We start from the raw sequence: 72,089 nt of genomic DNA on the forward strand, positions 1-72,089 counted from the left end.
TGTCTCATGAATTTTTTTGGTCATTCTGAAATTTAGGGCCAGGTCTTTCAAGAGTGCTGTTAGAAATTTGAAATTCTCCTCCACAAACTATGATGCTTAGCCAGTAATTCATGTTAAAGCTGGAATTGATAGATTTGCTTTAAGCAATAGTTAAGAGATATGAGAAAGAGACAGGTATTTGGAGTTAGGCTGTGGATCAACCATCGTAGTGATCAATAGTTCAGTTGCTCTGTTTATGCTTGGGTGATTTATCTTCCTTGACTGGTTAAACCTTGTCATGGAACGAGACAAAAGTGAACAAAGCTGTTGAAAGAGTGTGGATTGGGCATTTTAGAGTACTGTAAATGAAACTTGTTACACAAACCAAATCTAGAGCAATTCCTACATAGTTCTGAGACATAAAATGTAGAAATCATTGAAGTATTATGGTACAGAATTAGACCATTCAATCCATCTTTTCTCCACTAGCTTGTTATATGACTATTGTTACCTGGTACCAATCTCCTGCATTTTCCCCCCAAACCCTAGCAAATTATTCTTATCCAGATAACCATCCAATGCCCTCTTGAATGCCTCAATTGAATCTATCTCCACACTTCATTGCATACCATAACTACTCACTGAGTGAAAAGCTTTTCCTTACTTTACCCTAGCTTCTTTTGAAGATCACTTTAAATCTATGTTCTCTTCTTCTTATTCCTTTCAATGTGTGGGACCAGCTTCTCCCTATCTACAGTATGCAGCCCACTCAAGATTTTGAAACCTGCTGCCAAATCTCTACTGTGCCTTCTTGTCTTCAAGGAGAACAGTCCCAATGTCTTGAATTTATCCTTGTCACTGGAGTTCCTCACCCTTGGAGCCATTCTTGCAAACTGCTTCTGCACTCCCTCTAATGTGCTCATATTCTTCCCATAATGTTGTGCCCCGGACTGTACTCAATACTCCACCCTCGGTCTAACCAGTGTCTTGCACAAGTTCACATCCTTCCTCTTACATTTTATGCCCCTATTAATAAAGGCAAAGGTACTATATGCTGTACAACAGCCAGGAACATGAAAGCAGGCTGAAGATCTAACTAGAGGAGAAAGTGAGGACTGCAGATGCTGGAGATCAGAGCTGAAAATGTGTTGCTGGAAAAGCGCAGCAGGTCAGGCAGCATCCAAGGAACAGGAGAATCGACGTTTCAGGCATAAGCCCTTCTTCAGGAATTCCTGAGAAGGGCTTACGCCCGAAACGTCAATTCTCCTGTTCCTTGGATGCTGCCTGACCTGCTGCGCTTTTCCAGCAACACATTTTCAGCAGTGAAGATCTAACTGGTCTATTCCTTATTCTGGCTTATGATTATTAGTTAGGAAAACTGTTAGAAAAGGGCAACAAACCTGTTTGACCAGGCAAGGTTCACAGAGATAGGGGGTCATGTGACATAATACATCCAGTGGAGTTGGCAAACATAAGTTTTAGTGGAGATGTAAATCCATTGAAATAAAGTGGCTTAACACCTGTATGAAAGAAGGAAGATGAAGATGCTGCAAAGATGTCAAACATTCACATGCTATTATCACCAATAGTAATTGATAGGTTATAGAAAGTGGGAGAGGATTGCTATCAGCAATTATTGTTAGCTAACTTCAGGGAGCTCCTGCAACATCTGTCATATCAAATTCAAACATTAACTCTGTTTCTCTCTCCACAAATGTTACCAAACTTGCTGAGATTCTCCAGCATTTTCTATTTTTATTTCAGATTTCCAGCATCCATGGTATTTTGCTTTTATTTTGGTCTGTCTTTTCTAAACTAAATTACCATGTCTAAATACCTTCCATCTGAAGCCGCTCAAATAAATAGCATGAAACGAGCATATCTCTGTCTGGTTTATGTGGTCGCTAATTCATGTTGAATTACAGTGCAATCTTACCTATATTACGCCACCTTGTATGGCTCTGAATTACATTTTTTCCATAATATTCAGCTCCCCTTCTGTGAGCCACCAAATTATTTCTCCCTCAGCTGCATGACCATGTTATTATAGATTTGAAACAGTCAGCAGAATCATGTTGAGGCTATGGGGTGTTCCACAGTTTGAAGTTGGTGAGAGACCCTGATTGCCTGTTCCAAAGAAGGCCAATCGAATCAAATACATGCCAGCAATTAGCCAAGCTGTTCCAGTACAGCTATAACTCTGGTATTGAGCCAGCCATGTGGTAAATTCCTCAAGTATGTCCTGTTGGCAAAAGTTAAAAATCACATTTGAAAGTACAAGCTTTCAGAGCGCTGCTCCTTTGTCAGGTAGTTAGTGGTGCAGGATCATAGGACTCAGAATTTATAGTAAAAGATCAAATTGTCATACAACTGCTGTGATGTATTGAACAAACCTAGATTGCTGTTATTTACTTAGAATGGGTTGCAGGTTAATATGTAATTAATATGTAAATCCCAGAAATTCTTTCAAGTCACATTCCCAAGATAACTTAAGGTTTTATAAAAGCAGGTAACGTCTCAGCTCAGACAATGTGTTAACAGTATGAGGTTAGAGTCTGTCTGTATTCCAACCTTGAATCAGACCAGTTCTATTTCCAAAGTAGGAATTTATAAAATGTCACATGGTCTGACTGCCTCCAGATTGTGTGCTTTTGGAACAAAATAGAATTAGTGAGTTTTGAGAAGATTTGTAGCTCAGGTTGGGGTTCTGGATGTAAGTTTGCTCGCTGAGCTGGAAGGTTCATTTTCTGACGTTTTGTCACTATACTAGGTAACATTTTCAGTGACCCTCCAGATGAAGCACTGCTGGTGTGTCCTGCTTTCTATTTATAGGTTTGGGTTTCCTTGGATTGGTGATGTCATTTCCTGTTCTTTTTCTCAGGGGGTGGTAAATGAGGTCCAAGTCAATGTGTTTGTTGATAGAGTTCCGGTTGGAATGCTGTGCTTCTGGGAATTCTTGTGCATGTCCCTGTTTGGCTTGACCTACAATGGATGTGTTGTCCCAGTCAAAGTGGTGTCCTTCCTCATCTGTATGTAAGGATACTAGTGAGACAGGGTCATATCGTTTTGTGGGCTAGTTGATGTTCATGTATCCTGGTGGTTAGTTGACACTCTGACACGTCATGCAGTAGTTGATGTGACAGGGTTGTACGGCGTTGTGATCGATGTTGTCCTGATGGCTGGACAGTTTGCTGCGAACAATGGTCTGCTTAAGATTCGGCAGCTGTTAGAAGGCAAGAATTGGAGATGTAGGGAAGATCGTGGTGAGGTGTTCATCCACATCAAAAATGTGTTGCAGGCTGCAAAGAACATGGCATCATTTCTCCGGTCCCACCTTCTCAAGCTTCCACCCTAAACACATTAAAACAGCTGTGTGCATACACAGGATCTGTTCAGATGAGGAGGAACGCAATGGACACCTGAAGGTGCTCAAGGATGCCATCATAAGAACAGGATATGACGCTCAACTCATTGGTCTCCAGTTCCATTGTGTCACAGCAAGAAACCTAATGACCTCATCAGGAGATAGACACGGGATACGACCAATAGGGTACCCTTCGTTGTTCAGTCTTTCCTGAGAGCAGAGAAGCTATGCCATATTCTTTCACCACTAAACAACCCCACCACCGCCAAGGATGAGCAAGTCCTGAGCCTCCTCCACCGCCAAATCCAAGCCACCCGATGCCTGGAGAAAGAACGCCTCATCTTCTGCCTTGGGACCCTTTAACCGGACAGAATCAATGTTAATTTCACCAATTTCCTCATCTCCCCTACCCCCACCTTAATCCAGATCCAACCCTCTAACTCAGCGCTGCCCTCTTCAACTGTTCCACCCGGCCATCTTCCTAACTTACTTCCCATCTATCTGCTCCACCCTCCACTCCAACCTATAACCATCACCCCCCCACCCCCATCTCACTATCGCATTCCTAGCTACCTTCCCCACAGCCCCACCTCACCCCCAGTTATCTCTCAGCCCCCTTGCCCCCCACTTTCCTCCCCCCACATTCCTGAAGAAGAGCTTATGCTTGAAACGTCGACTCTCCTGCTCCTCGGATGCTGCTTTTCCAGCACCACACTTGTTAACTCTGATCTCCAGCATCTGCAGTCTTCACTTTCTCCCAGATTAAAGAGCGTATCCCATGTCTATTTCCTGATGAGGTCATCAGGTTTCTTGCTGTGACACATTGGAACTGGAGATCAATGAGTTGAGTGATTTCCCAAGGTCTTGCCCTCATCACAGGTCCCCAGCCAATACAACAGCCACAGCCACAATATAGTTCAGTCTCAATCTTGTTCCCAGTTTTCATCATGTTCCAGATGCACCTCTCTGAGCTGCCACCCTTATTATGGCATTCTTCAGATGCAGCAGAATAAAGTATTTCAAACTGTTGAAAAAATTGGCAGAAGAACTTGAAACAAATGCTAAAACACATTAAAACGAAGGTAATCATAAACAATTTACTGAGTAATTTTAACTGGCTGACATGTTTAATCACATTTAATTCCAACAAGATTTCATAAAGGTATTATGAGCTATTAAATGCAAATCATTATATTTCTTGGCATGGGAAGGCCACAACCATAGCACTTTTGAGTAGCACTTTTCTAAACTCTGTCCTTAGAAGTTAGGAACATTATAAATAATTAATGTTTTCTTCTCACAATGTAAAATACTTGTTGTTTCTTTTCTCAAACCATCAATATGGTATTCTATTGTGGTGAATTCTCTTCTTGTTACCATGTCAGGTAAAATGTCTTTGGAAAAAAGGAATTATATTGTCAAGACACGTTGCACTCGTTGTTATGTCTGTAAAACATTTGAAATGCTATTGAAAGCAGTAATGTTGGACTTTTGCTCACTTGCTATGATAAATAATAAAAATAATTGTTGGAGCCCAACATTTTTGGAACCAAGTAGCTCCAATGTATTTTTTTTCTGCAACTGCCCAGTCAATCTGCAGTAAAAGCAGAGATATACAACATGCCAGGCCGAATCTAGGAGTATTATAATGTTTAACACTTCAAGTGTGTCTGTTTATTAGAAACAAAAATAGAAATTATTGACAATATAGTCAACTTGCAATGGAGAATTATACCAGAAACATACTGTTGTTTGACACACAATAAGTATTCCAGTTCAGGATTAGCAAGAGGAAGGCCTGAACTGTGAAGGCCATACACATTAATCTCCTAAAAGTAATAACTGAACTAAAAAAAAATCAGTAATAATGGATTTTAGCATTTTCCCAATGACAGATGTTAGGTTAAGTAGGAGACAATTTCCCTTCTTGAACAGAAGCATTGATTGTTTAAATTCTTTGTTCCTGTTCACCTCCTGATTTTCAGGTGTCTTTGGGAAGTTTCCTCAGTCAGTGGTAACACGCACAAAATATTTGTTCAATACCTCCACTACCTCCTTGTTTTCCATGATTAATTCCCTCGTGTTACCCTCAATGGATTAACTTGTGCTTTAGTTACTCTTTTCTGACTTTGATACTTGTAGAATCTCTTATGATATGTTTTTGACATCATCAGCCAGCTTTCTCTCATGCTTTTCTTTCTAGCTTTGTTTTATCAATCCTTTGCTCGTTATTGAAACTAAGCTAACTTCTGGCCTACCATTAATCTCTCCAGTATTTTTTTTCAATGTGCTTGTATTGTATCCTTATTTAGCTATGGACGACACATCCTTCTCAAATAGTCTTTCTTTCTCAAAGTGATACTTATTAAATATCTCCATAAACTGCATCTCTACTGTGCTGCTTAGTTCCCAGTTCACTTTAATTGGTCTTATTCCTCATGACCAGGTCCGCAATTGCCTCTTCACTGGCTGGCTTAAAATATTATGCTTTAAGAAATTCTCCTAAATACATTCTATGAACTTATTTTCAAGGATACCTTTACCAATCTGATTCACCTAATTTGTAGGTTAAAGTTACCATAATCATTGCAGTTTATTACTTGCACACCCAATTTATTTCTTCCAGTCTCTTTTGCCCTAGCATTTGGGCTTCTAAACCACTTCCACAAGTGACCTCTTCCCTTTTTTATCTCTAGCTAATCTTATTCTCAGCTTTTCTCTCTCAAGCAGAGTACGTCTCACACAACTGTAGAATTAAAGAATCCCTACAGTTCAGGAGGCCATTCAGCTTCATTGAGTCTGCACCGACCCTCTGAAGAGCATCCCACCCAGACCCAGCTTCACCATCCTATCCCTGTAACACCATATTTTCCACAGCTAATCCACATAGCTTGCACACCTCCGGACTGTGGGAGGTAACACACACAGACATGCCAGAATTTTCAAACTTCATAATGACAGCTGCCTGAGGGTGAAATCAAACCTGGGTGCTGTGAGGTGGCAGTGCTAACCACTGTGCCAATCTGCCACCCTAATGATATATTTAATTAACAGAGCTACCCCATTACCTTTTTTAGTTTTCTATCTTTCTCAACTGTCAAATACCCTGCAGTATTCTGTTTAATCCTTTGTGGTGCAAAAGTCACTAAAGCACACTAACATCAAAACATTGCACCTAAACAGTGGAATGAGGACATTGAAAAGGTGTGATCAAGAGAGTGTCTGCAAATGAAATTGCTCACACAATATGCGTTTTACAATGAGCCCATAATTACAGCCACATCTGATCTTATGTTACACAGGGATTATGTTGCTTTTCTACAATTATTGAGGGAAGGTAGCAGATGAGGGTCACCATGGGTTGGCAAGAACTGATCACCTCCTGAGAGAAACTCTATGGTACTCAGAAATTAACCACATAGCAGGGTATAAAATCAATCAGTGTTCGCAATGTCAAGAAACTGCGTGTCAAATCTTTATAGTCCTTTCGTGATATCTGAACTACTTCCAAAACCATTGATGGAAAATAATACCGATTTTGCTGATTTACTCAATGACAAATGCCTATTTGTTCCACAATTAATTCCCTGTGTTAGGATCAGGTTATGTCTACCTCAATCATACCAACCATCCCAAAGCTTCTCCAACTTTTTACTTTGTCTAAAGTTCTTCAAAAGGTGACAAGTATAATGAACCCCCCAGCAAGCAGTTCAGTAAAATCACTCATTGAAGAACCACAACCTGTTACCAACAGCTCATTGTGAAGTTGAGAAAATTATGTGTACTTTGTAAAAAATTATAAATGCATCGAGAGCTGAGATACAGTCATGAGAGGAAGACTTGCATCACTTCCTTTACAGTTGCATAGAAACTCATCATTTAGTCTACTGAAAAAAAACAACATACAAATGTACAAGAGCCTCAAGCCATTTAGCCCCTCAAGCTTGCACTCATAAAGGTCATGGCTGATCTGATCTGATTGTAACCTCGATACCAAATTCCTGCCTACCCCTGACAACTTCCACCTTCCTGTTTGAGCACAATTCTTGTAAACACAATCAAGAGCAAAACAATCAAATGACAGGAAATTCAGGGTAGAATGTGAAATTTAGAGTGATATCAATGGATCCAGGAGATACAATATGTGTGAAACCTGATGGTCATATGGAAAGCAAAGGATCCTCTCTGTCTTCCAGCCATTTGTTGTCAAGAACACAAAAGGATGAATGATTATTACTAAAAGCAGATCACAAATCATCACACCAAGTAAGTGCTTTTCGAGAACCATTGGTGAGCAGCTGTAAGCAATTTTGACATCAGCCTTTCAGAGGAAGATCATGAGGTAAGTGAGACCATACATAATGTCATTTGAGAGAAAAAATCCACCATACGTCAGTGATTATTCCACAAAGTCAACTATTTGCAGTGGGTGAATAACTCATTTATCTTACTGTGTTTGATGGAGTGAATTGCTAAGTTAATGTAAGCATTTGAAATCTAACTGGTGAAGTTGGATGGTTTTTGATTTCTATCTCAATACTGTACACAATGTGATTCTTATGTTTTATATCCCATAATGGCTCATGTCTTATTTCACCATGGAGCCACTGATGGAGTCTATTGGAACCCATGACCTAGCTAAGCAATCAGTGGATGATTTCAGTTATTATCAATTGTAGAGCCCTTGTCAGTCCGGTCTTGTCTGGTTCATAAAAGAAGAAGAAGTCAAATGTGTGCATGAGTCCAGTGTAGCGATTGTAACGAGGTTAGCCAGATGGACCTCATAGAATGTGAGTTCCCTGATTGAGGCTGTTAATCTGGTCCAAGCAGGGAGCCCTGGCTGACAGATATAAAGAGGACAGTCAGAGGTTATGCTCAGTCTGAGAGTTGGCTCTGAGGGAGCTGGATCACTGTCTAGGACTCTCTATGTGTAAATAAAGGGTGACTTGGTGCCAGGATACCAGCCTCTGTGGTGTAATTTCAGACAGAGGAGAGAAAAGCACATGCCTGAAGAATTTGCATGCAAAAGTTATCTTTGGATTGGGGTAAGCTTTTCTTACATTATGCTGTTATTTTGGGAGCTTGACTAATTCAATCTGCTGTTGAAGATTGGACCCAGTAGGTGGAAAGAATGCATTATTTTTTCTGGGCAAATGACATTGGGGCAGACAAAAAGCAACAAACAGTCCTCCTGGCAACTTGTGCTCCTGCAGCTTTTTCAGTCATTAGGTGCCTCCCTTTCCCTGAGGTGCCAGATACTAAATACTTTCAAGAGCTGACTGATTTAGTTACAGAATATTATGACCCCAAACCTCCACTAATTTTGAGATGCTATTGGTTTTACTCAGCAATTCGAGTACCAGGGGAATCTGTATCAGGATTTTTGATGAAGTTAAGATGCCTGACAAAGGACATGTGACTTTGGTTTAACCGTTACTGAGATACTGAGAGACAAGTAGGTATTTGGGATAAATGAAGTGATCAGGAAAAGCACCTGCCAGCTGAAGCCCAACTGACCTTCAAACAGGCACTGCAACTGGCTGGATCACTGGACAATGCGGCAGGTGGAACAAATGTATTGCAGGGCATTCCAATAGTAGTGGACACCCTCGCCAATCTGACTGAGTGTGGGGAACAGCATTTGAGTGAAGATTATTCCATAGCCTCACTAAGGACATCACCTGAGTGGAGGGACTCTGGATCAGCCCACAGCAAAATCCCAAAACAAAGCCATGCCTCTGCCAAACAGGTAAAATATTCGTCAGGATCCAAGCCAGCAAGCCATTGTAGTTGCTGCCCTCACACCCTCAAAACTGCTTGCAGTACACCAGGTGTAGCCTCACCAGCACCCTATACAGCTACAATGTGATCTCTCTGCTTTTAAACTTAATCCCTTTAGCAGTGAAGGACAAAATTCTATTTGCCTCCCTAATTACCTGTTGCATCTGCGGACCAACCTTCATGCACAAGGACACCTAGATCCCTCTGCACAGCAGCATGCTGTAATTTTTAACCATTCAAATAATTGCCCTTTTTCCTGTTACTCCACCAAAATGGATGATTGCATATTTATTAACATTGTACTCCATCTGCCAGACCTTCACCCACTCAGTTAAACTGGCTTTGTCCCTTTGCAAAGTTTCTCAGTTCTCTGCCCACTTTGCTCTACACTCATCTCAGTGTCATCTGCAAATGCAGACACACTATATGTGGTCCCGAACTCCAATCATCTATGGAAATTTATGAATAATTGTGGTGTCAGAACTGATCCCTGAGGAACACCACTAGTTACTGATTCTTTCAATCTCCTAGGCTGATCATTATGCACTCCTTTGTCTGTCCAACTGTTCTTCTCTCTCTTTCAGCACTATCCCCACCTATCATTTGCTCCTTACCCCCTCACCCACCCTATCTTCTGCATAAAAAGCCAACATTTTTATAGCTACCATCAGTTCTAAGGAAGGGTCACTTGACCTAAACATTGATTCTGATTTCTCTCTACAGGTTCTACTAGATCTGCTGAGCTTTTCCAGCAATTTTTGGGTTATTTTTTCCTCTCTCTTAGAATATAAGTTCCCTGATTGGGTTTGCTAATCTGATCCAATTAGGGAGCCTTGGTTGGTAGATGTAAGCAGGAGTGTCAGAGGTTCTGGTTACTCAGAGAGCGGGCCCTGAGATAGCTGGATTAGTGTTAAGGATTTTTCATGTATAAATAAAGGGTGACTAGGTGACGGGAAACTGGCCTCTGTTAAATTATTTCACCTCCGGCTTAATCTACACAAGAACAACAGTTTAGTTCCAGGAATTACATTATACAGGAATGCTGCTAAGGAAAACAAGCATTTCATTGGCAGTGGTTCCATTTATCTGGCCTCAAATCTCATACTGGAAAATGACAGTTTTGAAATACTTGGTCTTTACTGGTGATGTAAAACATTTTCAGCAAAGATTTCTGCATTGACCCTCAAAGCACCATATCCCTCTAAGATTGCTGATTTAATAAAAATCTATCCTAACTTAAATATCATTGCAAAATCACTATGATCCAAGGAACCATAGGGCATCACTGTCATTAGAGAGAGAGAGAGATGATGTGTAATAGTTTGACCTGATGGTCACCACACACTGGGCATGGGGAGGGGTTCAGAAGGAGAATTCTTCACGGCAGCCTCAGCTGGTGTGGGAATTGAACCTTGCTTTCATGACCCAATGTAATCTTGGTCCAACCATAAGGCAGGTGAACAAGGTGGAGCATCAATTGAAAGCACAAGTTCAATCATTAGCTATTAATCTGATCTGAATTTGATCTGCTAGATACGTTGTCAACCAAAAAAAAAGACATTCTCTATAATGGAATGTTAACTTCCTTTTTAGTAGGCATCTGAATGCTACAGAACTATTTATAAAAATGAATTATAGCTTTTCTCTGCTTTGGACATCCAATCACACAGCATTGCTATGTGCAATGGAAGCTTTCAGTAGCTTTTAGCACTATGATCATATAGAAGACTCTGCACTGGTCACAGGTGATGCACAAGTGATACAGAATTTAAGCTTACTTCTCATTGTGTCAACTGATTCATGCAAAAGTTATTTCACTTGAAAATAACTGGCACTCACCTACCTTGTTTTATAGGCAGCAGATGCATTCTACTTTTGCTCAAAAAGCTGCAGGAAATCAATGCAGGTAGTCAGTCCATCTAACATTTTATAAATTCCTACTTTGGACATAGAACCAGTCCAACTCAAGATTGGGATACAACCAGACTCTAACCTCACACTTTTAATGCATTATCTGAGCTGAGGTGTCACCTTTTTTTTATTAAACCTTAAGTTACCTCAGGAATGTGACTTGAAAGAAGTTCTGGGAATTGCATATTAATGAACTGAAACTTACAAGATGAAAGCAACATCAATCTAGGTTTGTTCAAAATATCATTTTAATATCATGATATTGTGATCTTTTGCTATAAATTCTGTGTCTTATGATCCTACCCCTAATGAAGTTACCTGATGAAGGAGCTGCGCTCTGAAAGCTAGTACTTCCAAGTAAACCTGTTGGACTATAACTTAGTGTTGATGATTTTTAACTTGGCCCACCCCAGTCCAACTCTGGCTCCACCACATTATGGACAGTATGTTCACCTCATTGGCATGTTTTCTTTTTTGAGATCAGAATCAGGTTAGATCAATGGAATTAGAGCTACGTTTTCACTGAACTCTGTTGCTCTCTACTACTTTCATTATAAACTGGGACAAACACAGACTGTATTAAATTACTCCCCACGTGCTCCATGCAGTAAAAGGACAGAGAAATGCAGCAAGGAAGTTGAATCATGTTGTGTTTTCTTTGCCTTGCAGCTGCTTTCAAGCTGACAATGTGAAGTGTGTGTTTTTGCTCGTGATTAAAGTCATGCAGAAAATAAGTAGGCATTTCCATGGTGCATTTTAATAGGAAACAGCTGCAAATTCAGTGCAATAGTGAACTAGTGACTGCTATGCAGCCAGGCCCTGACTTAGATTGGCATTGTCTTCCAAGGAATGAGAGTGATCTTGACCCCTTTTAAGTCCATTGTCAGACACAAAGTGGCTGTCCCACATATGACTGAGATTGCGTAAAGTATGAAAATGAATATGTAATCATATAAACTTTTGACCTGATTTGTCTGCGGTGATAAGGATAGACATATGAGAAATAGTGATTTTTTAAAACTCATATTAAAAGGAAGGCAATGAGTGCTAATTCTATTTATCAGATTTATAGCAGTTTCTCACAATAATTACACCGAATGATGCTATGCCGTCTTCTGATCTTTCAGACAAAATACCACTGTCCTTTTGCAATCTCAGATGCTCCAATCCATTTTTGTACACATGGGGTCTTTAACACATGGCAGTTTTCTTGTCTAAATCAGTGAACTCCATTAGTCAAATTAAAATGGTCATAAATTGTAAATCAGCTGCATCAGTTAGATTAAAAGAAGCGTTTTATTAGACTGTTTCCTCAGCAGCGGGTGTGAATAAGGCTTAAAACAGGCCTGTTTCACCCCAGATCACATCCTGCTGGTGCTTTTTTTCTGATACATAAAGTGCCTTCAAGGCTATGGGGAGGAAATGTTTTTTTTCTGCAGGACCTTTCAAGCAAACACTCGGGGTTGCCTTATGCCTAACATTTGTGCTTTCAAACACAACCTGGCAACTTCATAATACCCGTCAGAATCAAAAGGAACAAAACATGTAAGTCATAATTGCATACGTTGGGGTCTATATGCCAAGTTTCTTTTAAATTGAATTGCATTTTTCATTTTCTTAGGCCAGTTTTTCATGCTAAAGTAGCTTCGGGTGCCAGCAGTCTTCCATCATAATGCCTACTCTCCATATTACATTTCAGACAAGGAGTTTGGCCCAGTTATTAACACACGTGCCTCCAGGTTGTGGGTTCAAATCCCAGTGCAAAACTCCCAGTGCCTAATCCAAGCTAGCATTCCAATGTACTATTGACAGAGATGTATTGTTGGAGATGATGTTATCTGGATGAGATGTTAAGCTGATATTCTATCCTCTCTCTTGGGTGGAGGCAAATGATCTTCAGAAAGTATTTAAATTAGGATGAAAAGTTCATCCTAGTGTTTTGTTTTTCCAGCACTTCAATCAATATTCATTAAGAAGAAATCGATTAGCTGGCCATGTTGCCATTTGTAGGATTTTGCTGTGTGCAAATTAGTTTCTGTGTTACCTACATTATAATTGTAGCTATGTTTCTAAAATACTTAATGTATTGTAAAACAGCTTTACTCATCATAAAAACAGCAGTTTGTTTTTCAATGGGCTGTTTGATCATGAAAAATGTTTGGATTTATATATCACTCTTGCATTAACATCTCACTGCACTTTCTAGTATGAGTTACTTTTCAAGTTTAAGGATTTCCATCACTCTGTGTGAACAACATGCAATAAACAACAGTAAGATTAATGACCAGCTGACTTGTATTTGTTTTGGTGATATTAATTGAAGTTGAAATATTCCTTAGCATGGCAGATTATTTCTTTTGATAAGCCCCAAAAGATGAGTAATATTTACTTAAATGAATCGAATCTTGGTTTAGAATTCTTCCAACAAGATTAGAACTTCTTGTCTTTAGCTCTGTACAATTTAAAAACTGAGTATAAAATGGAAGTCAGTAAGAAAGTCAGGCTATGTGAAAGAACAAATTCCTTTTTGATCAGGAAACAATTTAGATAAAGGTGCTTTCATTTATGTGTACATTAAATTACATATATAAATTTTATATATGTATACTTTACATAAAAACAATTGATTTAACCTTGTGTTACAGACTATTTGCATTTAACTTCTGCTTAACAACACTTTAATGGCTGAAAAAGGTGTCAGGATGTCTTGAGGTTGTGAAAGATTCAATATCAATGCAACTTATGTCTTTGCATTTTCTTTTATTGACTATTTTGATTGCTTTTAGTGGACACCATCCAAGATTGATGTAAGGCATACAAAACTTTGATGGGTATGAGCAAGCACAATGAGCATTTGAAGCTTTTACATTCTATATGTAACGTTGCCAAATTTGAAGTTTCCAGTGTTTGCGGTACAAAGTAATTTTAAAAATCACTTTTCTAAAAAGAATACAGTGCAACATTTCCTTGTGATCTAATTCCAGTCTTCTCATGCAAGAATTGAGCTGTTCAAGTCTTTTTATTTTGTGAACAGGCATTTTTATATTGTCAATTGGTCTGGACAGTGACATCACATTTTGTGACTTTATCAAGTTGACAGGATTTGGACCAAACATCTTATGTCATTTCCATTTTTAAAAAAATTAATGTTCATTGTCAGAACCGAGCCATATTGACTTGGTGCAGAAGAGAACAAAACAAATGCTTTGATTCATAAGGGACTTGCTATTCTTTCTGAAACTGTCATCAAGTACAAAAAATAAAGGGTGTTGGAGAAAGGCCAAAATGAATCCGACACATCCAATAATATACCACATCCTCAGTACAGCAACAGAGTGATAGCTTATGTCCTGCACACTCAAGTCTGCAGAAGATTTTGCTGCCAAGCTGAAACTTCTTGACTTACATCTTTGCACAGATGCTTTGAAGCAGCAGTCAGTGGGTGGTAACAGGCAGGAGAACACAGGCAGAGATTTATCCACCCAATCTGAGGAACACGGAGACCAGAAGTAACATTGCTGAGATCAGCTAACTCAACACTGTTCTCTGACTGAAGCTGAAGAATTTCTTGAGAGTTTACCTTTAACCATTCAAGATACTTGACAGTGCATTTCTGGAAGAGAGATACTCAGACTGCAGAAATCTTATGCTCCCTGAAACATACTGCATTCCTATTGCACCTACTGTTTAGATAATGCAATATTGTTCATGAAGCAAGTTGCTAGCTAAAGCACTTCCTGTTGTGGGCTGATAGATGACTGCAGTTATGTTTCTATTTTCAGCATTGTGCATTTGGTTAATCCAATAATGTGTGCAGAAAGAACAGAGGTCCCAAAAGAGTCAGTCGAGAATTTTCTGTCTGTATTACATGCCAGTCTTTAAAACATGTGCGAGCTGCAGGTGGCATTATCCTCCTGCATATGGCCTCTGTGTCTCCTGTGCTAGTTTGCACAGAAATGTCGATGGAAAGTAGTCAAAACTTATCAGAAGGATAAAAACCATTCTTCAGTTGATCTAATTAAAACAAAAGACACTCAACATATCTTTTACAATCATTCCCCTTTTTAAACACTTCAGAATTGCAACTACAGTCCCTGGGTAAATGATGATATACATTTTACCAGTTTATTTTGTCATGTAGAATGCATTTCTGTTGCTGTTACACTCTCACAAACAACATGTTTATCTTCACATGTTTATATAACATATGTTTGTGTTGGCAGTTGTATTAAATTCAGAATCAGACCAATTTATTCAGGGGACCTTGTAACTCTCAGGGTGGAGATCAGCCAAGCTGCACTGAAATATCTTTCTGGCCCTTCATGGATGATGGTGGAAGTGGTGTTGAACACTGGGAGAGCAGTGCAGTTGGAGTGTAACAGGAGGTTAACACCATAAGCAGAGCAATCCTCAGTCACGCTAAACACCTTTTAAACTTCAAATGAAATATTTAGTGAGATGGGGTGCAAGTTGAAGTCTGCCCCCTTTAACCATTTTACCCACTGAAAGAGAAGCTGTGTGCAGGGATAGAATTCTGTTTTCAGCCAGCTCTTGGAGAAGGGTACGACTGCACACTGTTCTCAACCCTGCAATTACTGTCCAAGCAAAAATACAGTCAAAGTGGTATCACAGGAGTTAACATTTCTGACATCATTACAAAATTATGGAACATTGCAATGAACTCTAGCTCTACATTTATCTCTTTGGAGATACCAAAAGACTAGTTCAAATTCCACCTCTATTACCATTCCGATAACAAATTGGCCGTGCGTGATTGATTCTTGCTTAGTGTGAACGTTCCATTTAAATCCAACTGATAGAATTGAAGTGCGTGCAAAGCTGTTGCAAAATTATTAACTTGTGTTTCAATAACATATAAAGTAGGTGTTTTGCTAAATGTGAGCAAAACGAGATGATACCCCATGCCTTATAATTGCTTTAATATTGGTTCAAGTCTCGTGAAATATGTATACGTATGGTGGATAACTGCACAAAGTTTCATAATTCCTGCCCCATTATTAGTTTAAGATCCCATTCAGAAATATAAGCATTCCTCTCATCTTCGACAATTTTTTGTCAGAAATATATTTTAATGTGCACAATAAAAGTGCATATTTGAAATGATTTCAAAACGGTAAACTAAAATGTACCAGTGATATTCACATGCAAAGGTTACGATCTTGTGAGACTGGAACAAATCTAACTGTTCCATCTTCACCAGCGGCCGTAGTAAAAGGAGCTTCCCGTTTGTGGGTCAATCCAGGCTGACTTTGTCTGACACACAGCAATACCATATCTTATTCTTCACACCTTGGCAGCAGTTTCTAGATGAGCAAAGTGTACCATTTAAGTAGCTTGTTTTCAAATCATTGTGGCTTTGCTACAGTTCTGTGACTTTATCTTGTGTTGCTTCATTTTAGATGGAGGCGTTTAACATTCAAAATGGGTCACATCATTAAATACGTTTCAAAGTCACATCGATACTCGGTTGTGTTAATCTTAAAGATGCGAATCGAAAAGTGTGGTGCTGGAAAAGCTCTTTCTCAGGCTGGGAACATCGAATCTGCCGCTCCTCGATGCAGCCTGACCGGCTGTGCTTTTCCAGTCCCACAATGTTCGACTCTCTGCAGCCCTCACTTTCTCCTCCTTCAAGATACGGAGGTCTAGCTGGCAATCAAAAGGATTCACAATTATCGGTTAAAGGCAACTTTGTTCTCATTGACGTAAACTGTCACAAAGGATGGATTTTAAAAATAATAGCATGGTGGGGATTAAATATAACCGCCAGCAAGAATAATCAATAACCAGACAGTTTGAAGATTTGCGAAGAATTACCAAGCAAATGTATACTATATTCTGTTAACTATTTTCAGAAGAGATGATCCGCCCCATTTTGCACCCCTTGTTCTATTGAACAAGTCCACAGGGCTCCCTGAGTATCTCTCTCGCAACATTAATGAATGGATCGGGAATTTCCCCCTCTGGGCTGCGGGAGGGGTTCGGTGTCCTGGTCAAAGTGTTCTCAGCAATGAAACTAATTCCACGATTGTAGGCGAATGCTTGTTGCGAGAACGCTTGTTTTGGAATTCTGTTTGGTTTTCGGGTAGAGTTGACACTGCTCCGGGCAGCCAGCTCCTTCCTCACCTCTGTCCATTTCTGTCAGTGTCGCTGCGGATCCCGAACACACTTCATTAACTTTTAACATCATCTCATCCAAAAAAAGCGGCGCACAAAATATGTCCCTATCACCAGACTATTGTGGGGAGGGCGGGGGTGTTATTATAATTTTTATCCTGATGTAGCAGGAGTTCTTAACTGGGTTCAAATTGTAGGAAGCATTAACGTTCCTTCATAAACCAATGTTACTGGCAGCTATAGTGAATGCAATTCCGGTGATAACACTCTCTGTTATTCTTATATGTATATATATGTGTGTGTGTGTGTGTGTGAATGTGTCTGTGTGGGTATGGGCGTGTGTGTGTGCGCGTCTGTATGTGTCTGTGTGGACGTGTGTGTATGAGTCTGTGTTTGTGTGGGTGTGTATGTGTCTGTGTATGTGCCTGTGTGGGTGGGTCTGTGTATGTGTCTGTGTGAGTGTGGGCGTGTGTGTGTGTCTGTATGTGTCTGTGTGTGTGTGCGTGGGTGTGTGTGAACTGAGTAACGACAAACAGTGCTTTCAAATTACTTAAAATGGTGTTATTTGGAGATATCGTTAGACTACCTGGTTTCCTCAAAAGTACTCTTAAACTGCTGCCCTGGCATTTTTCTCTGTGAACAGTCGAGAATCCCAAGGGCAATAAATGTTTTATTTAAAGGTTAAAAATCACACAACACCAGGTTATAGTCCATCAGGTTTATTTGGAGGTACGAGCTTTCGGAGCGCTGCTCCATCATCAGGTGGGGCAGGATCATAAGACACAGAATTTATAGTAAAAGATCACAGTGTCATGCAATTAAAACGATAGATTGAACAACCTTAGATTACGCCTCTGTAAAGGTATGACACTAGGACTGTCGGTGATAACAATCGGACAATAGAGTGATGAGCTCTCTCTCGTTGCCAGGGCGACAGTTTGAAATATCTGATTCAAAATTTTAAAATAAATACACAGCGAAATGCTATCAAGACACCCCCCCCCCCCACCCCACATCCCCATACACACAAACCTCTAAAAAAGTGATTTAAATCTGAATTGTTTACGAGCCCAGCCGACAGTTAAAGGCCTGGTCACAGGTTTACTGTCTGAGAAACGATATAATTACTCACAGGAGTTCCAAACCACCCGGATTTGTTATTGTGCAAGGCGAAATTTGCACAAAACATGATAATGCTTTATTAATGTTTATGATCATGTTGCTGGTTTATCGAAAAAAATGAACAAGTCGTGGTTCCCCCATAATTGATTTTCTTTTCATTAGTTTGACAGCAGCTTGGTTCAAAATCATAAAGTCAGTTAGTGCGAAGGGACGAGCGGGAAATGCAGATTTAAATAAAAGCTGAAAAGAATTCAAAGTGCGGTTTCGGGAGCCTGTTTTCACAAGAATTAAGATTTCTTCCTCCACTGATTGTGCAACGGGAACAGCTCATCCGTCAAAATCCTCCAAATGGGTTCACTATCCACTCCGGAATTGTCAGTATACAGGAACCTTTGGACCCGTGGGTCCTCCGAGGTCACATAACTATGTCCCAGGGAACCATCGGGCAAAATATAAAAGTGCAAATATAAAATACCAAAACAAATCGACGAAATTCATCAATCAATAGGTTTTCCGCGTTGCTTGAACATAAATATTGGTTAATATGAAAGTCGGAAAGAAAAACACCTTTGACACTCATTTGGAAACATGGAAACGGTAATGAACATAAAAAATATCGTCAAAAAAAATCGATATCTTCCTAAGGACTTGATGCGAAGGACGACAGACCATCATTGCACATTCAGTTAGCTCTTTGTGAAATTGTTAACTGATATGAAATCTGCCCTCTGTATGCGAAACTTTATGGATTAGAATCACTCTACACAATGTACATGAACACAAACGAGCCGGAAATGTCCATTGGTCATGTATGTAATTTCAGCAGAACATGTGACTGGTTTAGACGCAATAGTTATTAAACTTTCTGGCGTGACAAACTCAAAATGTCTTGATTCAACCTGTCTCGCCATCTCTGAAACCGCGAGGCGTTTGGATGAGAATATATTGCATCCCAAGAGTAGGCTCGGTGCATAGGGTAGAACACGTTTGCAATCACTGGGGGCGTTTGAGCAACATTTCTCCCCCCCCGGATATCCAGCACGTTGACCTTCGCCACCTTCAAGCGGTATTTGCAGGAAAGGTTCATTGGAGACACCCGCGAAATCACAAGCCGACGCCTGGGTGGACTCATGGGTAAGTTTTAGCAAACCGGGTCTGGTGTGAATTGTAAAATTCACAAGCCGTTAAATAACATAAACAATATCTTCAAAAAAATCCATATTTTCGTAAGGATTTGATGCGAGGATCATTGCACATCCAGTTAATTATTTTTTTGAGAAATGTGGTCCCCTGCAAATACTGAACAAAGATTTCGTTGCAGAGATTAGTTCGATTGAGGAGTGCACTGTACGCATGAGCTGCACTGCAGCAGTCACCTATCTGTGTGTAAAATCAAATTGACTGGTGAAAGTGCAGGTAAGGTCCACTACTTTCTCAAGTTGCTGCCCACAGCGAGTCTCCAGTGAAAAATAGTTTCACATTTCGTTTTATTCTAACTGTGTTCGATTAAGCAAAATGGAATGGAACATGGTTAAGAGGTCAGTGATCAGAGTTATTAATTGTATTGGTTGAGAAATATCAGTGAGTGCTTTAAAATGACTAACTCCGCCAATATGCTCAGTTGGTCTGTAATGCCAGTCGTACTGGGTATAATTAATTATCGCGATGGACTGTTTTTAAACTAGTTTCCCGGCGTGAAAATAAGTGTTTCAACGCTTTTCAGTTTGCATCCATCTCTAAATAAGGGAATAATTTTGTTGTTAGTATCAGTACTGCGCTGGCGAGCAACGAAAAAGGGAAACTTCCTTTTCCCGTCAATTCGGGGGAAGCAGAGGATGAACGAGCTACCCGGCGTCGGCAGTAGATGGCGCAATATCCATGGAGGCGGCGGGGACAGAGGGTTAACCGACTGAACACTGTGGCACGGCTGAAGACAATCTTCTCTCACCGCACATGGGGACAAGTGGAACTTTATGCGCACTTCTCCCGGCCAGTGCAATGTGTGAGAACTTAACCAGAGAATTGTATCCCATTGAGGAACATCCCTGGATTTGCAATATCGGGGGACCGTCACGTTCGTCCAATTGAGAGCCCGAATGACAGACATTAACCTAACCTTCGTAGAACGCATTATATTAGCTGCAAAAGGTCACGTTTTTCCATCATGTTGTACTCATCTCTACGCTTTAATAACTACTAACTACCCATAATTGAAACGAAAGAATCCACAAACGTTAAGACGAATCTGGAAAGATCGATAAGAAATCCAATATAAGCAGCTAACCCTGATACAACTGATGACATGCTCTCTCTTAATTGTGTAGGCAAACATGTATAGGATTATATCTGGAAAAAGAGGTCGTCGGATCACATTTAGCGGTCTAATTTTCATAGGGCATCTTGAAGCAGAATGGGTTTAACTATGTAAAATATAACGTAATTTATTGAGGTTTAAATTGTAAAGCATTTGTTTTGGTTATGACACTACGTTTTTTTTTAACAAGGCAGCTTGATGACATATTGGACAGTGCAGATGCTCAAATGCCATGGGAGGATTCGGTCACAATGAACCCACTCACGAAAACCCTGACTGTCAAGGCTAAACCATCCGCCTCTCCTTCTCCAAGCAGTAGGACCCCAGTTATCAGGGGCGATTGTATTAACGCAGGGTTGCATATAAATAAACGCGGCACATAGTGATGAAGTTATGAATTAGCGAGACGCCATAGTAATCTTTAAAAAGAGTGCGGGACAAGGCCGATCCGCAGTTACACAGAAGTGATCCCAAAATCAGGGCCTCAGAGCTTCTGAAGTGTGAGCCATTTTTACCCCTCACACAAGACACACCGAATTCAAATCTTTCCGACAGTGACCGATGACCAGGTCAACACTTCTCCTGTTTGTTTTGACGCTTTCCAACCGAACAAAAGTGTAAAAATGTTTGGGTTTTTATGGGCCATGGTGGGGGGGGGGGCGGGTGGTGAACAGTGAAACTCTCCGGTCGGATCCTCTAGAATCCAGTGACAATCGGTCGCTTTTGGTTTACTCGATTGAAGCTGGTACAAAGTTCCTCGTCTGAACACGTTGGGAGATACTTGAGGGAGAGAGGGCAGCCTTCCAATGAAGTAATTGTCTGTGTTAATAACCGGCCTTGTGTTAATAAACGACCAACCTGGCTGACTGGTCACAACCTATCACGAATCCTAATTTATTATTTATTGAAATTGGTACCTACCGCGATCCACGGGCAGTTTGCTCAAACTCCGATTGTTAGATGAGCTGCTGCTTGCGAAATACCACGGATTCGAATCTGACTGAGTGGGTTGAACAAAATGCTTTGATGTTACAAGGGCTACACTGCAAGGGAAACACACGGGCTCACCAAACTCTCAGTAACTTGCACGGCGGAATACCGTGCAGTGTGTCATTCTGCATCTGCTAGGCTGGGGGAAGGGAGCTCAATTTATAATCAAAATAATTCATAGTGATCTACCGGGACGAGTTGCTATTTTCATATCCGTGCTTTGTTTCACCCGAAACACTTTTGTAAAAGAAAAACAGCGGCACGTTAACTTTTACAGACTCTCCAAAACGCAATTTACATTTCTGTGGATCAAATTAATCTCCAGCATTAGACTTTGAACAGCATAAGAAACTTGGAGAGACTAGGTACGAGGTCTAGTGCATAAAGACATGGTCTGAGCAGAGTGAATATCCTGATTAACTGTATTTGGTCTGGGAATGGGGGGGGGCGTGGGGGGGAAGTGTGGGGAAATTACTTCAGTTCATTTTACTCTGGCGAGCTGTACTTTATGCTGCCGAACAGATAGGAAAATAAATCTGGAAACATTCATCTATCAGTTTGAAACTAACCATTCCAGTACTCAAATCTCAGTACTTTCTTAATGTCCCAGGACTCAAGTCTCTGGATATTCGTAAATCCCAGTTCTAGTTCTCTATATTATTTACGTTCTAGTCCCAGTTCTCTGTATTTTATCAATGCCCCAATACTATTTCTCTGTATTTTATTCATGCCCCAAGACCAGTTCTCTGTATATTGTTAATGTCCCAATACTAGTTCTCTGTATTTTATCAATGCCCCAATACCAATTCCCAGTATTTTATTCATGCCCCAAGACCAGTTTTCTGTATATTGTTAATGCCCCAATACCCGTTCTCTGTATTTTATTAATGCCCCAATATTAGTTATCTGTATATTGTTGTGTTCCAGTACTAGGTCCCTGACTATTCTGGCTTCTTCTTTCTTCTTTGTTTTGTTGGTGTTTGTTGAGTTGGTTTCCCGATTTTGTTTGTTACGAAGTGACAGGCCAGACCTGAGAGAGGCCTGCTCGCCGCCGGGCTATGAAACTTCGCTCCGAAATTACGGCGAGGTGAGTGAATCGGTGCGAATTTGTGCAATGCCAGGCATTTCCGTGGGGCTGGCGGCTAACAGGAGCTCGCCCAGACGGGGTTGAGGGAACGAAAGGCGGAATCGTGTGGCAGATCGGAACCGGACAGAGACCGGAGGACGGAGTTCTGGCGGCTGGATTTACGCATTATTGGTGTTTTACTCTCACCGATAACCTTGATCCAACTGACTTCATTAGCGACAACAATTGGACAGTCAGACTTATCTAATGCTTCGAGTCTCGCTTCTGGTTTCCGACCACTAATTTCGGGGAGTGTGTGGGTACAGAGGGTTACGTAGGAAATTAAACCGAAATAAATACAACGTTTTTTTAAAAAAATGAGGGCAGTAGAGGGGAAGACAGAAAATAAAATCTCTAAAGTGAAAAACGTAGAAATCAATAATACCCAGGCCAGCAGCACGTAATAATTATTTACTTGTACAATTTTTCTTGAGCTTCATTTTTTAACTTCAAACCCGACCTAAATGTGGGTTCTGAACATATCTTTTAAAGATAACCATTTAAGATTGATGTTAAATTTCTGAAATGAGTTCATAAGTGAGTATTGATATCAAGACATAAACTCCAATACGCATCAACCTTTGTAGGAAATGATCAACATTTGATGTCAAAACTGTCCTCAAGAGGACCTTCATATAAGATGTACACGCGATATATGACTACAGATAAATATTTCATTCTGGCAAAAAGACATTTGGGGTTTCCTATACAAAAATAAATATTTTAACTGGTTCGTTAGGGAGTTAATGGAGAGAGAGAGTGTGTGTCTCAGTGACTGGGAATGGAGAGGTTGGGAATCAGTTTAAATGGATTATCCCCGTAATGCAGGCACGCTGGGAGAGCTTTCCTTTGGCGGAAAGTTGACCGAGCGTGCCACAGGAAATGACTGGCAGAGACCTCGCACTTTTTTAAATGGGAGAGATCCACATCTTTGCAAGCAGAGGAATATGCTGGATAACTGGAGGAGCTTAGGGCACTATAACACTCGTTTGGAAATACTTGAGTGAGGAGCCTGCATTAGTCACCATCGCCTCCTGTTCTATAAATTTATCTGGATCGTTATAGTGCAACTGGGGATGTTTGCAATCACAAGGAAGCTGTGTCTACCCTTATCAAACGAACGCCCTGAATTCGATTCCAGTCTAACTGTTTTTGTGTAGAATTGTTGGTGACATAACTGCAAAGTTTCGGCATTAACCTCTTTATTGAACTGTTACTGCGGTGCGGCAAATCGGATTCAGTGAGATGTATAAATTTCTGAGCGAATGTCAACATTATTCTGTTTTGTTTCTGTCTGGGTTTGATGTTTTGGGATTTTGCTCTCGCCGTGCATTTGGTTCAGCCTCTTTAAACATAAATGGGCGGTAAACGCGCTGTGCTGTTACTGGCTTTAATTTAAACCATTTGTAATTTATTTTATTTAAAATTCGTTTCCCGTCGTAAGGAACACTCCCATACCAGCTGTGGACTTTTAAAAAAGAATAAATCCAGTGGTTTGGCTTATAATTTATTCGGAGATATTTCTGTTAATGACTTTGATGTATTTCCCTGCTGACCGGCTCACCACTGGTATTTATTGCCTCTCATACTCAAGCTTGTTGACATATTTGGAAACATTATGCTGTTCTATCAAGATGTCCTGCCATGCATCTGTCTATGATTTAACCACTATCCGCAATATATTTGCTAGTCACTCCATATACGTCTACAATTACAAATCAGCCTACTGGCACCAGTGGTATGTTGAAATACTGGCTGAGCATGTTACTCAGTAATATGGGAAATCCTGCCCGATTCTTACCTGCATGTTAACTTGCAGCAATGTCAATCATTTGACAACATTTAGGGCCACATTTGCCCGCGGATTACTGGCGTTAAATGGGAGTGATTGGCATTATAAAAGCGCCTGATACCAGTTTTAAGAACTGTTTCAGTATTGTTTAGGAGGATGCAAGAGGGGGCAAAATCCGAAGGGGGGTGACATGTCTGACTTTGGTCTTATGCGCGGTGGGAATTCTGCACATGAGGTCGGGTGCAAATGAAACTTTCGCTGCAACCTCTTTTGGTGTCTGTCATGGTAATATTGATCTGGCCCCGTTGCTGCTGGGGACGGGGGGTAGGATGGGGACGGGAGTCGAGTGTGTGTGTGTAGACCTGTGATGCAAGTGGAACTGCCCGCTCTGAGACCAGCTCCCTCCATCCCTCACGGCCTAGGAGAAGCGGCAGATGATAATAAGGTCCGTGCCCTCATTGGGCGAGGAGGACAATCGGCGGGCAGTGATAGGGCGAGGCAGCTGTGATTGGCAGCAGACGGGGCCCCGCCTCCTCCCGCCGCCCTCTGTGTGTGTGTGTGTGTTGGGGGTGGGTGTGACACGCGTGGAGCTGAGCCGCCTTCAGCTATGTCCCTCTCTCTCGCTGCTCGCAAGTGCTGACAGATCTAGGCAACAAAATTCAATTACCAGCCCTAATTGCGCTCAGAAAGAGAGGGAGAGAGAGGGAGGGAGTCCATCCGCGGCGCCTCCACTCCATGTCACTTCAACTGGACGAGACGGAGCGCCCTTGTTCTTTTTTTCTCTCTCTGTAACTCTCCCTCCCTAACTCTCTCAACCCCATCAGTATTTTCAACCAGCATTGGATTGGGATTGGGAGTTTGTGTTTGTGTGGGGAGGGAGGGAGGGAGGTGAGGGAAAGAAAACAACTTCTTGAAGACAAAAATCTGTGTGTGTGTGTGTTGTCTCACTCGCACTCACACGCACAGCCCAACGTGGGATGGCTGAGAAAAGGAGATCTCCGTCCGCTATGAGTTTGAAAGCTCATGCCTTTTCGGTAGAAGCGCTGATCGGGGCGGAAAAGAAGAGGAAAGTGGAGGGGCGCGCCGACATCGGGGTCGAGCTGAAAGAGCGAAGGACGAGCCCGAGCGTGAACGGGCCGAGCAAGGACAGGGGCTCCGAGGGGCAGAACCACTGCGGAACTGAGCACAGCGAGAGAGCCGGTGAGTTCCCCCCCCCCCCCGCCTCCCCAGGCTTTTCGCTCGCATCCTCCAGCTGCTGTTATTTACCATTTGCTTCGCCGGGAGAGAGAGGGAGAGGGAGAGGGAGGGGGGAAAACGACTTCTACAAGGAATGCTGCTGTTGGCAGCTCGGTTTCGTTTTAGTTTTAAACAATCAAAAATTGTTTTTTTTCGACAATCTAATTCCAGATCAAAAAATATGTCACATCAGTTTCTGGGTCAAATCGAATTACTTCAGCTTTGTATGCATGCCATAGAAATGATTATGCAATTCTACTTAGTACTTATTATTGCAATTGTACTTAGTTTTTTTTAACAAGTACACTGTTTAGATTGCATCATGTCGCTCTGTCCGGTATCGAACTCTATCACCTGGCGTTATAAATCGTGGCGCTTTCACGCATTCTTTTCTCTTCCTTTGGTGCTTCAGTTGTGAATGGGGACGATGCCTTGTCGTGTCCGTCCCCTCCGGTCGTCAGTAAGGCCTACATTGCGCCCAAGTGTGGCACCTCCCGGGAGGACATCCACGTCGAGCTTCAGGGAGCGGACCTGTGGAAGAGGTTTCACGAGATCGGCACCGAGATGATCATCACCAAAGCAGGCAGGTCAGTCTGAGAGTCTGTGGTCCCCAGGCAAGGTGCGCGGGTTTGTTTCCGGTGGGTTTACTAACAGGGCAGACATCAGTGTTCACTAATAGAGTAGACATTAGTGTTGTTTTTGATGAGTTTACTAACAGGGTAGACATCAGTTTTTGTATTTGGTGGGTTTACTAACAGGGTAGACATCAGTGTTTGTTTTTGAGAGTTTACTAACAGGGGAAACATCAGTTTTTGTATTTGGTGGGTTTACTAACAGGGTAGACATCAGATTTTGTATTTGATGAGTTTACTAACAGGGTAGACATCAGTGTTTGTTTTTGATGAGATTACGAACAGGGTAGACATCAGTTTTTGTATTTGATGAGTTTACTAACAGGGTAGACATCAGTTTTTGTATTTGATGAGTTTACTAACAGGGGAGACACATCAGTGTTGTTTTGGCGCTCGCCTACATTCGGTTGGCCGGTTCACGTCAATTTAATACACGCACAGCTATTAAACCGCTTTTCCGAAGAACAATTTCAGATGCACCAGCAATCCAGCGTGCAAACACCCACTTGGGAGCGGCTTGAGAATGGGGAATGGGGAAACTGCAACGTTGTATCGAAAAGTAAATGTTTTTGGAAGTATTTCCCTTGATGTGTTTTTGTCTAGCCCAGATTCAGTAGTTTTAAAGGCCAGGCAGTATTTTGGGAGTGTCGGCCGTTTCTCTCTAGCTGTTTATTATGGCGGCTCCAGGTTTCGCTGCAAAGTCTCAGTCGTCTGCTCCGGCCTTTGGTGGATCCAATTGAGAGGGGGCTTGGCAGGCTGAAGACTGACTGGTTTAGCTTTTTGTTTCTTCTTTTCTCTCTCTCTTAAAGCAGTTTGATTGGTTTGTATATGTTCCTGTTTGTCTTTGCTAGGAGAATGTTTCCGGCTATGCGGGTGAAGATGACGGGACTCGATCCCCACCAGCAGTATTACATCGCCATGGACATTATACCTGTGGACAATAAGCGGTACAGGTTAGAGCACGGAGCTGGGAGCAAGCGGGACATGGTCTGCACTTGAACTCGCGTAGTCACAAACTCGGCGCCAAAGGGGGCACTCAGAGTTAAAGTTCCTGAGCGCAACAGGGTTTTTTTGGGATACTTACTGAAGAGCAAAATTGTAGGTCTTTGGAGTTAGAAAGTGTGTGGATTAGAGCATAAACCGTTTACAATAAACCAGGTTTCAATAAACACCTGAAAGAGGAATCGGGGAGAGTTCAGACGGGCCGAATGTCGCTGGGCTGAGTTCCTGGTTGATTCAGGTGCCAGTGTAAGGTCTATGATCCACACATCGCTGACCACTCGGGGTACAACCAGCGTCAGGCCAGCTCTCTCACTCAGACTGGTAATCCACGTCCTGCAATATTAAACAGCATCCCTCTCAGAGAGTCCCGCTGCAGCGACTGGCGACAGCGCTTTCCGGCCGGAGCGCGTCTCACCAAATCCAAACCTGCAAACACTGGTCGGAATTATAGGACCAATAAGAATTCCTCTTTGTGACCTGCATTTCCCCCCCACCCCCTTCCACAGTCCCGACCAAAACACTGTTTTGCAAGACCGTATATGTCCTCCAATTCAATCTTAAAACTTCACTAAAGAGTCAATGGTTACCGCGGTGGGCGGGAGACTACAGTCGGAGGGGTACAATGGCCTACTCCTGGTCCTAATTCCGATGGACACCTCTCCTATTACTTGTACCTTCTAGCAATAACGCATGTGGTCCGAAAACCTCTAGTCCACCTTCGAGCAAGCTCATGAACATTGGCAAACGGTTGATTTATCGCGAAACCGCGCACCTACCCCGTTGTTTAACAAGAGGGTCCTCGCTTCCCAACTAACCCCAAAGCGCTTGTCTCACTTAGCCCTGGTACTGGACGCACCACTCCCAGAATAATTGCTTGTTCAAAACTAAAAACATCAATTCTGAATTCAAATCTTTAAGGCCATTCACCAACATGAGCCCCTCGTCACCTTTACAGGATTTCCAAACGGTGTAATTGTAATTGTATCCGGGGAATTGTACTTAGTTTAAACATTTCGACTGGCTTGGTTTAGTTTGGTATTTCAATGAAGAAGTAAGTGTTGGTGTTCCCGGGAGGGTCCAGCTCGGTTGTGTTCTCTCTCTCTCTCTCTCTCTCTGCTCTGGATGCAGGTATGTGTATCACAGCTCCAAATGGATGGTCGCTGGCAATGCAGATTCTCCGGTACCGCCTCGGGTTTACATCCACCCGGACTCTCCGGCCTCGGGGGATACCTGGATGCGGCAGGTCATCAGCTTTGACAAGCTCAAACTCACCAACAACGAATTGGACGACCAAGGACATGTGAGTTGTGCCTGTCTTTCAAAGCCGCCGCCCTGTCCTAGCCGGACCGATTGATGCGGTTCATTCCGAACCAGATTAGTGCAAATACCTGCCCGCATTTTAATGTTTATCACCAGTAAGCGATAAGTGCAGTGTCCCTGACGCCTCGACCCGCCTGAGTTTGTTTAAAACAAAAGACCTCAAACTGGTGAGGTGGCCGCAGATGAGGTAAATGTTTATTTAAGTAAGGCAGGGTCAGTAAATGGGCAGAGAGACCTTTCCTTTCCCTGGTTGGTGATGATTGGGAAACACCGCTGAAGAGTTTTACAAATTATATTTAACATCAAAATAAGAACCAGGAAAGCTAGAAGTGTGTAACCTGACACATGGAAACTTTAAAAACAATGTAAACATCGATAAAATTCTGTACATGGGAGTCGTGTAAACGATAGACTTGGAACAATGATCCCAACCGTCTCCACACACACAGTAACGGTGAATCTTCGCTAACAGTGACTGGGGAATTGTCTGGGAAATTTCCAGTTTTCTAAATGTTCCATACGCTGGCTCGAGTCTTCCTTTTTGTAAACTCTTTACGATAAAGGTATCGTGACAATGATTTCTGTTCTGCATTTTCTTGTTTGCTAGTCAGCCCCGTATGAACGTGGCGCTCCGTCTGGGGGGCGTCGGCTAACTTTGTACCCTGACCGGATAAAGCCGGAGGGCCGGTGAAAATAGGGTCCTGTGGCAGTGCCCAGAGCTGAACAAAACCAGGGGGAGGCTCGGGGGGTGTGTGTGTGGGGGGGGGGGGGGGGGGGGCGGGTAGGGAATAATAAACAGGAAAGAAATATCCCAAAACGGATTAATCGTATTGGTGTTGGTGCCTGACTGGCGTTCTGATTTGAATTCGGAACTGAGGTGTTAAAACTTAATGACAAAGAGAAAGGATTATTCTGGAAATGTGCGCATTTATTGTTAAGGAGGTGACGAGCTGCCTGGAATCGGTCTGTTCTTCCAGTAGCTGTCCGGATAAACGGAGATTCTGGATTAGTGGTGCTGGAAGAGCACAACAGTTCAGGCAGCATCCGAGGTGCAGTAAAATCGACGTTTCCGGGCAAAAGCCCTTCATCAGGAATAAAGTTGGATAAACGGAGAGCCAATTGCCTGAAGGGCAAATTGGGGCAAGGTCGATTATTCCAGTTTCCCTTTCCACCACGTTAACTTTCTTTTTAACAATAAATTTAAAAGCAGTCTTTTAATTTCTAAGTTTGAAAAAGAAAATCAGACTCTCAGTCTCTCACAGCAGAGCTGAAATCAGGAACTTTCGGTTAATAACCCTCTTGCACATTTTGTTATGGAAGGAAGGGTGTTGGGTGTAAGATGATTCGGAGGAGCCGGTGTTGGACTGGGGTGTAGAAAGTTCAAAACCACACAACACCAGGTTATAGTCAGGTGGTTGTGGAGTGGCAGCACTCCGAAAGCTAGCGCTTCCGAATAAACCTGTTGGCCTATAACCTGGTGTTGTGCGGTATTTAATGGTGCAAAAATGATTCACATAAGGACCTTTCCGCGCAAAAAGAATTTATAGCTTCTCACGCCCAGCAGAATCCCACTCCCACGATCTCCTTCCACATCTCCCGTGCAGTTCCTTGTGGATCTGATTGCTAATTGAAAAGAATAACTCTTTGCCAGTATCCACATCCACCAGGATGTAACTACTCTTGCTTCACCAGTCTTTCTGCACTAGGGGCGGTTTGTTGTCGGGGGCCGGGAGTCACTGTGTAGATGTGATCACTGAAAGCTACCCCGCTCATTCCCAGCTGTTGGTGCCGGCTGGGTGCGAGAGTGTTCGGATTTCTCCGAGACGTAGAACGGGTCGGGCTTTGCACCAGCTCAAGCAGAGGTCCAAGTGTCATCTCGACCAGAGATGTTCCGTCTGCCACTGGTTAGCAAGCGAGGCACGGATCAGGGAGACATGAGCTGTTCATTCCCCGGGAGAATGTTTTTTTAAAACTGTCAGGCAGCGCCAGCTCAGAATAACATTCAAGGATTCTGCAATTATTTAAATGAACATGAGACTGACCCAATAACAGCAGCATAAAGACCCACAGCTTCTGGGTATCTAGCCGAGCATATCAAAATGATGGCAAGGTTTACCATAAAAACTGTCTGATGCCTCACAGTCTAAATATGTCCCGGCGCAATTACAATGGAGGACGGCGGAGTAAATAAAGACAGGAAGAAATAATTAGAGTGACTCCTTTAAAACAGACGGGGCTTTTTGCTTGCTTGCTGGAGCCCAGGAGGGAGGAAGGTCCCGCTGTGGAATGTAACCAAGTGTCTGTCCGTGTGGGACCAGGGACATTGTCATTCCCGGTTCCTGAAGGCGCATCCTGCACCAAACCGCCAGCGCTCAGAGAGCAACAGCTACCTCTCCGGCCTGGTGGGCTCTCTGTCTCTCTCTCTCACACACACAAATACACCTCTTCAGTTTGGTTCTCTCTTCCCGGAACAGATTATACTGCATTCGATGCACAAATACCAGCCTCGAGTCCATGTCATCCGCAAGGAATGTGCAGAGGAGCTGTCGCCGGTCAAGCCCATCCCGGGAGGGGACGGCGTCCAACACTTCTGCTTCCCCGAGACCGTCTTCACTACCGTAACCGCTTACCAGAACCAACAGGTAAGGGTTGGGGGGGTGGGGGGCGGGGGGCGGAGGGGTGTCTGACCCAGGCTGACACACACCTACAGCGAGCCCACACCGACCCGCTCTCCCTGACTGCATCCACACAGGAACTCTCTCTCTCTCTCTCTTATCCTTGCACCGCACTTGTAAATCGAATATGACATTTTAACTATATATATATATATATCATGCTATCACGGACTGGGCCGACTTTTGGACAAATGTTTCACTTGAAAATAACTTTTATCAAGACTGCACCAGGGGGTGGTAACTGCAAAAGCTTTAGAAATTGGGTCTGGGTGTGTTCAGAGCAGCAGTGTTAGATCCAGTTTGAAAGCAGACGCGTGAGATGTGCCGCCCTCTAATCCCAACTCCACTTCTGTCTCAGATCACTCGACTGAAGATCGACAGGAACCCATTTGCTAAAGGCTTCCGAGATTCCGGGCGGAACAGGTAAATCATTGGGTTGCTCCCGTCAGAGGGCGCCTTGAACAGCGCCGGCAATGTCCATCTGTGTGTGTGTGTGTGTGTGTGTGTGAGCCACCAAATTACAGCCTTCCCCGTGTGAAAGGCCACTTTCCAGTCAAGAACCTCACCCTCCTCCGCCTCACTCAAATGGAGACAATTGGCGGGCCGCACCACCATAGAAAAGGGACAGTTGCAGAGATTAATGGGGCATTTTTCCTCCAGCCTCTACGCTGCCCTTAAAAGTTTAAAAGCGGAAAGGGACAAACACTGGCGTCTTAGAAAATACAGGGAAGGACAAACTTTATTCTGCTTAACTAAACTGGGCTGTTCGATCGCGCAAGCGCGGCAACTGATCAAATGGGAAAAGTTCAAGGCATCTTGGATAAATTATCGCCTGAGCAACATCTCTCCGGGAGGCGACTTTTATCCCGGCTAAACCCAAGCGTTCCTATTACTGGGAAAACGAAGCCTGAGTTTTTGAGCCCAAGTCAACCCAATAAATATTTTATGATAGCTTCCTGCAAAATGCCCATGATCCCCTGTAAAAGTCAGTGTGAAAGCCGTTATATCGGAACAAAAGATTGGCAAGCGAGCATTCAGCTCAACTTTCGATATACTTTTTTTTTCATCATCTGGTTGCTGTGACTGTTCCAAGACTGCGGCCGAACGTGGGGCCATCATATCGGCGCTCCGTTGTCATCTGTTGTATTGCCCTTCTGCCAAACCGGGAAAGAAAGGCTGCATTTGCAGGGCAACGTTGTATCAGAGGGTCTAAAACTGCTGAGAACAATTCATTAATAAAGTAAACCAGTTGCAGAAGGAATATGGAACGTGTGCAAGGAAATATAAAACCAGTCTGTTTAGCATTACTGGTGGGAAAAATAATGGCATCTCCAGAAAACGATAAAATGCAAAAAAAACCAAGAAATTACAGATAGCAAATGATCCTTTTCTCTGTATTTTTAGGGGATGTCGATATCTGTGTTGTTCACAGTCCCTAACTCCCCTCCAACGAAATGGGTTGCTCGGTCATTTTCAAAGAGCAGTTCAGCTTTAACCACATTATTGTGGAGCTGGTGTCACTGGAGTTATAGATTTGAGAAGGATGGCCAATGGTCTTCCTGTAAGAATATTCGGACAGAAGTTGAATAGTCAACGTGGACTTCAAATGGAAAAGTTTCACTTGACTAGAGTCATCAAAACCTTTGAAGCACAGAGATTAGACAATGTTGAAGTCCAGTCGATGCAGCCATTTAATCTGGACTCCAAAATAAAAAATAACCCTTTCAGTAAATAATCGTGTTTTAGATTAATTCAGGTCATGATTAGGCTAATTGTTAGCTGACTAGCAAAAAGATAAATATTCAGAATGATAGAAGAGGTTGGATTACATAATGATTACAGCTGGACCGCTGTTGTCCCCATTCAGTTTTTCTGCATGGTTTAGATTTTGGAATCAAAAACACATTTTATAAATTTGTGAAAAATGCAAAATTTGGAGAGATAGTGAAAACGGAAGAGGACTTCAACGAAATGCAGAATGACATTAATAAGTATACAGAGTGGGCATCAAACTGACGAATGAATTCAATCATGGGTAAGTGGAATGTTTGGTCAGAAAGATAAGGAGCAAGAAGGGCATGTGTTTCAAAGGAAATATGAATCTCAGCAGCATAACATGGAACATTTTAAAACATTTAAAAATAGGGTAGAAGGGATCTGAGACGACACATACTCAAAGCACTGAGATTGGAATTACTGGTTCATCATAACAAAGTCAAATCACAGTCACAAGGGTTCATTTCTGGACAGATAGATCTGAAAAGTAGATAAGTTATATTCAGTTTGTACTGAACCTTAATTAGACAAACTCTGGGCATTGTGTATACTTCTGGTCACCATATCATAGAAAAAACTAGAGGCGCAAAAATACATCATTACAGGAATGATACTGTGAGATTGTAACTCTCAGAAAATGACAAAGTGTGGCTCAGTGGCTAGTACTGTTGCCTCACAGCACCAGGGATCAGGGTTCAATTCCTGCCTCGAGTGACTGTCAGTGTGAAGTTTGCACATTCTCCCTGTGTCTGCGTGGGTTTCATCTGGGCACTCTGGTATCCTCCCACAATCCAAAAGAAATGCAGGTCAGAGGGATCGGCCATGCTAAATTGCCCAAGAGTGTTAGATGCATTAGTCAGAAGGAAATGGGTTACTGTTCAGAGGGTCGGTGTGGACTTATTGGGCCGAAGGGCCTGTTTCCACTCTGTAGGAAATCTAATCAACTCTACTTAAAATTAAATGCTGAAGAATAACCTCATAAAGATAATCAAATTAAGAAAGGCTCTGATAGGGTAGAAACAGAAACTGTGATTCAACACATGGTAAAGAGCATAACTGGAGACTATTGATATAAGATCATCACCAAGGAATATCACATCTGCTTTTTAAAAGGAAGTTAAATAAACATACAAGGGTGAAGGAAGTAGGGGATTATGCTGATAAACTCATAGAATCATGGAAATTGGTTCCACAGAAATTTTTGTTTTATTCATTAAGGATGTGGGTGTTGCTGGTAAGGTCAGCATTGTCTGTTTCTCTTTGCCCTTGAAGGTGGGGCCGGGGCTGGTGGGAGGGAATGGTTTTATGCCAACATCTTGGATTAGACTGCTGTGGTTTGCTCAGCCATTTAATAGAACAATTAAGCTTCAAGCCTATGGGTCTGGAATCACATTTAGTAAAGATGGCAGATTTCTTTTCCAGGAGAGAATCAGATGGGATTGTAGCAGAGGTTTACGGTGTCCATCACTGTTATTAACTTGTATTCCAGATTTTGTTCAATTCATTTAATTTAATTTCTACAACTGTTAAAGGGGAATTACACTCCAATTTCTGGATTATCAGTCCAGGCCTCTGGATTACTATCCAGTGACAGGGTCACTCTAAGGTGTCTTACTCTGTGCCAGCTAAAAATATTTGTTTCTCCTTTACCCCTAAGGCCTTAGCTTCTCTGCCTTTGACCACTATTGTCGAACTAAGTATTTGAGTGACCTGATATCTGGCAATGAGAAAGCAATTCTTTACACCCACTCCGAATAGTTCGGTTTGAGCTGAGGACTGGACTGGGAAGAGGACATACAGAGGCCACAAAGGCATAAGTTAGATTTGTTGAATGGTCAAAAATCTGCCAAGTAGGATATAATTTAGGAAAATGTGAAATTTTCTTTTTAATCAGGAAATTACGGAGCTGTGAGATGCAGGGGGGATCTGAGTGCCCTGGTGCACAAAACACAAAAGCCTGGTATGGAGGTACAGCATGTAATTAGGAAAGGTTATAGAACATTATGTTATAGAATTCCAACAGTGTGGAGACAGCCCCTTCAGCCCAACAAGTCCACACCAACCATCCAAAGGGTAACTCATCCAAACCCATTCCTCTACATTTACCCCTGAGTAATGCACCTAACCTGCACATCCCTGAACGCTACAGGCAATTTAGCATGGCCAATTCACCTGGCTTTCACATCTTTGGACTGTGGGAGGAAACCAGAGCACCTGAAGGAAACCCATGCTGACACAGGGAGAATGTGCAAACTCCACACAGATAGTCACCCAAGGCTGGAATTGAACCTGGGTCTTTGGTGCTGTGAGGCTGCAATGCTAACCACTGAGCCACCCGTGTTATATTATAATTCATTGCAAAGAGAATTGAATGCAAAAGTAGGCAGCTTATGCTTCAGTATTCCAGAACTTTGGCAAGATGCCATCTGTATTTTGTACAACATTGGTCTCCTTATTTAAGAAAGGATTGAAATGCATTGAAAGAATTTCAGAGAAGTTTTTCCGACTCCGAGCTGGGATGGGTGAGTTGTTTTGTGGGGGCAGGTTGCACAGGCCAGGCTTTTATCTACTGGTATTTCGAGGAGTAGGAGGAAAACTAATTGAAACCTACGATCCTAAGTGGTCTTGACAGGATGGAAGGGATGTTTCCATTTGTGGGAGAATCTAAGTAATTATTCAAAAATAAAAGGTTTTCCATTAAAGACCCAAGTTTCTCTCATAAGGTCAAGAGGCTTAGGAAAGATCTTCCTGAACCGGCGATAGAAGCAGTGTCTTGGCAGAGGTGAAAATGTTCCTGTTAATCCAACAGTGAAGGGAGTTATGGTCAGTTCTGTCATTATGTTATTGAATGGCACAGCAGACTTAAGAGGGGAGAGGGCCTGGTCTGGCTCCTAATTCATGCTATACATGTACCACTTTTGGCAGACTACGTAATACTGGCTAGGAGCAAATGACTGCGGATGATGGAATATCTACTGAAAAACAAAAGATGTTGGAGATCACAGTGGGTCAAGCAGCATCCATGGAGAGAGAGCAAGCTAACGTTTCAAGTCAAGATGACTCTTCATCAGAGCTGGTGAAGTGTGGAGGGGAAAACATTTAGGTGGTGGGGGGTGTGGTTGGAGTGCTGGGGGAGTAAGGATGCTGACTTGTTTCGATTAAGTTTTTGGAATGTGAGAATGGCAGAACAATGGTGTGTCTAACTGTCAGACTGAAAATATCAGACAGTCGCACTGAAGTGGGGGAAGGGGAGAAGGAACATGGTGACAGGTAAAGCTAAAAGAAAGGGAAGGAATGGGTTCACAATTTGAAGCTGTTGAGCTCAATATTGAACCCAGAAGGATGGAAAGTATCTGGGGTTTGAAATACCGGTTTATTGAATATGAATTCAAGTCACACTTTAATGTTTAATGGACAGGACCCTAGAAGTCAACATTTTTGTCAATTACCTCATAGAACGTAACTAAAATGACAGCCAGAATGTTTTGGTCCCATTCCTAGTGGCAACTTTCCAGGTGTGAAGGTCTTTAAAATTCCCCAGGTGTCGGCCTCCTGCCTGGTCCTCCTGAGTGCAATCCCTACAGGAGTTGGAGATGGACAATGCCTAAGCTGGCTCCTATGCTTTTGTCCTATTCGAGGAGATTTTGTGTCAGGGATATTTCCCACCCAACTGTAATTTATTGTCTGGTGGGAAGGGTTTGGGGACAGGGAAAGCAAAACCTGATGCTTCAGCCTCAAATAATAAAGGTGGTACATAAAGGGAGCCTCCCTCCCTGGCCCCCTTTTCAGTCTGGCCACTCTCTCAACGCCTGTCACTTTTCCCCCTTACAGTCTGTGTCCTTCACTGCTTAACTTTATCCTTTTGATACCAATCCCTCTTTTCTCTGACTCCCTACTCTTCCTATTCCTGCCCCAAGACCACATCATACCTGGCTGTGTTGGCTCTGGCTCTTAGAATTTGAAGATGTCTTGTAGTTCCAATAGTGGCCACTCCTGCCAGTGGCTCTGTTGAGACTACACAGCCATCAGTACTCTGATGGCAGAAGTGGGTACTGCAGATGCTGGAAATCAAAGTCTAGATTAGAGTGGTGCTGGAAAAGCACAGCAGGTCAGGCAGCATCTGAGGAGCAGGAAAATCAACGTTTCGGACAACAGCCCTTCATCAGGAAGGGAGTAAAAGGCAGAAATCATGCTTCCAGCCAATCAGGTGCTCAGTAGCTGCACGGCTGCCGACAGGACAGGGGATGCATTTCTTGCTGACACTTTGGTTGTTGGGCTGGGAACAGTCACCATCTGGAACATTCTGCCTCAAAATTAATGGGCATTTTGGGAAAGATTTCAACTGAAAGAGATGGTCCAGATGTTGGTGAAGCAGACCTCTCACAGCCATCAGCTTACTTTTGTATACTTGGGATTTGCATTTCTTTGTCCACTAATGTCCTGCGTGCAAGCTGATAGTTGTATTTAGTGAGCAATGGGTTGAAGGGTACCTCAACCATCAAGATTGAAGGATTGAGAAACAAACAAGGAGGAAGGGCTGAGAAGCTAGGTATTTTAGAGTTAATTAAATATCGCATCAGGTACAGAAAGAGTCAAAGGCTTTTGGGAGTAGATGAGAGTTTTTTTTATTCACTGATGGGACGTGGGCATCGCTGGTTGGGCCCACATTTATTGTTCATCCCTAGTTGCCCTTGAGAAGGTAGTGAGGTCAGTTATCTTCCTGAAACGCTGAAGTTTGTGTTCTGTAGGACGATCGACAATGCTGGTAACATGCGAATTCCAGGATTTTGACCTAGTGACACCGAAGGAATGCTATTTTATTTCCAAGTTTTAAAAAAAAATTTCAGTCATGGGACGTGGGACTCACTGGTTGGTTTGGTGAGTGGCTTGGAGGTGAGCCAGCAGGTGGTGATGTTCCCTTGTAGCTGCTGTCCTTGTCCTTCTGGATGGAACTGGTCACGGGTTTGGAAGGTGCTGTCCAGGGTGCTTTGTCGAATGTGGCTTTGAGGCCACAATCAGATCAGGCATGATATTATTGAACGGAGGAGGCTGAACAAAATATTCCTGTTCCTCATCTGCGTGCCTGTAGGTTTGTGAATAAAGAGAGGAAATGATTGGATTCTGAAAGAGAGAGAGAGAGACAGAGAGAAAATAAGAAGACAGTCACATTTGATATTCTTACAATCACCTAAAACAATTACACACATTAAAAGGGTGAGGCTTCACACGTTTACCAGTTCTTTCATTCATACGTGGGTTGTGGGCATTGCAGGTGAGGCCAGCATTTATGGTCTAGCTGGCAGTTACATTACAACCATGTCAGTGTGTCTGAAATCTCATGTCAGCCAGCAAGCAGATTTCCTTCCTCAAAGGGCACCAGTTAGGTTCATGTGACAATCAACAATGACTGCATTTAGCCTGCTATTTCATTCTGGATTTTTATTGAATTTGAATATCACCATCTAGCAAAGCGGAATTTGAACCACCTAACCACAGAACGTTAGACTGGGTTACTGGTTTAATAGCTCAGTGACAAGATCATTATGCCATTGCCTACCCACTTGGGCAGGAAAGGTTGGTTGGCAGTCAGTAATATGTATTCTACCACTGAAACTATAACTGCACTGTTAAATGCCAAAATTAACCTTCAGTGGCAAGGTTTATGGACAATTAATGTGGAAAAGCACTGACTTTGCGCAAATTATGAAGGCCATTTTCAAGAAGGTAGTCCAAATGAAGTTGAAGGAGTGTTTTTCCATCATGGCAATCTGTGCATTAATGACAGTGTGCATCATTAAGGTACTGCTAAGCTTTCAAGTGCGATCATCCTGGTGTTTACTAATGTGAACCAATGTTAACTGTGCTAAAAGTGCATTTTAGCTGCAAAATTAATGAAAGGAAGGAAGTATGCATTTGTTCTAACACTCAAGTACAGAAATATCAGGGATAGGTCTGGGATAAATGAAATTCTGCTAATATCCTTTGGCTACAAAAACTATTAAATGACTAAAATAAAATACTAAATGTTTGCTGTTGAACATTTGTCTTATGATTGGCATAATTCTTGATCTTTCCGCCAGCTTCATTGTAGTTATTTTCCAGGGTCCACGACTGGCTCCAACAGATATCATATGTATCAGTGTTGCGCCCCCACTTCTATCAGTGAAACACTTAATCAGCCAACACCAACTGGAAACTTCGTTTTGAAATCCAGTGTTTGACTGAGCAGTTTCCTTGTGAAACAATGTGGCAATTATTCTCACTGTGATGTTTAAACCATTCGTCTTACACTACAGCAAGGATTCCGGATGGAGATGAAATTACTGGCATTGAATGGAAAAAAATTAAAAATGATTCGATGTGATTTCAAATTTGGGAAAGCAAATGTCAAGTAATTCTGTTCCACTCTATTATTTAGATAGACAGACATGTTGTCCCAAAGGCTGGATTGTATCCACACATTGGCTGGAAATATATGATTATTTAATTTCAATGACTTCATTCAAATTTGGATGAAATGGTAATAGCATATTCAAAACATATACATCAGTATTATGAACATACAAACATGGAATAATGTTGCATTTCTACATCAAAGATCACTCCAGTGTCAAACAAAATCATTGAAGAATAAGACTTTTTTAAAGATGTTCACAAAACAGTAAGTATTGCAAAACTTGGTTCAGGCCAAACGTTAATTTAAAAACTTGGCGAATGTTGAAAATCTGCAAGTAAAGCAAGAGGTTTGGGAAAAAGAATGCAACATGATGGGTTTATCAGTCAGGACAGAAACAGAGTTAACATTTTGGCTCAGATACGACTCCTCTTCAAAACTGAGGGCAGGTATAAATGTGACGTACTTTATACTTTTGAAAATGGCAAGATGGAGGAATTGAAGGAAAGGTAGATTACAGGCTGGGAGAGGTTAAGTAACAGAGACGTGATGGAACACAAGGCAAAGCAAGTGCTAATTTGCAGTAAAGAAACAAAGCATTAACCAGAGTGAGTGTCAATAACAAAATTCTGTCATATCTGAATTTTTCCAGTACTTTCATTTTTGCCGTGATATTCTCTCATAAATGCACTTGTGAATTGTCCAGTAACACCAGAAAAAAATCCCCATGATTATAGCAAACAGCCCTTCAAGCAGAGCAATTCTGTGAGCAAAAACAGAAATTAAACTGATTGATTGATTAATGAGAGGACTGTCTTGTTATTTTACCGCACCATATTTAACATTAGAAATTTACTAATGTGATTTATTTTCTCAGACAACCTGTGCCTATTTGTAAAGTTGAAAACAACTTGGCATACAAAGATTGAATGACCAATTGTTATCTTCACTTTATCATGTCATTGCTAATTAACCCATCTTCCACTGAATCAACTGGAATTCTATTCAGTTGGCCTAAGTGTTGGGCTGTGCTAAACACAGCTCTACTCTATAGTAATCATTGTAATCATTACATCTCATTGTAATCAGATGCTCTATATTACTGAATATAATATGACCGATATTCAGATATTCACAATTACTGCGGACATTTCAAAATACTTGCAAACTACATTATTCCAGATTGATGTACTGCAATACCCTGTTTTTGTCAAAACGTATTTCCATTGATGAAGATAGCTTATAACTGAAAGATGAAGTGATTTATGAAGTATAATTTTCTTGATGTAGAATGGGTCTAGAGGCGATTGTGGAATCCTATGCATTCTGGAGACCCTCTTTGCGGACCCTCAGCTTTGAAGATATTCCTGGGATTCACAAACAAGGTATTGCTTTTTCTTTGTTGTTGAAACCATTGCTTTTGTTACAGCATCAGGCAGTGTGGATGGCAAGGGAAAAATAAGTGGGAAATTTATTTTTAGTTTATATTTCACGGCTTTATACTAAGTAAACAGATGTTGGAAAACTAAACAAAGAACAAAAAGGTTTGTTTGTCAGGCCAGTATTTTAATGAACAGATTTAATTGGAAGCTTTCGGAGTGTCATTCCTTCATCAGGTGGTTGTGGAGGTTAAGCATAAGATCAGAGTATTGAATTGAATTGAATTTGTGATCACATGTACCGAGGCCCAGTGAAAAGCTTTGTCTTGTGAGCAATACAGGCAGATCATAGAGTTAAGTAGCATAGATAAGTAAATAATAGGTAAACAGTGGCAAAAACAAAAACACAGGTACAGGTGAATGTTAAGAGTTTGTGAGTACATTGAGTATTCTAACATCAGTAGGGTAGAAACTGTTACAAAACTGGCTGGTGCATGTGTTCAGGTTCTGTACCTTCTCCCCGATGGTAGAGATTGCAGACCTGCCAGTGTGGGATGGATCTTTAAGAATGCTGGTGGCATTTCCTTTGACAGTGGGCCTGGTAGATGGATTCTATAGATAGGAGGTTGGCCTTTGTGATTGTGATTGAGTTTATAACCTTCTCTCAGAATGTTAAGCTGTCTGCTGTGACATCAATAGCAAAGGTCTGACTGCAAAATCAGATCATGTAAAACTGATGCTTTGTGTGTAACTTCCAGCACACCGAATTTTCAATGCATGTGCAACTTTGCAAATATTTGAACTTTATATGGATGTGGCTAAGGGACCCAAATTATATGTGACCACTCTGATTTTGTCCCAGACCTGGAATACATTAAACATTGACAGGGGGAGATTTGAAAGAAATGAAAATACTGGATAACATTAACGTAATAACATTATTCCGTGGTCCCTTTAACACGACACTGAAGCATAGCAGTGTTCTGGACATCAATATATCTTTTGACAATTTTCCTTGCTTCCTGAACTCACTGACTCTTGCTGAAGTAATGCTCCAAAACTTTAAAGTGATCATTTTAATGTATGAAGCTGAACACAGAGTCAGCATAGTAAACAAAGAAAAAATGCTGATGCTGAAAATCAGAAACAATACCTGAGATTGCTGGGAAAACTCAGCAGGTCTGGCAGCATCATCTATTGCAAAATATTAGGGATGCACCTGGACACCTTTCAGACTTGATTGACTCATAAATGTACTGACCTGTTGAGTGTATAATGTGCCTCTTTACAATACTCATCGGCATTGTGTGTGCTACACCAGTCTAAGGCTGGAAACAGCCTTATCGGAACATGGAATCATTCAACGTGTATCCCAAGTATTGACAGGAAACAGTTTACAATGGAAAATATTTGTTACTGTCATTTTGATGTTGTTAAGCCGGCCAATGTTATACACAGAAATGCTGTCCTATCCAGTGACAGACATGGTCAAGTGAATGGACGACACTTGCAACAACAAAGTTTGTCAAGAGACTGTGTTTTTCTTCACAGGTGGCACGGTATCTTCAAGTGCCCACCAAAGCCCAGGAAATGGTGCGCCTACACATCTTCTGCCTGGCTCTTCCTGTTCCTCCCCAGCTTTCCACCTGGCACCAAACAGCAGCCAACTGTGCAACCTGAGCCCCGCTGACTTCACCACCTGCAACCGCACAGGCCTGACCTTTAACAGATACAGCAGTAGTCTCGCTGAAACCTACAACCGCCTGACCAACCCGAGCAGTGAAACCTTTGCCTCCCAGAGGAGCTCTTCTTACATTGGAGTAACGAACACAGCAAGTGGGAACATGTCCATATCCAACAATGAGAGTGATGCTTTCAGCTGCCATCAGGCTGGCTTACCTGTGCCAATCTCTGGGATATCATCTCCTCAGCTCCAGTACATCATGCCTTCACCGTCAAATAATGCCTTCAGTGCCAGTCAGACACACCAGAGCTCCTACAGTACTTTTAGATTACACAGCCCGTACGGCTTATATGGATATAACTTCTCCACCTCCCCTAGACTGGCAGCCAGCCCTGAGAAAATAATTTCTTCTCAAGGAGGTTTTCTGGGCTCATCTCCCAGTGGTACCATGACTGATCGCCAGATTTTGCCCACCATGGAGGGGGTACCTCTGCTTAATGGCAGCCAGCAGAGCATGTTCGACACACGACCATTGGGGAGCTTGACAGTCTCACCATCCCAGATACCAGCGCATTTAGTTTGACAAAATAGCTGGACTTGAGTGAAGATGTGTGCCTTTATGTTACAACATATTGGTGGAGATCCTCCTTTTTATCAACCTGGTCACCGCTATCAAATATGCTCCTTGGTTGTGGCACTGGTAGGGATTGGACTGAATATGCCGGAGACTGGAACACGTTTGGACGTTCCATTTGGCGGCAGCGTAGGAAGGTTCTTCCGGCCGCAGTATTTGTTCTTTCAGCAGTTATGGCACGTCAGAGGATGCGAAGCTCCAGCTGTCATCTCACAAGAACTTCAAAGCAATTCCTGCAAGAAGTGGAGAAGAAGGTCAACTCTTTTAAAAAAAAATTGGTCATTGATAATGTCTCATTTATAATGGTGCTCGCTTTCATAATTTTAGCAGATAGTCAGTGGACTTGATTGCAATGTGAATTTAATCAAGACTTTTGGATTCAAAGACTTGCCTTAGAGTAATGACTGTTTCAACAAGTAACCTCACATGAACCCTTAAACACGATCCTTTGGAATTATTCTTCCTGCCTCTAGCTTTCTCTTTTACTGTCCTAAGAGTTTGGACACATAATGACATATTCTTTGTTTGGTCCTGGTCAAACAGTCTTCCTTTAAATATGAGTCTAAGTACTGGGTGTTAATTGATTGTCAATGACCAGGGTACCACCATAGATAAGGCTGCTCCTGTCTGTACCTGATGGCTGCACAACTGCACTTTCCACACTAAAGGATCACTTGCCTAGAGATTAAGTGTATTAGCCAAACATATATAACCCATTTTTATTTTTCACTTTTCACGCACTGGTTATCCCATCCCCACTTGCACCCTGCTAAAGCTGCAAACACAGCATAAACCATTGAATGCCCAAGATTCTTATTCTAACCTTTGCAGTTCAATGCACTTCTGTCAACCCAGTTAAAATAATATTGTAGATTAATCTCCCTCCTCTTCATAATTTCAGCATAATATTTTGTTTTTAAAATATACCACATTCTAAAACATTAGAAAAGGTGATCACATCAGGATGAACGTGTACAAAACCGTTGCCCTTTTCTCCAGTATGCTGTGCTTTGATGTTGGCTTGGGGGGTAATCACAGAATCAAGCCATAATTTACAGGACAATATTTCCTATGGTTTCTATAGTAAAACACTCACACAAATTGTGGAGTGGATCTATAGTCCACATGCATAAGTATACAAAGAGGTATCATTTGCCTTCTGCATCTGGAAGATTCATTCTCCAATTAGTCTTACTGGATATGCACAACATCGCTACGTAATTCCAAAAACGAGTGCTTCTCACGAAACACTGATGATTGGGATTCATCAGTCACAGACAAACAAACAATATTGTATTGATATTGACACAAAATACTCTCTCTTATCGAGTGGAATAACAGAAACCACTATGGATTCAAAGAAAAAATAATGTCTCGCCTAGAGATCCTCTTCAAATATATTCATAAGTAAAAAGTATTATCTGTAATTAAGTATTGATATATTTTGTTCAGGCTGTTTTCCAGACCAAAGCACTGACTGCTCTACATAAAGTGATCGTGCCTCTGCAAGATGTTGTTAAAGTAAAAATAGATTCTGAGCAAAACACCGATGTCTTAGTAAGTACTGCCTAAGTGCCTGGAAAAGGAATGCCTTTCAGAAATAGAAGCACTTGAAATGAATATAACAAATGATAAATCACAAAGTGTTTATCTGCAACATGTTTCCCGATTGGGGAGTTTTTTTTTTATTCCCAAGTATCTTGGGGTTATATAAACAATACCATTGAGATATCTTTCTAGCTGGTTTTGCCTACTATGTTTGCTTTGGGCAATATATAAGTTCTGATCACTGAAGCAACTCTGCCAGCTGAAATGTTGCATAATAAGATAGCTAGAACCCAACCGTGAAAGCAGTGTGGTTTTGACTTTGCAACCCGGGTAAGATTATGTTCTTATCCATAGGGAACATTACCACAAGGACTACAGCTTTCTCAGTCCCTCTTTGAACTGCACCACACCGTAAGTGCCAAAGATTCTCGTCACCTTTTGTTACTTAATTGTGAGGAAGTGTATCTAAATTATCAAGCCTTATGTACATGAGTAGCTCTGATAAAAATATTTTGAAACCTGTGCTTTCAAATTGTTTAAATGTGTAAATATGTAACTGCTGAATTTTACTGGCAATAAAAAAAGTAGACTTTATCCAAGTGTGTGCCAAAAGAGCTTCCTTTTAAAGTCACACATTTCAAAACATGTACTAGTAGGCTTATGGAAATTCTAATTGCCAGAGTTATGTGTTTATTCTCAGCTCATTTTTTCAGGTAGCTAAAATATCATAGAGGACACAATGCAGAAGTATTTTAAGTATCACTTACTGTTGTACAGATATAGAGAAAAGCAATACCGTTATTGATGGCTGAAATGATACAGTTGGAATGCCCCTTTCTGGGTCACTCTAGCCTGACATCAGGACCAGCACTGGAAGCCACCTTCCTGAGAACAAGCAGAGATGTAATTCACCCTTAACTGGAAAAGACTAACATTGGCTCTCAGAGTTGGTTTGGGCTTTGGAATAGGATCTTGGATGCATTTCCAGATAAATGTTGGATAAGCAAAACCATTCCTCCCCCCACTCCCAGTCTCAGCCATAATCAGTAACCCAGCATTATCAGTGTTTGTGAACTAAACATTGAGTCCGATGAAGATATTAAGGAAAGCTTCTTGTCCAACTTTGATGAAGTCTTCACTGTTATACCAAAAGAAGATCGACCAAAAGGTGTAAGAGCACAAGGAGCCCATTCAGCCCACCAAGCCTGTTCTACTACCAATAAGATCATAGCTGATCTGATGATCCTTAACTCCACATCCTGTCTTTTCCCCATTACCTGTTTCATTTACTGATTAGAAATCTGTCTTTCCCAGCCTAGTATATACTTAATGACCCAGCCTCTACAACCAGCCTTTGTGACAAAGAATTCTACCATACTTTGAGAGACATCCTCTTCATCTCTGTCCGAACTGGGTGACCCTTTATTCCAAAGTGATGCCTTCTAGTTCTAGACTATCCCACAAGGGGTCGCAACCTGTCCACCTCTCCCCAGTCGTGTTCCCTATCAATCTTGCTTGTTTTATTAAGGTCATCTGTTACTTGTCCGAACTCCAAAGTGTGCAGGCCCCATTTACTCAAGCTCTTCTCATAAGAAAATTCTTTCACACCCTTGCAGCATGGCTTCAGTATGACAAGTATCCCCACCCATTTCTGACAGAGGGACTGGTACAAAAGTACACAGGGGAATCTGAGAGCATTGGCAGCTCCTGAATTATGACCGTTTTTGGGCCAGATATCGAAGTCATATCTTTATCACCTGATCCTTTTGGGGTCTGATACCTGCCAGACAGTTCTATCAGCGATGAATCACCACAAGACATCAGAATGCTGAAATTTCAAAAGGAAGTGTATTTCAGTTCTGAATCAGCTGGACTGAAGGGAGGATTTCAGAGTGTACCTGATTAACTTTCTGAAAAACCTCCACATGTCAAACTCAATTCCACGACCATTTGATCAACTGAAGTCAGCTGTCCTGACGTCCTTCGTACAGACCAATAGGTTTGAGCATCGTTGTCACCAAGACTGGGTCAGTTAAAATGGTGCTGAAGGATGGGCCCACCAAGGGTAAAAAACCAAACAGCCTAATCCGCTCAATAAGCACTCCAAGACTGCAAGTCAAGAAGGCAGCACTTGGCAGATCAATGCTGATGCTGAACGGTAAAGCAAGAAGATAATGTGAACCGGGGAGGAGCCGGAGAAATGCAACGTTATGTTGATTGCCAGGGCTTTTTGGAAGTCGCCAGGATGATCTACAGACCAAGATCAAAAGACCAACATTCACTTCAGCCACAGGTTGTTTTCCTTCAAGAAGGATAACAGTGCTATCAATCAGTGCGGGAAAAATGGGGAATACATTTTCAATCCTGAATCCAGTGTGGCAGCTGATACTCTGCAGACTGTCACCCAGGAGCCTGAGCTGGAAGATGTGACTGCACCAACACCAATGGCACAGTCACCACAGAGTTATAAATGTTCAGATTGTTAGATTGAGATTTTTAGATTTTTTTTGTCATGAGTACAGTAAAAAGATTCTAATCCCAGCACACATGGCGCCATCTTAGGTACAGAAAATGCTCAGCCCAAGTAGGAACAGAAGCAAGAGTGAAAAAGTTAAACATTACTTCATAGAACAGGAGAAAAATAAATAACTTACACTAAAGACTTTTATACATTAAACCAGGAAAATAGAGGAATGAGTAAAAAGGGTAATAGTTTTTGATGAGTCCCCCACATATCACACGGTGCGGTCTGTCCTCAATGCACCCGCCAGAGGCTCACCAAGACTGAAACTACTGCCACGCCAATCTCCCCTGGGGCCTCAGGAGCAGGTACAGGGAGGATGTATTCACAGGCCAAGCAGAGTTATCGCAATTAACGGCCAAAAGAGACTGACTGACTCACCATGGAGTGACTGACCGACATACCACCGAGAGACTGACTGATACACCACCGAGAGACAGACTGGCACACCACCGAGAGACTGACTGACACACCACTGAGAGACAGACTGACACACCACCGAGAGACTGACTGACACACCACCGAGAGACTGACTGACACACCACCGAGAGACAGACTGACACACCACCGAGAGACTGACTGACACACCACTGAGAGACAGACTGACACACCACCGAGAGACTGACTGACACACCACCGAGAGACAGACTGACACACCACCGAGAGACAGATGACACACCACCGAGAGACTGACTGACACACCACCGAGAGACTGACTGACACACCTCCGGGAGACTGACTGACACACCACCGAGAGACAGACTGACACACCACCGAGAGACTGACTGACACACCTCCGGGAGACTGACTGACACACCACCAAGAGACAGACTGACACACCACCGAGAGACAGACTGACACACCACCGAGAGACTGACTGACACACCTCCGGGAGACTGACTGACACACCACCGAGAGACTGACTGACACACCACCGAGAGACAGACTGACACACCACCGAGAGACTGACTGACACACCTCCGGGAGACTGACTGACACACCACCGAGAGACAGACTGACACACCACCGAGAGACTGACTGACACACCACCGAGAAACAGACTGACACACCATGGAGAGACTTACTGACACACCGCCGAGAGACTTACTGACACATCGCCGAGAGACTGACCGACACACTGCCGAAAGACTGACTGACACACCGCCAAGAGACTGACTGACTGACACACCATGGAGAGACTGACTGACACACCGTCAGGAGACTGACTGACACACCGCCGAGAGACTGACCAACACACCGCTCAGAGACTGACCGACACACCACGAAGAGACTGATCGACACACCCCTGGGAGACCAGGCTAAGAGTCTGGAATGTCATACATGATAAACAACAAAGCACTGATCCCAATGGCTCCCTGTTGAGGTGTTTAATGATGATGGACTTTCCCTCCCATGAAGATGTAATATCCTCATCCCAACCTGAATTCACTCATGCCACCCATTGTAACTATCTTCAAAAGTGATGCTGTTCTGGTATTTCCCTCGAGTCTGCAGCAGGGAAAATCTTGTATTCTATTAAACTGTCTGCTTTCTCTGGCTGAAGCCATTTTCCCAGTGACACAGTGCAGTAATTACCCCTTTCAGAGGAATCTTTGTTACATCTTTGTTGCAAAACAAAATCAAGGTAGATGTTCAACATAATACCCAGACTTTTTCATGACATTCATTATTCAGATCAAAGAGCATTTTACTCAGTCAATCAGGTGTCTCTGTGGATTGTCTTAATACACTTGGATGTCCCAGGAATCCTATTCCAATTCTGCAATTCATCTTTAATTGCAAGTTCCTTGACTGGGAAATCTGAAACAGGAGCCTTCAAAGTGCAGAACAGCGTCAAGCCAGGTTATATGTAATAGGCACCATCATGTTTAACACTCCACCCAATAATGGCAATCCACCCCATCACTTAGTAACTCTGGTGTCCTTAGTATGTGATCCAGATGGAAAACCCTTTGATGTTCATCACTGCCATGCCAAAAATTAACCGAGCACTGTTGTTCTGGATGCTCTGGGATTTACAAATGTCTGTCAATACCTGCTCTGCACCAGATTTGCAATATACTCCACCTCTCCATTTTTATGCAAGAAAGCCAACCTGCCCATAACTGTTGCCAAAACAAATCACTTCTCATTGCTCAAGTGATCCCCCCAATACTCCATTTCTCATACATGCTGAGGGACAGAGTGGAAGATGTTGAGCACTTCTTATGCGTTATCAGCTAATGCTCTCAAAAGCCAGCATTTCCAAGGACATCCCATTCCAGAACCTGTGCCAGCAGGGCTTTGTATAAACCACGGCACTGAGAGTCTGACAACAAAGTCCGAGCATCTAGAACAGGTCAACATCCCATGTCAGTTCTGATGAAGAGTCACCTGATTGAAATATTAACTCTGCTTTCTTCCCACAGACGCTGTCAGACGTGTTGAGTTTCACCAGCTGTTTCTGGCTTTGTTGTCACCGTGAGAGCTGGACTGTGCACCAATGACACATATGAATGCAAGAATAATTCTGTCAACTCCAGCCCATCTTGCCTGTAGAACATAAGCTTGTGTCCTCCTTGAAATCAAGTCCACGAACATTTTGGGAAAAGTTTTACATAATCTACTTTGACAAACAGTGCAATACCTCAGATACTGAAACAATCTTTGCTGGTGTACGGCAAGATTAGACAATATGCAGGACTTGGCTGACAGGGGGCAGATAACATTCCCATCGCACCGATGCCAGTCACCGATCATTTCAGAGAGTAGAACCATTATCCTTCGACACAATGCAATTAACTGAAGCCCCCCACTGTCACCATCCTGGGCGTTACTGCAAATGTAACTAAACCAACCACACATTTATAGTGTGACTGGGACCAAGTCATAAACTAGGAATTCTGTCAGAGTAACTCACATTCTGACTCACAAAAATATTCCACCATCACAGGGCACAGTGTAATAGAATATGATCCATTTTGGGGAAAGTGATGGGTTGTGCAAATGACACTGGACTATGAACCTAGAGGCGCGGGCTAATGCTTTGGGGGTAGGCTTTAAATCCCACCGTAGGATGGTGAAATTTAAGTTCAATTAATTTAATTGCAAATAGAAATGGTAGTGTGAATGTGAAACCTACATAAAGTGTTGTAAAAGTCCTTCTCATTCACCAATGCCTTTTCGTGAATAAAATCTGCTGTCCTACATATCATTCCTGACCCACTGCAGTATTGTTGAGTCTTAAGTACCCTCTGAAATCAAACCTAGCCACTGACCTTGAGGGCAATTAGGGATGGATACAAACGCTAGTTTTGCTAACCATGTCCCCATCCCATGAATAAATAAATAATTGAATTGAATTTATTGTCACATGTACCCGAGACACAGTGAGAAGCTTTGTCTTGTGAGCAATCCAGGCAGATCACAGAGTTAAGTAAATAATAGGTAAACAACGGCAAAAACAAAAGCACAGGTCCAGTCGACCTCCTCGCAATAGCATTTGAATGACTGCAGATCCAAAACGACTCAAGGAGCCCACCACCATGCAGTCCGAAAGCAGCCCTCTTCATTGATGTTCCATTCACCAAGTAAAACCTTTGCTATCGCCCCGGCGGGTGTACTGTAAAACAGTGCACTATCTGTAAGGTGCAGAACATCCCCTCACCAAGGTTCCTGCAAAAGTACTTTACAGACCCCATCTAGAGCAGCAAAGGCATGTCAACACCACCAGCTGCAAATTCCCCTCCTAGCCGTACAGTATCCTGAAGATTATTGCTGTCCCCACATTGGATGTTTCTTCCCTAACAGAACTTCAGGAGTATCTGCAACATGGACGGTAATGGTCCAGGAAGTTTGGTCAAGGCAATTCCAACATATTGGTCATCTATGCTCAGATCTGAAGATCATAAAACATAGCAGCAAATTAGACCATCCAGGCAGTCAGCTGTCCTGTACCATCAAATCTGATCATGGTTGATCTGATTGCTGTCTTCACCCATTTTCCGATCTATCCCCAAAACCCTTGCCTCAAGATGATGATCAAAAAATCTGTCGAACCTAACCTTGAATATTTTCACTGCTTTATTGGGAAGAGAATCTCAAAGACTAATAACTGTCTTGAGAGAAGAATGTTTTTCCTCCAACCAGACTTAAATTGAAGACCACTTATTTTTAAACTTTGCCTCCCAGTTTTAGATTATTCAATGATAAAAACCTTTCATTCAGCACTGATACTGCTAAACTCACTCTGAATAGCTTATGTTTCCATAAATTAATGCTCAGTCTTCTAAATTCCAATGATTATAGGCCTAACCTGATCAACACATCCTTGTAAGAGTGGTCTAAGCTCAGCAAATATTTTCCGAACTGTTTCTGATGCAGTATACCCTCCTTTAAGAGGGTATCCAAAACTGGATACAATATGTTTGTTGAGGTTTTAGCAATGCCCCATTCAGCTGATGTAAGCTCGCCTACTTTTACACTCAGTCCGCCTTGCAACAAAGGCCAATATTTCACTTCACTTTTTAATGACCGGTGAACTAACATTTGTAATTCATACAGAAGGTCATACCAGATCTCTCTCTACAGCAGCATGCTGCAGTCTCTTTCCATCTCAATAATATTCTACCTTTCTTTTCTTCCTTTCAATCTCACATTTTCCCACGTATTACTGCGTCAGCCATGTTTTTGTTCACACTTCACAGACTCGTTTTAGCCTGCTTTCTGACTTATCTTTATATCATCTGCAAATATGGCTGCAAGATGGTCAGTCCATTCATTCAGGTCATTACTCCAGAGTGTAAATAGTTGAGAGCGCAGCATTGACCCCTGTGGCACTCCACAAGTTGCAGTTTGCCAAGTTGAAAATGACCCATTTATCCTGACTCTGTTTCCTATTAATCAGCTAACTCTCGATCCACGCTAATAAATTCCTCCCAAATTGCATGGCTCCTTATCTTGGATCAGAAACATTTATCAAATGCCTTTTTGGAAATCAAAACACACCACCTGGATTGCTTTTACATCCTTCTAGTTACATGCTCAAAGGATTTGAATACATTTGACAAACATAACTTCCCTTTCACAGAATAATGTTGACTCTTTCCCATTGAATTATTAATTTCTAAACGTTGTGCTCCTCTCTTCTTAACAACAGATTCTAGCATTTTCCCTTTGATGTGTTAGGTTAGAGGTCCTCATGTTTCTGGGTCTCCTTGAATATCGGTGTCATATTTAAAGTTTCCCAATCTGCTGTAACATTTCCAGAATCTTGGAAAATTAATTCCATTATCCATGCAGGCATGTCTTCTAAGAACCTGGGATGCAGGTCATCCAATTCAGTGGACCTGGCAGCCTGAAGCCCCATTCATTTTCCCAAAATGTTTTCCTTACCAATTGTGATTGTTTTAAATCCCTGGCTTCCTTTTTCCCATTGATGTTGTCCTATTCTTGAAATGCCTTTTGTATATTTCCACAGTGAAGACACGTAAGTAATATTTGTTCAAAATCTCAAAGTTTTGGGAAAGGAAATCATAATGGCATGGCCCTCATTATCTAAGAGGTTTGCTGCAGAAAAGCTGATCAATGATTTCCAAAGGAAATAGTAAGCTTACACAGTCAGAGCTGGGAATGTGAGTAACTGCCCTCCAGGGAGCTGGAATGGACTCGATGGGCTGAACGGCTTTCTCCTCTGCATTTTTGAGCTGCATCCTTGGCTCCATTTTATTGAGTTTCATGAAAGTTTCCCTCTGCAAGCCCTAACAATTTTCTCACATTAACATCCAAAACTTACCCCATTAGCTGCCCAACACACTCCGATGGTGATCCTGTTCCATGGTTCAAGCCCAATTTTAACACTGCCAGGATATCTTAGGATCCCCAATGTCAACACCATCTTTAAAAGACCATAGTGCACCCAATCAAGCACTCTCAGCCCAGACCCGCCCTGAGTTTAACAGTTTTCCCTGGATATGGCAGGCAAGTGGACGTTGCTGCTCTATTTTGCTGACTGGTGCCTGGAGATCCTGATAGGTGGGGTGGTGAAGCAGAGGGCTGGCCTCTTCCTCTGAACTATGAGGGGAGCCCACAACCCCACATCCTCCAGTTTGATCTGAGCTTGCTACTTGGGCGAGTGTAGTCCCAGATGTCTGGAGAGATACACAACAGCGTAGGAAGAAGGCGAATGACCAATTTTGCTTTGTCAGGATAAGTGCCATCATCGTCTCTCAATGCCTCCATGCTCACTCGATTCACCTCCTCCCAAGGCTTATGCTCGACCCCTCTCACTATTGCATGTGACATCTCTCCTCACCTCCTCTCTCCTCTCCAATCCCTCCACACTATTAACTCCGCATGCCATCTGCACTGCAATGGTATCCCATTGATCTTCCCCGACCTGCAATAGCACTAACAGTCATGTCGCCACTTTGATCACAATCAATCTGTTCCTTTTTCTCAGTCCAGGAGGAAACTTGACAGAAAGGGCCAAGAGAGGTGGTGGAGTGCCCTTCAATTGGCTCCTCAGCCCCGATCAGGATAGGATCCTGACCCTGATGGCCCAGAGCAGCCAAATCACCAGATCGAAGTTGGCAGACTGATAGTGACTAGACTTCACTAGACTTACTGTGCCAGGACTCCCTGATTAACAGGTCTGTCCCTGGAATTCACTGAGTATCAGTCCCCTTGATTTGGAGACATGGCCGTTTGCTTGCTCCCCATGCCAGCTGAGTTCCATCCTCACTGCGGATGGGAGACTGAGGCAGCAAAATGCCATACCCAAGGTGTACGCTCCCTTGCTTGAATACTGCTGACCAACACGACCAGTGTCACGGCTTGGCTTTGTGTCTACGTTGAACAGCAAGCCAGTAAAGCAGGACACCATTGATCATGTCAACTGAGGCTGAAGGAACCGTGCAGATAAAGGTAGAGATGCTGTGTGCATCAAGGTAGGTGTAAAGTGAGTGAGTGTGAAGCGAACACCAGTAGTGCCAAGAAGCAGCCATGTCCAGTCTGTGACCTCAGCCTCTGTCCTTGCACACAAACTGTCATGGCAACCCTCCAATGTTAGTTATCAATGCACTCCAAAGTACAGAAATTTACTGTGAGCAGATTGGAGATAGGCACTGATGGCTCACAGAGAAATTGGCAGGTGTCAGCTACTAATGTGTGGTGGCTATGGGGTGTGTGTGTGCGTGTGACCAATGCCCTGGTGGTGTGGGGGTTGAGGGAGTGGGAGGGGAGCGGGGTGTGGTGTGGCAGGGAGTGGGGGTGGAGGGGGGCGTGTGGTGTGGCAGGGGGTGGGGGTGGGAGGGGAGGTGTGCTCTGAGATGTTTTCACCAGGTTTTCAAGATGGCTGCCCAGGAACAGCTCCGCTGAGCTGTGCTGCCACATGCCCTTTCTGATGCTCTGTGCATATTTATCAATGTACTGACACATTGACTTCCAGATCTGGGAGGTAATGCCATGCGCAAACCACAGAGGTCCGTGAATCGATAAGGAAATTAATTGGAGTACTGCTGCCCAGGAGAGCAAATGCCAAGCTACAATCACCAGGTATCCGATATGCTTTCTCGTTGAGAATTCTCAGCATCTGGTTTCTATCCATGGTACAATAGCAAACTGCACATTCCTGAGGAGAGATTTGCAAGTATAAATGGCGATGACAGTCAATAATTCTTGTTCATAGGCCTCTTGTCACTCTCTAGTGAGAATTTAACCTTGAAGTTTGGAACGCTGTTGAAAAATGCAACAAGTTGTTTCCTGTGTCAAGATAGGCCTCACTCAACTCTCACAATCTTCCCAGATTTCCCACCGTCGCCCACATTGCTCACAGCTTATAAGAGTTTACCAAACAACCCCTAAATAATGGCCTTACCAACGATGTGCTCATCTCAAAAATGCATTTATGCACAGCAAGCTCCCACAATCAATAATGTAATAACAATCAAGAATATTGGGAATAACACCAGGCAGAGCTCCCCTGCTCAACTAGGAAAAGAACCATGGGTTTTATTTTCAATGTTCATCTGAAAGGTTAGTTTGAACCTTAGTTTAACATCTCATCTGTACTTTCTCAGCTTTGGGGCATCAGGTTTGATTGTTGACTCCAAGTCCTGGAGTGAGACTTGAACCTACAATTTTCTGACACAGAGGTGAGAGTGCTACCAACTGTAGTAATGATCAGCCCCATGGGCAGTTCCTTTGCAAGTGTCTCCACGCCTCACTGACTACTGCTTTCCTCTTCAGTTTCTCTGAGAAAGTCTTCAAAGAAACTTTAAAAAGTCAAGACAAGGCTTTTCGCTCTTCTGCCATCACCACTGACATTTTGCAGATTCCTTCATTGGTGGTGGCACATAATGTTGACCGTGTGACCCTTCCCTGGGGGTTGGGTGATTGACAAAAGGGCAGAGTTAATCACCTCACGAGATCGCAAGTGACCCTGCTGCAGATATAATAGCGAAGATCAGTCAGTGGCGGCTAAGGGCTTATCCATCAGCTTGTTTTGACAAAACAGTGCGGGCTTTGAAAAATATAATAAGTATGAAATTTATAACAACAAATAACTGCACTTTACTGTGGAGTCAGTGAATGAGGATTCACTGCTGAGATTGTGTTGGATGTCTAATTCATAGGTCACAGGCTGTGACCAGACTGCCCAGAAAAACACAAGCTGGAGAAATGGTACATGGAAATTGGGAAGGCAGAATCTGTTCTGTCCAGCAGGTTTCTCTTGAAGTCTGTCAAAGTTGCCACTTTCAGGAGTTTATAAGTGCTTTAAATGACCAGAAATTCGATGCTAATTATCAACCAAACAGACGAGAGGAAAAGTGAAGTCTCCTGAATGCAAGGCACAATCGAGGCAAGACTAAATGTCTTACCTATAAAACCTGTCCAGCTGCAGTGTTACATTTCAATGCATTGAATGAAAATTTTTATGTGAATCTCACCTCTTAAGCAGTATTTTACAACAGGGCCATTTTCATATTTTGGGGAACTTTGAAAACGCAGATCTGCATATAAGAAATGTATTTCATTGCATTTAGAATCAATAAGATTATTTTGAGAGACAGATGCAAAATGCTGAGGGTCAAATATAACATTGAGAGTGCAAAATAGTAAATTGATCTCTCATCATACACACTTTCCAGTTTTGCTTTCCTGTGAAGTCACTCAGATGGGGAATGTGAGAAAAGATCAATGACTGTCTGTTCTGTGACTCCCCCCAAAGGGGGATTTCAGCCAGCCCCCTCTATTTACAAGCTGTAATGACCACAATGCCCAGGAACCTGTAGGGGCACTGATAAACTACGTTTCCAACAGATGGTTGCCTCTGCAAGTTATTCCAGCACTCATTCCTTCCAGTTTAAATTTAACCAGGCCTCTGAGTAGAGAAATTCTCTGTTATTTGAAGGTGAAGGCCATGACAAATGGCTAGCACATGAAGATCACAACCCTGAAAGCAGGGGAAGGGGTATTTTAATTTAGGAACACAAATATGAGAGGATTGCAGTGATGACTGGCCAGTGATGGGCCCCCAGCAGGTTTGAAGGATTGAGAGGAGCTCAAATGATGTGCAGATGATGTGCCAATCATTATCAGCAAATCTGGAGAAATTAACACTTGCATGATAGCGGGGGAACACGTGAGAGAGCTGGCAGGGAGCTGAGCAGCGCTCACTCCATCTATGCACATGATCAGTCTATATGGAGACCATTGACGACTATACCAGATAGCACTCATTAAGATTAAACAACACCCTGACTGAAGTTGTAATACAGGAAGATCGTGTTGCCCTGGCATTTTGAGTAGCTGCAGCTCTTCCCTTTACACTTACGCAGCATGAATTTTCACCCGTTCATCTCATTTAATATCCCATCACCATTCTAAATTTTCAAGTTCTCCTTGTTTGAGATCACATGTCACCTGGTCAGTGTTATTGCCAAACACAGGTGCTGTAGCTGGTTCGACCCTTGTCTGGGGCAAGTGGTGATACGTAGGTTTCTCTCCTACCTTTTAAATGCCTTCCCTCCCCGTGTGGATGCACTGACCTTATCTATGATACAACACCAGGAACAACAAGCACCACCCATCCTGTCAATCAGTTCACACACTTTGAAATTTCACCCTCGACATGTTGATGTAAAATGTTCACCTGGTTTGCCACCAACAGACATCATCAGAGTTTCTCAGTAACTCTGAGGTCCTGGGTTTCCTTCTCCACCGCTCCCTCACCACCTGACGCCTGGAGGAAGAACGCCTCATCTTCCGCCTCGGAACACTTCAACCCCAGGGCATCAATGTGGACTTCACCAGTCCCCTTCTCCCACCTCACCCCAGCTCCAAACATCCAGCTCAGCACTGTCTCCATGACCTGTCCTACCTGCCTATCTTCTTTTCCACCTATCCACTCCACCCTCCTCTCTGACCTATCACCTTCATCCCCACCTCCATTCACCCATTGTACTCTTTGCTACCTTCCCCCACCCTCCTCCCTGACCTGTCACCTCCATCCCCATTCCCAGTCACCTATTGTACTCTATGCTACTTTCTCTCCGCCCACCCCCCTCTCATTTATTTCTCCACTCTGCAGGCACTCTGCCTCTATTCCTGATTAAGGGCTTTTGCCCGAAACATCAATTTTCCTGCTCCTCAGATGCTGCCTGAACTGCTGTGCTTTTCCAGCACTACTCTAATCTAGAATCTGGTTTCCAGCATCTGCAGCCCTTGTTTTTACCCTGTTTCTCTCCCCACAAGTACTGCCAGATCTGCTGAGATTCTCCAGCACTTTTTATCTTTTGAATATAAAAACATAAGAAGCAGGATCAGAAGTAGATCATTCAGCCCCTCAACCTTGACTGTCTTTCAACAAAATCACAACTGATCGACCCCAGGCCCTCGCTCCTCTTTTCTGACAGCTCAGTGCTGTCAGAAATCAGAAAATCAATCTCCCCTCTCCTTAAATATGTTCAGTGTTTCTATTGTCCACAACTCTCTGGTGTTCATAAGAATGTAAGCAATAGTTGCAGGAGTAGACCATCTGGCCCCTTGAGCCTGTTCTGCCATTCAATAAGATCCTGGTGGAAGTAAAGACATTTCAGGTAATGATGCAGTGACCTGTACAGAGCCAGTATAAAAATGAATGACAGATCAAGGCCGCAAATAATTGGCAAGTGGCCTGGCCTTTTGTTGAGTCAGAATGATACAGGAGCAGTTCTTTGTTTTTTTTTAAGAAACAAATACAAGGGCAATGCTGGCTTCATGAATCTTGACATTTATGAAAATCTACTTATGACCGAGTGCTGGAGGGTAGTTTCCAAGAATTGAAGGGAGTATTGTCCCAGGAAAGGGAGGTGGATATTAACAGTCATTTAGACAGTATGTGTCATTGATAGAACAGCTCCGGCTCTTTGCAAATGAGGAATTGTAATCCCTTACGTACATCCAGACTGGGAACAGGAATAGGCCATTCAGCTATTCAAGCCCATTCCACCATTCAGTAAGATTATGACTGATATAATTGTAACCTCAAATCCACACTTCCTCCTAGTTATAGAGTCATTGAGATGGACAACAAGGAAACAGACCCTTTGCTCCAACCTGCCCATGCTGACCAGATATCCAAAATTAATCCACTTCCATTTGACAACATTTGGCCCATATCTCTCTGAGCACTTTCTGTTCCTGTATCCATCCAGATGCCTTTTAAATGTTATAATTAAACCAACTTTCACTGTCTCCTCTGGAAGCTCATTCCAAACATGCACTACCCTCTGCATGAAAAAGTTGCCCCTTAGGCCCCTTTTAAATCTTTCCCCTCTCACTTTAATCCCATGCCCTCCAGTTTAGGGCATGCTTGCTCTGGGGAAAAGACCTTGATTGTTCACCCTACCCCTGCCCCTCATGATTTTATAAACCTCTATAATGTCATCTCTCAATCTCCCATGCTCCAGGGAAAACAGCCCCAGCTTATTCAACCTCTCCCTATAGCTCAAACCCACCAATCCTGACAACATCCTTGTAAATCTTTCCTGAACTCTTCCAAGTTTCACAATGCCCTTCCTCTAGCAGGGAGACCAGAACTGAAGGCAGTCACCAATGTCTTGTAGAGCCCATAAACATGACCTTTGAACTTCTATACTCAATGCACTAACAAATAAAGGCAAGCATATCAACACCGCCTTCAGTATCCTGTCTACCTGTGACTCCACTTTCAAGGAACTATGAAAAATCACTCCAAGGTTTATTTGTTCTGATAACCTTTCACCCCCTGCTCGACAAGAATCTATTTCTGCCTTAAAAATTTTCAATGCCTCCAACACCTTTTTAAGATGAGAGTTCCAAGGATCCTCATGAGACAAAAATATTATCCCATCTCTGTTTCAAATTGCATGTCCCCTGATTTTAAATTAGTGACCTCCAGTTCCCGAATCACTCATAACAAGAGACATCCTCTCCATATCTACCATGTCAATAACCTGAGGATTTTGTGTGCTTCAATGAACTCACCTCTTCGCTCCCTAAACTCCAAACTCTATTCTGTCCATCCTTTCCTCATAAGACAACATGGCCATTTTAGGTTTAATCAAATAAACTTTCTCTGAACTGCCCCCAACGCATTTATATCTTTCCTTCAATAAAGTGACCAAACTGTGCACAGTGTGCTTTTGATCTAGTCTTAGCAGCACACTGTATAACTGAAGTATAACCTCCTACCTTTGTATCCAGTTCCCCTCACAATAAAACGGTAACATTCTACAAAATTTCCTAATTACTTATTGTACTTGCAAACTAACATTTTGTAATCCATGCATGTGGGCACCCATATCCCCCTACACATTAGAACTCTGCAATTTCTCAGCATTTAGACATTATTCTTTTTAAAATATTCCAAAACAGACAAATTCACATTACGCTCCGTCTGCCAAATCTTTAACCAATCCCTTGGCCTACCAAAATTCTTATGTTCTCTTTACATAATGCTTAATAACATAATTCTTACCTTTCGTTGTGTCACCATGAAATTTGGAAATCATACCTTCCATTCCTCCTTTTAAATCATGGAGGTTTTGACCCACAGTGTGACTAATGTATGTCAAGATTGTTGAGAATCCCATAGGGTCAGTTTGATTGCATTTGCTATTGGATATGATCAGTTGCTTTAGGATATGGTCAGTTGGGTCCTCAGCCATCATCATTCTGCTGCCTGCATTTGTCTCATGTTAAGTTTTGGATATATTCATAGCAGAAACATATTTTGTCAATAGTTTTTGTTCATTTGAGCATGTTTAATTTGTTATAAATTGATTATTCTCTGCTGACAAAAGAATCCTGAGAGAAGTTTTGCTGCACTAAACTAGATACAGTCAAAAACCCATATAAGTGGCCATATTTGCTTAAGTTTAAAATCTGTTGTCACCATTGGATGAATGACATGAGAAAACCAAACAGTTAACCCTGAGAACTCAGTCAAAATGTATTTACATACACTTACAGATAATTACTTGCAAAGTGCCTCATATATCACATTATAAAATTTTGATTTATTTTCACAACAAATTTGGAAATTACATTTTTCATACTTGCCTTTTCAACCTCCCTCAATTACTGAGATGATGATCAAAAGTTTTATTTTCTGTCTTGCTTTTCTACAAGGACTATTTGTTGTCAAAGCTATCTCTTCCTGAGGGACAGCCTGGGAGTAATTTCTCCAAAGACCTGTACTTCATGTAGAAACACCGAGAGTGGGTGGCCATTTGCCATACTTAGGTCCTGACAGACTGAGTGGCACTGGTTCCCATTTATAAATTCTGCATTAAAATGTTTGTGCATCAAAGATAATCACATCCGTCCATGAGTCTAGATGCAAACATATACTCGTCTGCTTCTCAGCCATTTTAGTTCACGCTGCCAATAGATTAGCATGATTCTGATAAAGTATTCCAAAAGAATTGAGAATCAGCCCTATGATGTACGTGGCAATGAATTTGGGAATTTTCTTGCAGGTGGAGTTTCCTTCAGGCAGTAATGGGTTACAAACTTTGTGGACATGGGATGAGAAGAACTGTCAACACATCAAATCCATTCAGCAGCCTTCTTGTAAATCGATGTTGCATTGGAAAATGCTGTGTGGCAACTTGCCAAAGTGATTTCATGGCTTCCATAAAATATTCACTGGCTATAATCTCAGAATTTCAGGAATCCCGCTGTGAACGTTTCAGCAGTGCACTGTGGTGAGTGAGCAGTGCCTTACCCGAATGGTGTACTTCGGCATTGTAGACTTTGGAAACCAAAGAGACACAAAACCACAATTAAATGTGAAAAGCACCAATTGAAAAAAAGTGAGTTTACTATTTTAATCCAAAGTTTGTGGCTGGTGTGAAACACTCAGACCTCTTAACACTTACTGATGTATCCTGAGAACACAGTAACTTGTGGACAATGACTTATAGGTTATTGTAATATGATCACAAGGCCTCTTAACCTTGATCTCGACTTATGTAAATAATTTGCTGCATGTAAATCCAAAAATATGTGTAACTGAGCTGTCTATGAAATTGTAGCAATATCCTAAGTTTTAGAGAATTTTATTCAGAAACTAGGTTGTAATAAAAAAAGCTGCAAAGTTTCACAAACCCTCTATGCTATATAAAATTTAACATTGGACATTTATTGAAAGTTATTTCTGCAGATGTTATATATTAGAAAACATATGCACATATTGGAGGGTGCAAAAGAGATGAATGTTTCTACATGATGTGCTTATAGGCTCTTTTCTCCCTTGTCATCTTTATTTCGAAGTTAATATTTCTACTTTAATGACATGCTAAAAATTGACATGCTTAGTAAGATGGGACATACCTGTAAAGTAGTTATGAAATGACATTTTAAAATACAACTTGTAACCTTTCTGGAAGTAATTGAACCAAGTCAGAAGGCATTCAAGCCAAGTCCACTGGGAGTCATCTAAACATTATAGCCTGCTAGCCCTACTCAAGGGCTGTTTATAGATTGACACTAATTATTGAACAGTTTATGAAGTGCCTCCAAGCAGAAAATAGGCTACTGTGATTTGCTTGGAACGTTTATAATGACATGCATAAAGCAATTCCCTTAGATTTCTTTTTACATCAAGAGATCCCATTAAGACTATAGGACATAAAAGGATTGTTCAGTGGGGTCATGGCTGAACTGATAATCCTTACATCTACTTTCTAGCCTTTTCCCCACAAACCTGGATTCCTTTGACTTTCAGCCTTGAATATACTGAACAACACAGTCTTGGCAACCTCTGGTCATGGATTGACTGTCCTCTGAAAGAAAATATTCCTCCTCATCTCTTTCTTAAATGGGCAGCACCTTATTCTGAGATTATGCTGTCTGTTCCGAGACTCTCTGGTAAGGTGAAACAATCTCTCAGTATCTATTCTGTGAAGCCACCTAAGAATCGCATAAGTTTCAAAAATGTTGCTTCTCTTTCTTCTAAGTTCCAATAAGTTCAAGGCCAACCTGCTCCACCTCTCCTCATAAGGACATCCTTCCATATCCAGAATCAATCTTGACTTGTCTGCCTCCAGTATAAGTATATCATTCCTCAGAAAAGGGCCCAAAAATATTCATAGTATCCCAAGTGTGATCTAACTAGTACCTTATAGAGCTTTAGCAAGATTGATTTTTTTACTTGATTCCCTTTGACATATAAGCTATCTGCCTGTCCTATTATCCTTTGAACCTGGATGCTACTTTTGGTGATTCATGCACCAGAATGCCAAATTCCTCTGTGCTGTAGCTTTCTACAGTCTTTCACCATTTAAATAATATATGCTTCCTCTATTCTCCTACCAAATTGGGTAATGTCACATTTTCCCATATTACATTAATCTTTTAATGTAAATTTTTGCCCATTCACTCAACCAGTCTATACCTCTGAGGGCTCATTGTGTCACTTCACTTCTTGCTTTCACACCTCTTTCTGTTTACTGTACACACCGCTCACAATTGGTCTTCTATAATTTAGGGAGATGGAACACAGACTGGGTGACTGCTTTGCAGAACACCTACGTGCTGTCTGCAAAAATGATCCTTAACTTCCTGTTGCTCATCACTTCAACATCCCACTGTGTTTCCTGGCTAATATCTTTGTCTTGGGTTTGCTGCACTGTTCCAGCAAAGCACAGTGCAAGTTGGAAGAACAACACTTCATTTTCAACTTGGGGACCTCGAGACTTTGGAGTCATTACCGAGTTTAATGATCTTAGGGCTTGAGCACCTCCTGCCATGTCCTTACCACAACCTCCACACACCAGACCTCGTCAGCACATGGGCTGCTATCGTATACAACCCAACTACAACACTCTATCGTCCATTTGTTAGCTTATCCTTTATCCAAGTTAATATAGTACACAACACCATGATTTCCTAATTTGCTAAATGGCATTATATGTGGTATCTTAGTGAATATCTTCTCAAAATCTAAAATATATTACATCTATTGGTTCCCCTTGATCTATTCTTATAGGTACACCCTCAAAGAATTGTCAGGCAAGATTTCTCTTCATGCATCTATACTGACTCTGCCTGATTTTATTGTACTTTTTAAATGCTGTGCTATCTCATCCTTTATATCAGACTCATAATTTTCCAATGTTAAGCTAACTAACCTGTGTTTACCTGGGTTTTTTTTGTCTCCCCTTTTGCAAACCATGGTGATATTGGCAGTTTTCCAATTCTTTGGGACTTTTCCAAATCTAAGGATTCTTGAAAGATTGCTAACAGTGCATCCACTATCTCTATAGCGTACATTTTAAAATTTCAGGATGCAAAGAATAAGGTCCAGGGAACTTACAGAAATGTAAAATCAGAAGCAAGAAGAGGCTATTCTGACCTTCAAGTCAGCTTCACTATTCAATCTGATCATGGCTGATCATCCAACCCAGTACCCCGTGCCCACTTTTTTCCCATATCCTTTGATCCCTTTAGCCCTAAGAACTCTATCTAACTCCTTAATACCATTCCATGTTTTGGTCTCAACCATTTTCTGTGGCAGAGACTTCCTCAGGCTCATGACCCTCTGGGTGAAAAAGAGTTCTCCTCATCTCAGTCCCAAATGGACTCCTCAGTCTTTCGGAATATCCTTCATACATTTACTCAGTGTAATCCTGTTCAAAGTTTAGAGGTTTGAATGAGATGCCCTTCATTCAACTAATTTCCAGCTAAATTCTAATTGATTTAATTTCTCTTTGTACATCAGTCATACCATCCTATGATTAAGAGTCGAGAGTGTGGTGCTGGAAAAGCACAGCAGGTCAGGCAGCATCTGAGGAGCAGGAGAATTCGACGTTTTGGGCATAAGCTCTTCATCATCCTGATTAAGCCAGATAAACCTTTGCTGCACTCCCTCCATCGCCAAAACATCCTTCCTGAAATAAGGAGACTAAACTGTACACAATAACCCAGCTGCTGGCTCACCATTCCTGTCTGCTTATTTTAAGTGACTAGTGTACAATGACACTCAGGTCTTGTTGCACTGTTCCCTTTTCCAATGTATCACCAGTCGGATAATAAACTACCTTCCTGTTTTTGCAATCAAAGTGGATAATGTCACATTTATTCACAGTATGCTTCATCTGCCATGAATTTGTCTACTTACTCAACTTGTCCAAACTAAACCGAAGCATTTCTGCATTCTCCTCATAGTTCATCCTCCCGCCCAACTTTGTCACATCTGCAAATTTGGAGATATTATATTTAGTTCCTTCATCCAAATCATTAATGTATATTGTGACTAGCTGGGGTTCAAGTATTGATCCCTGCAGTATTACACTAAGACTTCCACCACTTGGAAAATAGCCCTTTAATTCTTACCCTTTGTTTTCTGTCTGCCCCAGTGAGTTCTCTATGCATGTCAGTACACTACCTCCAATCTTATGCATGTTAATTTTACATGCTAATCTCTTACTTGAGACTTATCCAAAAGCCTCATGAAAATCTAAGTAAACCACACTCACTGATGTCTCTTATCTGCTCTATTAGTTACATCCTCAAAAACTTGCAGTAGATTTGTCAAGCATGTTTTTCCTTTCCTAAATCCATGTTAACTCAGTCCAATTCTGTTACTGTTTGCTCAGTGTTCTGCTGCTAAATCTTTTATAACAGTCTCTAGCCTTTCCCCTAGTATCAGTGTTATGCTAACCAATGTATAACTCCCTGTTTTTTTTCTATTTCCGTTTAAAAGAGTGGGGTCACATTAGCTACTCACCAATCCACAGGAACTGTTCCAGAGTCGATAGAATCTTGAAAGATGACCATCAATGCATCTACTTATTAATTCTCAGCCTTCAGTCCGAGCAGTGTTCCTCGTACTTTTTCTCTAGTGAGTTATTGTGTTCCTTTTCTGTCCTCTCCCTTGGGCTCCTTGAATATTTAGTAGTTTTGGAATTCTCTTAATGCCTTCTAATTTGAAAACTGATGTAAAGTATTTATTCAGCATCTCCGTAACATTCCTTGATCCCTGTTATTATTCCTGCAGCCTCATTCTCAAAGGGACAATGTTCATTTTTGTCTCTCTTTTCCTTTCAATAAAGAGCAGCTGGATATTACTTATTAGTTTATACTCATTGTCTACTTCTTCCTTTTACATATGCTTTAGTCATCTTTGGATGAATTTTAAATCGTCCCATGTCTCTGGTTTAACACTAATCTTTGCCACATTGTATTTTTTTTAGTTTCAATTTGTTGCTATCTGCAATATCCTTAGGAGTTAACCACGTTTTGTTCATTCCCTTGCTAGAATCCTTATTTCTCATGGGATATATCTTGTCTGTAAGTCATGAACTACTGTCTTAATGTCTGTCATTGTTCCTCAACTGTTTCATCCTATTAACCTTTTTTGTCTGACCCTTACAACCAATGTAATTATCATTAGTTAAGATTAGTACCATTAGTAACATTTGTATGCTCCCTCTGCTGGGTTGCTTGAGAAGGTAACATTAGTTAGTACAAATCTGGTTTGAAAGCTGGCCTGAGGCCTGAAGGCCTCCAAGCGCTGAGTGGAAATACAGAACTTGACCACAAGTTTCATTGTCCAGGAGAAAGCGAGGACTGCAGACACTGGAGCTCAGTCAGAAGTATGGCTGTGGGAAAGCACAGCTGGTCAGGCAGCATCTGAGGAGCAGCAAAGTCAACGTTTCAAGGGTAAGCTCTTCAACAGAAGCATGCCTGCTGAAGAGCTTATGCCCAAAACATCGACTCTCCTGCTCCTCGGATGCTGCCTGACCAGCTGTGCTTTCCCACAGCCACACTTTTGACTCATAAGCTTTTTTATGCCAATATCATTTCTACATCAGTAACTGAACATTATTGATTGGTAATCTCTTTCCTGAGTCCATCATTTGAAATCAGCGAAGTCAGGTCAGTAAGTAAATAATACCATTGAAAAAATACTCCACCTGGATCAGCAGCAAGGTTTTACTGTTTAAATATTCTACAATGAATAAAACCTCTTCAAGGTATTCATTGTCTCATTAATACAAAGCTATCAAAATATGCAAGCATCTCTTTTTTTGCCTTGCACATACAGAAACATGGAATTGAGTGACTGTCTTGGACATCAAAGCAGCATTTGACAGAATGTGGCATTAGTGAGCCGTGGCAAAACTGGGACAATAGGAATCAGCTGTTAGTTTGCATGAAGGAAGATGGTGGTTGTTGTTGGTGGTCAGTCATCTCAGCTCCAGGGCATCACTGCAGGGATTCCTCAGAGGTGTGTCCTCGGAGCAACCATCTTCAGCTGCTTGATCGATGACCTTCTCTCCATCACCGGGTCCAAGCTGGGAATGCTCTCTGATGATAGCATGATGGAGTTATAGAGTCAGAGAACAGCACAGAAGAAAAGCCATTCAATCGATCACATCTGTGCCAGTCAAAAACAACCCCTCACTATCCTTGTCCCATTTTCCAGCACTTGGTCCATAGCCTTGTATGCCTTGGCACCGCATTTGCATTTCTAAGTCCTTGGTCATCAGTGCTTTTCGGGGTCCAACAGTTCATTATGGATTCCTTTACCTTGTTTGTCCTGCCCCAGAAGTATCACCTCACTCTTATTGGGATTGAATTCCATGTGCCACTGACCAGTCGGTCTACACCCTCCTGTAATTGAAAGCTATCCTCCTCATTATCGACCGAGGCAATCAGCTGTAAACTTACTGTCCAATGCTCCTTCATTCAAATAAAAATCATTCATTTAAGCTACAAACAGCAAGGGCCCAATACTGACCCCTGTGGGATCCAATAACATCAAACTATTTGTGACTCTTTTATGTACTAAAGCAGCCTGTGTCCAAATGCAGCAAAACTGGACAGATCATCACTGAATCCCCAACTATCAGCTTATATGGGTTACCATTGGCCAAAACCTGATCTGGATCAGCAGGCAAAAACAAAGGGTACACAAGCGGCTCAGAGGCTGGGAACTCTGGGAAGAGTAACTCACCTCCTGACTCTCCAAACCCTGTCCGCCATCCACAAGCTGCAAGTTAAAAGTGCAATAGAATATTCTCCATTTGTCTGGATGAGTGCAACTCTAATAACGTATGATGCGCTGTACCATGCAGGACAAATAAACCTCCATGATGCTCAGAATTAAACATTCACTCCATCCACCATGATGCACAGTGACAACAGAATGCACCATCTACAAAATGCAATGCAACAACTCATCAAGGCTCCATTGACTGCATCCTCCAAACACGTGACATCTGGCAGGACAAGGAGGTAGTGGGATCGTGGGAACAACAAGTTACAGGGCCCATTCCAAATCACATACCAACATGAGCTGGAACGATAACACCATTCCTTAACTGCTGCTGAGTCAACATCGAGGAACTTTCTTCCGAACAGCATTTCTAACTGTTATAGCTGTATCGATCTCGCATAAATGACAATAGTTTAAGAAGGCAGCTCACCCCTACCTTTGCATGGGCAATAAATGTTGGCCTAGCCAGCAATGCCCACATTCCATGGATGAATTTAAAAAAAGAAAAGAACATGAACTTGATTTCTTTGACAGGCCAAAAGTGATTTGGACTTGCTTCAAAAAATGATTTGTTCCTTGTAATGAATTTAAGCATTAGTTTTTTTCTCTGCATACACAATAATGTATTCAGAGCTGGAGCTTGGGTGATCACGTAATAAATATTAATGTCCCACTTGCACAGAGCTGATGGAATGCAGACGTCAGACTGAGCAACAGCTGGCATCAATGTTTTTGTGCAGAGGATTATGGGATCAATTGCCTGTTTTCTTCAATTAACCATTCCTCCTCATGTTTATGGAAAGATAAACGAAATCTGTTTATCTCTCCATAAACATAAGGTGCCTAAACTGCTTGGAAATTGACTCCCTTCTGAGTTTTCTCTGCCATTTTCCTGAGAATGCTAACTCCTGCTGGACAGCACTTTTACAAACTGTAAACTCAACCATAGAGTCATAGAGATGTACAGCACGGAAACAGACCCTTCGGTCCAAATCGTCCATGCCGACCAGATATCCCAACCCAATCTAGTCCCACCTACCAGCACCCGGCCCATATCCCTCCAAACCCTTCCTATTCATATACCCATCCAAATGCCTTTTAAATGTTGCAATTGTACTAGTCTCCATCACTTCCTCTGGCAATTCATTCCATACATGTACCACCCTCTGCATGAAAAAGTTGCCCCTTAGGTCTCTTTTATGTCTTTCCCCTCTCACCCTAAACCTATGCCCTCTAGTTCTGGACTCCCCGACCCCAGGGAAAAGACTTCATTTATTTATCCTATCCATGTCCCTCATGATTTTATAAACCTCTATAAGCTCACCCCTCAGCCTCTGACATTCCAGGGAAAGCAGCCCCAGCCTGTTCAGCCTCTCCCTGTAGCTCAAATCCTCCAACCTTGGCAACATCCCTGTAAATCTTTTCTGAACCCTTTCAAGTTTCACAAATCTTTCAATAGGAAGGAGACCAGAATTGCATGCAATATTCCAACAGTGACCTAACCAATGTCCTATACAGCCTCAACATGACCTCCCAACTCCTGTACACAATACTCTGACCAATAAAGGAAAGCCTTCTTCACTATCCTTCAACTTACAATCCACTTGTATTTGTGGTCAATGGCAATATCTCAAGATCGAGAATCAATTTCGATACATCTGCTGCTCTTCCCACTTCAAACTCCTGCTGTGCTAGTGCCCTGTTATTGAGGCTGGCCACAGCCGGTGTTGTCTGGTTGTAACAAATCTGATGCTGTGTGTCAAACGATAAACTCTTTATCTTGGGACAGCAGTCAGAAATACTCTCAGAAATACGTCTGGTGCCATATTCAATTGTGTCAACAATGGACAGCATTCCAAAACTCAAAAGTGGCATTTTAGAATTCCTATTTTCCCATGAGTTCTTCTGTAACCAGTCCAAGCCATGCCATCACCATGAGGGTTGGACAGAACATTGTACAGTAGGAATCCCTATGTGAGACATTGGCTGCAGAGAAGTGTGTGGATGTTACAGTAACCTAACAAAGAGGAACAAGTCTTGTCCAGTGTAGCTTACATTAGATTTTTCAGAGGAAGGCTGGAACAAGGCTTAACTAATGAGACAATTAGCTGTTCAGAGAAATCATAGCTGACCTGAAATCTGACTAGCTTTCCCTATATCGCTTCGTATGTTGGTTTACAAATGTTTGTCAATCTCAGTTTTAAAGTGAACAATTGATCCCGAATCAATTTTATTTGCAAGGAAAGAGTTCCAATCTCTACAATGAGGAAGTGCACTTCCCTGGGAATCTTAAAGACCCACAAACCAGGAAACACTTCCACCAGCTCCTCACAAAGGTTAAAGACCTGACACCGACATCCAACAGGATGAATGTTAGCGAGTTTTGACAAGATTTGTAGCTCAGGTTGAGGTTTTGGATGTAGGTTTGCTCGCTGAGCTGAAAGTTCACGTCCAGATGTTTCATTACCTTACTAGGAAACATCTTCAGTGGAACTCATGCGAAACAATGCTGAAAATTCCTGCTTTCTATTTATATGTTTGGGTTTCAATGGGTTGGTGATGTCATTTCCTGTGGTGATGATATTCCCTGTGATGAAGTCACTTCCTGTTCCTTTTTTTCAGGGGGTAGTACATGGGGTCTAACTCGATGTGTTTGTTGGATACCCTGCAAAGACTGTGAAAAACACTACAATGGACAAACAGGAAGAAAACTGACCATACGAGGGCATGAACATCAACTCACCACTGCCTGGCACAACCAGTACTCTCTCATTTCCAACCACACAGACAACGAAGGACACAAATTCAACTGTGACCATCTGAGCACAGGCAATACAGAGAAATGCCAGAGAGTTCCTTGAAGCCTGGCACTCCAACTGGAACTCAATCAGTCGACACATTGAACTGGACCCTGTATACAAACTACTCAGATACAGAACTGGAAGTACCAACAAACAGAGACACATAGATACCAGGCAGGACAGACCACCAACACCTTCTCAAAGACGTACTGATGACGTCACCTAGCCAGGCGATGAAACATTTGCAGATAAGCACATCGACTCAGCAAACAAAACCACTACTTCATGAAGATTTGTCTTTGAGTTTCAAAACTGAGAGAGCTAGCTGTAATATTGAAACCATACTGCATGTCCTCTTTTCACTCAATAGATAGAAAACTGAGTCCCTGCTTAATGGACAGGTGATCCTCAGCACCCACTAATCTTCTGTTTGATACTCCCTGTTTCGGAGATATGAAGTGGAAAACCATCTCTCTAATACCATATTCCAGGTAGTTCAATCCTGTCAATCCATTCCAAGGGCAATTTTCACTTCTCAAGGTGTCACCACAACTTTACATCTGCAGTTTCAGGGGAGATTGGGTATTGAAGTCAGGACCTTTGGGAAGGTATAACTTAATATCACCCAGGAAGTCACATTCATTGTTGCATCAATGTTTTCAGGTGAACCATTCCTACCTATGGCCCTGCTATTTAACTCCTATGTATGGATACAACCACGTTCAGATCCAGTTGTTATGCAACTGCAGTTGAATACCCTAACAGATATCATAGACTAGGGCTTCAGGCAATGTAGTCTCTTGAACAGCCTCCCTGATGGGGTGGTGTGTGAGTGTGTGTGTGTCTGTGTGTGTCTGTCTCTGTGTGTGTCTGTGTGTTTGTGTGTGTGTTTGTGTGTGCATGCACGTGTGTGTGTGCATGCACGTGTGTGTGTGCGCGCATGGGCGAGTGTGTATCTGTGTGTGTGCGTGACTGCGTGGCTGTGTACCTATGTGTATATTATGTATGTGTGTGAGTGTGTATCTGTGTATGTTTGTGTGTGCATGTGTGTGTGTTTGAGTGTGCGCGCGTGTGTCTGCTGTATGTGTGTGTCTGTCTGTGTACCTATCTCTGTGTGTCTGTGTCTTTGTGTGTGTGTGTCTGAGCATGAGTGCATGTGTGTTTGTGTGCGTGTGCGCGTGTGTGTGCACGCACATGTGATTATGTGTGCATGTGTGTGTCTGTGTGTGTGTGTCTGTGCATGTGTGTGTCTATGCATGTGTGTGTCTGCGTGTGTTTGTGTGTGCACGCGCGCGTGTGTGTCTTTGAGTGTGCGCGTGTATGCATCTGTGTGTGTGTCTATCTGTCTGTCTGTGTACCTATGTCTGTGTGTCTGAATGTGTGTGTGTGTGTGGCTGTGTGTGCCTGTGTCTGTGACTTTGTGTGTCTGTCTGTGCGTGTATG

At 42.2% G+C, this 72,089-nt stretch overlaps 1 protein-coding gene across 3 annotated transcripts; it reads left to right on the forward strand.

The window, feature by feature from the left end:
* Positions 1 to 24,892: 24,892 nt before the first annotated feature.
* On the forward strand, positions 24,893 to 45,388 carry tbx18 (T-box transcription factor 18). 3 transcript variants are annotated; one of them, XM_072553340.1, is made up of 8 exons: positions 24,893 to 25,714; positions 26,163 to 26,337; positions 27,234 to 27,335; positions 28,513 to 28,684; positions 31,179 to 31,346; positions 31,738 to 31,802; positions 40,840 to 40,934; positions 44,699 to 45,388. In XM_072553340.1, exons 1-8 carry the CDS (start codon positions 25,492 to 25,494, stop codon positions 44,734 to 44,736), a joined length of 1,038 nt encoding a protein of 345 aa, XP_072409441.1. In that variant the 5' UTR covers positions 24,893 to 25,491; the 3' UTR covers positions 44,737 to 45,388. The 3 variants fall into 3 exon arrangements, with proteins under 3 accessions (XP_072409441.1, XP_072409443.1, XP_072409440.1); XM_072553342.1 differs by lacking the exon at positions 44,699 to 45,388 and adding an exon at positions 41,791 to 42,454 and having other exon boundaries at positions 24,894 to 25,714; XM_072553339.1 differs by having other exon boundaries at positions 24,896 to 25,714; positions 42,480 to 45,388.
* Positions 45,389 to 72,089: the final 26,701 nt, after the last annotated feature.

This window comes from Chiloscyllium punctatum, chromosome 3 (assembly GCF_047496795.1).
Source record: "Chiloscyllium punctatum isolate Juve2018m chromosome 3, sChiPun1.3, whole genome shotgun sequence".
In the NCBI taxonomy this organism is placed as follows: Eukaryota; Metazoa; Chordata; class Chondrichthyes; order Orectolobiformes; family Hemiscylliidae; genus Chiloscyllium; species Chiloscyllium punctatum.

Coding starts and splice junctions, on each gene's coding strand:
- tbx18 (XM_072553339.1), top strand. CDS start 25,492: ATGGCTGAGAAAAGGAGATCTCCGTCCGCTATGAGTTTGAAAGCTCAT. Junction 26,338..27,233: donor ATCATCACCAAAGCAGGCAG/GTCAGTCTGAGA, acceptor TGTCTTTGCTAG/GAGAATGTTTCCGGCTATGC. Junction 28,685..31,178: donor AATTGGACGACCAAGGACAT/GTGAGTTGTGCC, acceptor TTCCCGGAACAG/ATTATACTGCATTCGATGCA.